We start from the raw sequence: 72,089 nt of genomic DNA on the forward strand, positions 1-72,089 counted from the left end.
ATAGCACAGGAGAGCATGGACAATAGAAGTTGATGTCTCTGGTGTTACATTAGCTTTTTTATGAGATAACCTTGGTAGAAAAGGTTCAGTGTTTTTGACACTGTCAAAAATCAGGCCTTTATAGCTCAATGGAACTGAAAAATTATGAATTTGTTTCTATACTTGCCTTTCTGCATTTAACTTTTTCTTTATTTCATCTCTCTTTGACGGCTCAAGGGAGCAAATCCTTCCATGTTTCAAGCTGGCACAACTCCACTAAACAGTTGTGCCAATTATTTCTAGCTGGGGACTGCCACTGGGTGTAAAGCTGCTTGTACTGAAGCTGTCGAAATTACTATCATTATGTTATTTCTTGGCATGGAAAGAAAAAAGATGAGTGAGTGTTTGGGGGGCTTTGTTTAAGTGCAACAGGCCACTTACTCATGCAAACTGCTGAAAGCCACCGGGAAGTAAGCACAGCAAGGAGAGTGAACTTCTTGAAAAAACAGATCTCATATTTAACTTGGTAAGGACGCAAAGCCATTTCTTAATGAAACCTAAAAAAACTCCAGGTCTGCCAGTTCCTTCAGAAAGGAAAAGCCTTTTTCAATGTGTTAGATTAACACTGCAGTACCTATTGTGCTGTTGCTATTATGACTCTTACAGAAATCTTTCCCACAGCTCCGGCAGGAGCTAGTTTTGTAGTGACAATGCTCAGAAAAAACCATCACATGGTTTTCCTCCACCTGAAAAACAATTTTGAAGATTTATTTCAAGTGGTCTGTAATGCTATTCACACCCTGTTCTGTAAGCTGGGAGAAAAACTCTTCTTCAGACACAAAATTAGAGTGGTCTGAAGGACAGTTGTTTTGTCTGGCAGCTGGAGGTTTGAAGAGCCTACACTGGATGTTGGTTGTGGAACACAACATTGTCCCCCTCTCAGCGCAGCAGGGCTGCTGCAGCTGCACATACCAAGGCAAATGGCAGGTCAGTACTTCACAGCCAGTATGTGTTACATCTGGTCTAGATGTTGTATTGCAACCAGTTTAACACAGCACCTCTTCTGAAGGTGGTTTTACATCGCACATAGCAAAGCTCCAGCACAGCCAGGGAGCTGCACTGAGGCTCTGACAGCGAGAACCACCTCAGGCTGCCCGAGACCTGCCCAAACAGAGGGCCAGGACACACAGAGCACAGCCCTGGCACCGCTCTGGCTTTGCCATCACCAACAGCACCACGCTCACACGTTTATAACACGTTCATTCCTCACGATGCGGTGCAGTCCTTCGCAATAAGGTTTTGACTCCACGATACAGTATAATGGGCATGGTGTTATTTGGTCAAAGGTTGGACTAGATCATCTCGAAGGGTTTTTTCAACTTCAATGATTTGGCTATTTCTGTTTGTATTTTCTCGCTGGAGCGTGCCCCGAAGTGGCGAGGACTGTGCCGTGAGGCGACAGCGTCGTGTGAGGGGTGTCACTGCCAGCAGGGCCTGGGGACGGTGTGAGGGGTGTCACTGCCAGCACGACCCCAAAGTGATGTGAGAGGTGTCACTGCCAGCACCGGCCTGGGGACGGTGTGAGAGATGTCACTGCCAGCATGGCTTAGGGACGGTGTCAGGGGTGTCACTGCCAGCATGGCCTGGGGACGGTGTGAGGTCAGTCACTGCCAGCACGGCTTAGGGACGGTGTGAGGGCAGTCACTGCCAGCACCGGCCTGGGGCAGTGTGATGAGTCACTGTCTTAGGGACGGTGTGAGGGGTGTCACCGCCAGCTCGGCCTGGGGACGGTGTGAGGGCAGTCACTGCCAGCACGGCCTCAGGACAGTGTGAGAGGTGTCACTGCCAGCACGGCCTGGGGATGGTGTGAGGGGTGTCACTGCCAGCACGGCCTGGGGACAGTGTGAGAGGTGTCACTGCCAGCACGGCCTGGGGACGGTGTGAGGGGTGTCACTGCCAGCAGGGCCTGGGGACAGTGTGAGGAGTGTCACTGCCTTAGGGACGGTGTGAGGGTGTCACTGCCAGCAGGGCCTGGGGACAGTGTGAGGAGTGTCACTGCCTTAGGGACGGTGTGAGGGTGTCACTGCCAGCACGGCCTGTGCCGGCGGAGCAGCACCCGGCACCACCCGGCATGACGGAGGCACGGCGGTGCCTAGTAGTATCCGCCCCGCTCTCCCCTTACCCTGCTGAATATCTATATATATATTTATATATTTATTTATTTATATTTGTATAAATTTATATATTTTATGTTTATATTTGTCTGTTACTCGTCTGTTTCCTCGTCACCATCCGCGGGTCCCGTCAGTGCCCCGCACCCGGCCCGGCTCCCCTTGCCAGGGCGGCTGCGCGGGCCCAGCCGCAGCCCCACGCCGGTTCCTGCGCCGCGCGGAGTTTCCGCCGCCGTGTCCTCCGCTCCCCCCGCGCCGCGCCGCGCCCCGGCCGCCGGGCGCGTTTCCACAGCCGCCCCCGTGAGCAGCATGGCGGCGGCGGCGGCCGCTCCTGCCGCCCGCGGTCTGTAGGTGGCGCGGCGGCCGAGGGCGCTCCCGGGCACGGGCTCCGCCGGCGCCTCCGCTGCGCCGCGTCCTGCGCTCCCCCTGCTCGCCGGGGCCGCGGCGGGGGCGAACGGGCTGCGCCGCGCTGCGCTCCGCCCCGCCGTGCGGGGGTGTCCGGGCGCCCGGGAGCAGCGCGGCTGCTGCAGTGCCGAGCGGAGCGGAGCGGCGGAGCTGAGGGTGCCCGCGGGGGCTCCCCGGAGGGAGGAGAGGAACAGGGCGCGGGTGCCGACTGAGAGCACTGAGAGGCTGCCCCGAGCAGAGAGGCGGCCGGAGCGGGACCATGTCTCTGCAGAGCCCGCCCGCTGCCGCCGAGGTGCCCCCCGGCCCCGCTGAGGGGCATCCGCCGGGCGCGGAGCTGAGCCAGGGCAGCGCCGCGGCCCCGTCAGCCCAGGGGGGCGGCGAGGAGGAGGAAGAAGAGGAAGAAGGGGAGAAGGAAAAGGAGAAAGAGAAGGAAAAGGAGGGAGAGAAATCGCCGCCCATCCCGTCGGCGTCCGCCGCGGCTGCCAGGGTAGGTCCCGTCAGCGCCCGGGCCCGTCTGTGCCCCTCCGGGATGGTTTGTTGTGTTTGGCGCTTTATCTGGGAGGAGAAGGGGAAGGGGGGAAGCATCGTCTTCATTTTCGTTCATATTCCTTTCCGTTGAGAGGCTTTCATTCAAGTTTTTTAAAAATAACAAGTGCATCTGTAAGCAGTGACATAATGAAGCTATAAATTCTCCATCCGCTTATAGTTAACATTTTACAACGGTCTGCTCTGTCGGGTTAGTCATGACTGAGGGTTTGCAGCATCGTGAATGTTCATTAAGGGTTCTCGGGGGTGGAGGGTTTCAGCTCTAATACACTTAATGGCAAGAGAGGTAGCTGGGTAGCTTCTGTATTTTTAACTTTTTCTTAAAAATATTTTCCGGTTTTTTGTGTTGAAGCAAAGATCACAGAACATTTTGATGGAATGGTGAGTGAATTAATGCAGGAGAAAAAAGGAGAAAGGATATTTGCCAGAATAACTTCATTTCAGAAACCTTTTTTCAGGTTTTTAATTATAGCAGAGTTGCGTTTTCCTTTCTGCTGACCACACAATATTACAGAACATAAAATTTTCCTGGCATGAGTTAGATATATAGCTTAACATCAGAACTTGTGGTAAGTTACTTCAGTCCAAAAACAGAACAAGAATGATACCAATCCTGTGGTAATAAACTTAGGAGGTTTTAGTTCAGCAGTTCTGATAAGCATCTGACTTATTAGAAATTATCATTTAAATTATCATTTAAGTTCATAAATTGAATTTGAAAGATTGTGCTTATAATATTTATGACTGTCAGGAAATAATTGTGATGTTAAACTAAGTAATTGTATGCAAACTGCAAACTCTTTGGAGCAACTCTGCCAATTTGTGTTTTGCCTAAACGTTCCAATCTTCTGACAGACTTTCAGCTTTGTAAATCTGTCAGAATGTGCAAGAATATGTTTATTCTTGTGATTCAAATACCAATTTGGTGAGAGAAGTCTGTAATGGACGAGTGCCCAGGAGTTTTTACCTTTGAATATCTTCACCTTAGACTCTTAGACTTTGAATGGCGAATGCCTGTCCTTTAGAATAAAGATACAAGTGCTGCCCTAAAATGTGTCAGGCTTAGCTCAGCTAATGAAAAATGTGTGCCCCTGGATGGCCATGTAGAATTCCAGCTACCTTAAAGGATCAGGAGAACTACTTTGTAGCTGGACATCCATCATGTACCTCTGAAGTGTCACCTGCAGGCAGAGGCTGTCTAAGGGGACCTGGTACAGAGGAGCTCAGACCTGGCTGGGTGTGGTTGTGTGTCCATTGCAGGGCAGGACTGAATTTACCAAAGAGCCTTATTGGGGTTCAGTGGTGTGTTACAGCAGGGGAGAGAGAGTGTTTTGTGGACAGATGTCATAGGCTGTCAGCAAAGGGGTGATAGTTTGGGTGTCACCATTCAGATTCTGGAAAGAAACTTGTGGAAAGCAAAGGAATTTGCTCCCTAATAAATAGGAGCGATTAGAGACTTCTATAAAGGAAAATCAGTCCAAAGTCACACCTTTCAAGCTATGAATGGAAGGGAAAATCCTGCTTCCTGTGAAGCCTGTTGAACTGTCAGATGCCTTTTTGAAATCTGAGTGTCTTCTATGTCTTGCACTGAGAAGAAAGTCTTTTCATCCTCACTAGTCTTTGCTTGCCATATAAATAAGTGTCTTGAGTAAGCAGTGTTAGGGCTAACACAGGATTTTCAAGAAACTCTTCTAGATGATCTTTTGTCACTTCTGACAAAGCAGGCTGTATGTGCTCTTTGCAAACATTTTAACTTGTTTTCACTATTTCATTTAACTTAAATAATGAAACATACAGTTTTATAAAGTATAATACTAGTACCTCTCCAGTCTTATGGAAGACTTGATGCTTTGGAAAACTTCCAGTAAGAAGCCAGCAGAGTTGTGGGTTATTAATATGATCTTAAAAGAGGACTAAAGATCACTTTGATCCACTTACTCCCTCTAAGCGTATTCATTCCTTTTGGTGGGTGGGAGGGGGATGGTGGATGTTCAGTTTTCTGATGGCAGTGTGCTTGTAGAGTCTTAGGCTCTAAAAGCTCAGCGGTCTCCTATGAAATATTTAAGTATGACAGGATGCTGTGCACTTGCCCTACATTACTCCCCCAGAGGTTGTCAGAGTTTCTTATTAATAAACATGAAGTTCCCCTTCAGGGCTTCCCAATAAAGCCTTTGTCCATATAATTGTCTAATATTGTTGGAACTGTACTTGAAACAGGATAATGATCTTAAAGAGGGCATGCAGGTTTTGTTCTTCATGGTCACTGCTGAGGGAGGTGGCAGTAAGGGGAAAGTTTTTAAAAACTGTTCACCCATAGTATTTCAATGACATGGCTGGAGTAAAACCTAGAAAGCTAAGTCAGTCAAAAAGGCTGTCACAATGATTTATTTAACAAAAACTCCTTTTTTTCAATTATCTGTGCTATCTATTCCCTATTAATCATAATTAGACTAGTCTGTGCCTCAGAGCTTTTCTGCCTGGAGCACACATTTTGTGACAGAGCAGATTAACCTCAGATCTGGATTTGTTTAAAAGTTCTTTTTCAGTCACTAATGTTTGTCCAGGGTCTGTTTTTTTTCCAGTCATGTGCCAGGTGATTTTTAAGAATCATCTTAATGGTATTTCCAAGTTTATAGACTAAAAGGAAATGCTAATTTAAAATTACACTGGTAATTACATTTTACTTTGGAATGTTTGTTGCATATAAGGAATTTGGAACTAGGAGTTGAAATTTTGCAAAAATGCTAATTTTAGAAATTGCAATTTGATATTTTTAAAGCCAGAAGTCCTGATGATTGTTCGAATTTACAATTTAGCGAGTTACAAGCCACAGAAAAATAGCTTTATGTGCCACAGTTATTTAAAATTCCTGGCAGTGTACCAGCTTGTGTACACTGTGGTGTGGTAGGCTTATGGGCTGTGTTATTACCCTTCTGGTGGTTTTTCAGGATGTTGTGGTGGAAGTGAAGTGCTTTTCTTAGAACTATGACTGCATGTCTTAGTCCAAATGTATTTCTGTTAAGGGGAAATGTACTGGTTCAAAAATTTTGGTAGGATATTTCATTAATTATTCTAGAACATGTATTCTCATTTGCAAAATTAAAGTTTTTGTTTGTGAGGAAACATATTTCCAACTGAGAGCACAGATGCCAGCTATCAGGAAAATGAGTCTCTAGGTTACTGTGAGGTTGAAAATCATGATGTGCAGGAAGTGTGTATATATATTTTTTGAGTTGATCTACCTTCTCCTCATATCAATCGATGACTTGGAACTGAGATGAAAATTAAAATATTCATAATGAGACTTCTGTCATCTTGGGCAAGCCTCTTAACCCTACCTACGCTTTGCAAATTCTGTAGTCAATAACTATATCTAACAGCACCCAGTGCTGATGAGCCAAACAGACTAATTGGCACAATCTTTTGGAAGTCTGATGTGCAATTTCACTTCTGTTTGCTGTTAAAACACATTAGTACTCAACAAGTCCTAGCAGAGACATGTGCAGACTCCTTGGTGACAGCATGAACAGGTGCTCAAGCAGGGAGTCTTTCAGCACTTTGCTAACCAGTGTTAGTTGGTCAACCTTTCTTCAGTGGCAGCAGATGCTGACCATTTTGAGTCGTTAGGGAGTTTTACCCAGGTAGGCAATATTGAAACTTTTTAGCAGGTTGGAATTTTTGGCCCCACATTTCAAGTCTTGGGAAATTTGTCTAAACTACTTGAATATATTAGGGCTATTTGGAAAAAGAAATACGTGGCATTTTCTTTTGTTTAAACTGAGCTGGATGTTGTGAAAAGTATAAAAGTAGATATTTGTATGCAGAAAGGTAGAATATCATTGACAGCATCCTAATTGTATTGTGTTTTCCTCACAGTAATCCAAGGATATCTTCATGTCCTGCAAATGAATACTTGAGTTTTTTTAATGTAATGGAAAGGAATTTTGTGGTACCTCTCCTGAGTCAATTTGAAACAAACTTGCAGAATCATTATTTTTGTCTTACTTGGTTATTAGCAGACAGATTTTCAAGATAAAAGATAGTTAAGAATTCTGTGTAATACCTCACTAGGAAGTTTACTCTAGCAGTCATGTATTAGCCCTTTAGAGCATACTGTCATCTTAATTACAGGGGTTGGAGGAAGGAGCCAAAAATCAGTTCTCCACTTTCAGCAATTTCATCACAACTATCAACCAAAAGAAAGAAGACGTCGGAAACAGAAATTCGCCTACGCAACTTGTTATACCTAACATCAAAAATGGTAAGAGAAAAAAAGCCCCTGTGTTACTTAGTTACCAAGTTTAGAATTTTCTCAATTTTCTCCCAATGTTTGTATTGTCATAATGCCAGAAAATCTAGAAATCTAGATTTTATTAAATTACACTGGTTGTACATTGTACAGGCAGTGATATATATATATATATATGATAGCCCATCCTCAGTAGAGGTTGTGTCATAGACACAAGTTGGATAAGAAAAAACAAATAGACCTGGAGGATGAAATAACCATCTGAAGTTATAAAGAAAGGTACTGATTTGGCAGTCTATCTGCAGATATTCTTTGTCTAGCTGCAATCAGGCAGTATCTCTAGAAATCGTCAGAATTTCGGAGAAAATTGTTTTATTGCCGTCTGAAGGATGGCGGGAATGAGGCAAGCATAAGGCTTTTAAGGGAGACTGTTGCTGAGAGATGGTGTTTTTCAGTGAAGATGAAAGGCCAGTGATTGCAAAAAATAAGATGCACAGACAATTGGTAAGTTCCAGAGAGCTTTACAGGTGAGAAGGAAGGTTGTTGTGCTGTGATGAGGTAACAACACTTGATGAAAAGATAGAAAAGCTTTGTATTCAGTATGATAGGCTAGAATCATGAAGCCTAGATGAGATGATGTTGTGGTTAGACCTGGAATTTTTATTAGGCTTTTGGACTAGGAGTTGCAGTAATTTGGACCTGTACAAATATTTGTCAGGTTTGTATTGATCTTGTCTCTGACCAAGTCCCCTTCAGGCTTTTGGTGCTGTGGTTCTCTAAGTCTTTATAGCACTCAGTGAATTTGAGGCAAGAAAGAGAGTACACTGAGAGACCTCAGTAGTGTGACTTTGAAACAAAACTGTTGACAAGTATTGTCAGTTTCAAAGTTGTGCAGAAAAAGAAAGGTGGTTTATAACTTGCAGCATTAGATTCTTACTAAAATAGCTATATTAGTTATACTGCAAAACTGAAAGTCAGTGCAAGACTTATATTTTTTTCAAGCAGTTTTTGTTACAGGGTAAAGAGTTGCTTTCTACTTCCAAACCAAGAGCAATCACTGAAACACAAAAGGTTTGAATGATACCTCAGACAGGATTTTTTTGCTTAGTTCAAGTCACTTTGTACTAAACAAAGGAAACCACAGTGGCTGGAGATGGCCAGTAAGAGTTCTCCCACTGTGGCATAACATACCAAAAATCTCCTTCTCTTCTGAACCCCCCTCCTTTTTTTTGGTACCTGGAAAGAATTATAAACTCTAAACACCACTCTCTTGAAATGCCCTCAATTTTGGTTGCAGATAGTGCTGTCCCAGTTGTAATTACTGCCTCATCAGTACTTAGTTGCTAATATTCACCACACTAATGTGTGACAATATTTATTGTAATCAAGGATATGTTGAAATAGAGCTCAGTGTGTAAAATTGAGCAGAGGCTGTGGTAGTTTCAGGATCAGAGTAACCTGCCTGTATAAAACCAGACTATTTTTAGTAACAGTTGAAGGTGAATTTTGAAGTGTGTATTCTGTGGAGAAATTAACCATTTAAACAGATTTATCAGTTAAAAAATGCTGCTTTTGCTAATCTGGCATTCAAGAATAATGCTTGGTTGGTGTTTGGGTTTTTTTGCACTTTATCTATACATGTGATGTCTCTGAACTCATGTAGCTGTATATATATGTGCATATACTGGTAATACTTCAGGTTTGTAATAATGTTAATTTCATTGAAAACGAAGGTGTAGAAAAGCTGATCCTGGTAAATACAGCATGAAAAGTAGGGGGATGTTTGTGTGCTACATAGCTGCCATATATAATGGGTCTTCTAATATAACAATGATGTCGTATGAAATTAATATGCTAAAGAGATTGTTCTAGTTCTTTTCTAATGTTACAAATACAGTAAGTTTTGTTTACTTCATCTTCTTTGAAAATCTTTATTGGGCAGCAGCTGTGTTGGTCACAATGAAAATAATTGCAGTGTTCATTTACCCTGAACTTCCTTGGACTACCCAATTCTGCTTTGTATCAATGAGATTTTCTTCACCAAAGTTTTTGATTATTCCTTAAGCAGTGATGCATTTCTGAAATTTTTACTTGATGTAGCTGGGCAAGAAGCCAGAAATTACTGGGTTTTCTTGTCTTGTAATATTGTGTTATTGCTGTTTATCAACTCAATACATAAAGTTTTCCATTTCTACTCAATGAAACTCAAGTGGTGAATCTTAATTAGTATTCTTTACTGGCAGAAGAGCAAATAAATCTATGTACAAATAAACTTGATTAATGACAAAACATACTGAAGTTGACCATATGTGTTGAAGATACTATTAAAAATCAGTTTTAGTATATGTACATTAAACTGCAATTTCATTGCTGACAGGGTGCAAGTTACCAACTTAGCACCTGCAGCCTCAATTTACTGAATTGAGGAGCAGCTTCTGCAGGCAGATGTCTCTTCTACAGATGTAGAAAGAATATTTTCCTTATTTCAGCGTGTTCAGCTGGTTACAACTCAATGTTTAATCCATTTAAAATAGAGAAGACAGAATGAGAGTTAAATCAAAAATCTTGTTATTCTCAGAGTATAAAAAATAAGACAAATTCTTAGATTCTTTAAAATCAGTCCATCCTGCTTTCAGAGAATGATGTTCAGTAGCAGAACGTTTGCATGGTTGGATTGTTTGGCACCTTGGCTTAGACTAATTTATTGTCTCTGTGTCTGCTTTGTTTTTTTCACTTACTACTCATATCTTAAAATAGTTAAAACTCCAGCTATGAGAATGAACAAGGTTCCATATCAGTAATCGAAGCCATCCTCAGGGGACTGAGGGCAGTTCTGATCTGTTATCTCATGAATGGTGGCTGAGTTAAGTCACAGTGATAGTGTCTCTGTCATGACCATGAGTGAGAAAAATCTGCTTTGGGATTCATGGCACTTTCTTAGCATCTGTTTCCCTGCTGTGATAAATGGAGTAGGCAGCAGTGTAGTGATACTACTTTGATGTTTAGTTAATTAAAAAAAAAAACAAATCTTCAAAAAGGCTTAGAGGGTGCTTAGACAATTCATAGAGGATTTTCATTAAATATGTATGACTTTTGAGGACACTTTTATTTTATATAGTGTCTTTTATCCTAAACATATGTCACAATTCATGTAAATGCTTTTAAAAATGAGCAGCATAAATCAGTCTGTAAGAGTTTTTGAGAATGCTTGTGAAGACACTGTCAAAATGAGTGTTGGAAATGCAGTGGAAATATTTTTTCATGTTTTGGGTAGGCTTACCTTGGCTGAGTACGAGACACCCCCAAGCTGCTCTATGGCTTCACCTCCTCAACAGGACATGGGGAGAAAATTAGATGAAAAAGCTCGTAGATTAAGACTGGGAGTACACTTTCCAATTATTGTCATAGGCAGAACAGACTTGAGGATATTAATTTATTGCTAGTTAAACAAAATAGAAACAAAACTCAAAACACCTTCCCTTTCCTTGCTTACCACATCTTCCCTTGTTCTCAATCTCAACTTCTCTTCAATTCTGCCAGCAGCCTGATCAGGCATGGGCTCTCCACTGGCTGCAGGGGAATCTCTGCTCCAGACGCTGGAGCACCTCCTCCTTCGCCTTCTTTTGCACTCACATGGGTGTCTGTAGGGTAGTTTCTTTCTTCTTTTTTTTTTTTTTTTTTTTTTTTAATCCCTCCTCTCTCTCAGCTGCTGTACAGTTTTGTTTACCCTTTCCTAAATATATTCTCACAGGGGTACCACTGTCACTGATGGGCTCAGCTTTGGCCTGTGGTGGGTGTGTTTTGGAGCTGTGCCAGACACAGAGGCAGCTTCATCTCTCCTCTCACAGTATCTGCACTGTTGTCAAGTCTTGCCACACTAATCTGATGAAATATTCTCAGATCAAATAGGAAGGAAGGAGTAGAATAGAAAGACCTTGGCAAAGCAGTGCTGGTTGTACTAGAATAGGCAGCCAGATTTATTGAGAAGTGTTCAAAGATGCTTCTGTTTCACCACTAATTCTCTGTAAGACAAAAAAAGTTTGTGTTTCCCATTTAGTTTTTTGGAGAGATTCTTTATGGAATCTGTAGATCCACAGTCATCTCTAGCTAAAATGGTGTAGAAAAAAGATTTAAGTTTTATCCTTGTATGATAGTTGGACTTTGGTATGGTTGCACATGAGATTTTTCTTAGCTGTAAGGAGCACCAGTGTCGCAGTTTGTATATTCAATATTTACAATTTATATCGGATATACAATTATGGGCAACACTGCTACTTTTCTTAGTTAACCAAATTTCCCATCATGTCTGCATGTGCACATGGTAAGAAAAATACCTTTTTAAGGAATTAGAATCAAGCACTTAGAGTTTCCTTTTTTTCCTGGTACCAATTTATTTGTGTTGGATGCATTATATTTCCTCTTCTTTACCTTTCTTTCAAGGGAGAGACCTCCCAGCTCTTTGCCTCGATGTACGGCAAAAGCAGCGCATGTCTATGGACACGTTACCCCAAGAACTGAAAGCACCGTTGCCTCCTGAGCCTTCCCTTCCAGTTCGAACCAAAACTGTGAAAGATTTTCAGTAAGTTATACTGGTGTTCGTAGAAGTGTGCTTTCTTCCTTTCTTTGGAATTCTTTTCATTTTGACCCAATCCGTACACTTGATTTTGTAAATCTCAAATGAGGAAACAGTTTCGGTAAGACTGGCAAGGAGTTAGTCTGGGTATGATGGTGGAATTGATAACTCTATTACTGTGAAAACTGTCAGAATATTTTTTCTAGCTTGAAATGTTGTTCCACACAAAAAATGGCCAAACATATATTTCAGAATTAGAAATGCAGTGAAACATTTCATTTTGGAAAAGAATATGTATGACTTATTGTAGGCTGGCAAATCCCTTGCAGTCTTAGGTGTTTTGGTTATACTGGGAATGACGTCTCTCTTCCCCGTTTGAAATGGGAAGGAAAATATACTGGGAACAACTTCTCTCTTCCCTGTTTTAAAGGGGAAGGAAAAGGAAGGTGATCCTTTGCTGGTATTCAGCTGAATTTTTTTCCATATTCAGATTTTTGTATCTATTGACTGTTGCCTCTAGATTACCTGTGGCAGTGTTTGTAAAAAACCTCCTTCCTCATATCTAATCTAAATCAACCCTCCTGCAGGTTAAAGCCATTAGCCCTTGTCCTGTCCATTTGAATCCCCCTCTGTGAGCCCCTACCACCTCTCCTTTTCCCCTCTCCCACGACTGCCATCCTCCAGGCAGGGCTAGGTCCTTCTCAGTTGGATCTGGCAGCTGCTCCCTGCACCAAGCTGGGTTTGGATTTCCTCATGCTGAGGATTTCTTGCACGGCCTGCAGCAAAGCAAGAGGAAGCAGCTTCCAGGGGAAGGCCTTGCACAAGTCCAGGTAGATGATATCATTCTTCTGTCACCCACCAGCACTGGAAGGCTACTGTAGAAGGCCACCAAATTTGTCAGGCACAATTTGCCCTCAGTGAAGCCACATTGACTGTCACCAATGACCACCTTTTCATGTGCCTAAGATTAAGTTGTATTTGAAAAAAATTTAAAAGAAATAAAATTTTGAAGAAATTTTAGCGCATTTGAGTAGTTTAGGAGCCCTCATACTTAAAATGCTCTGAGGAACTTCATTGTGTCAGTGTAGCTGCAACTTAATTATGTTCTGTTCTGCTAATTATTTGTCCTAACAGACTGAACTGTGACATTGTGAATTAACATTTTGAATAGAAGACATTGCTCAGGTGTATCAAACACAAACTATGCTTTTGTTCTCTTATATCACCCTGATCTTGAAATGACAAGGAAGAGATTAGAAATATAGGGATATTATGCTTGTCTGTCTTCTAGCTGTGCTTAGTGAGAAAAACTTAAAGTTACAGTGCATTTTAAAGTCTAAGTGGCTGGAAAGATCAAACCATTACCAGTATTTGAATATGTTTTCTCTAGGGATGATATGGAAAAGTCGAAGGCATCGGGAGATTGGAAAGCTGTACATAATTTTTATTCTACAACTTTTGATTCTTTCTTGGAGATAAATGCTGCATTTAAGGTATAAAATAATTCCTAATACTTCTTAGTAATTGCAATGCTTTGCATCTTCAAAATGTTTCCAAAAATATCTGTTAAAGGCTTTCAGCCAGGTATTCAAGGCCACTAAGATAATTTTGTCATGATCTCACCTGCCTTTTGTAGACAATCTGTTATTGCATTGATTTATCTATTCCAGTTCAAGCAATTATATTTCAAGGTTGTAGAGCTTTAAAATTCCAGTATGTAGTTTGTGTGTGTGACTGTGTAGGTAATTTCTACACAAACTACAGTTTTAAAACCTCCAAGCTAATGCGGAGACTTAGGCAAATCTGGAAACAGGAATTCCCTATCCCTAAAAAAGGTGTATATGGGCTCTATTATAGCTGTTCATGTGCTGTGATGACTTGGTTTTCCTAGGGAACAGCTCTATTTGTGCTTCTGAGTTCATGCTAAATTATTATTTCCTGCCTATTATAGAGCAAAATGTGCTTATGATATTTATGTGGATGATAGGGCCTGAGCTTGGACAAAATAACCAGTGACCTTTAATTATTTAACAAATGTTGGATGCTTTAAGTTTTGCCTTTGTCTGATAATGGATCAACAGCAAAAATGAAAGTTCAATGTGACTGATTATTTGAAACCCTCTTATATTTTTAAAATAGAATGACAACGTGAATATGTGTAGGATTACTATTGCTTTGCTCTGTTCTTAGCATACTAATTAAGAAACTTATATTCTTATGTTTTGATAAGAAAATCCTTATATCTGAACACATTTTCCTAAGCTTGTTGTTAAACTTACATTTTCAAATTTCAAATAAAATATTCAAAATACTTCATGTATTATCTAACTTACAGAAAGATACCAATTCTTCATTTAATACCATTGAGGACTCTGGAATCGATGCAAAATTTGTGAATGTTGTCTATGATGCCTTATTAAATACTGTAAGTAGAAAAAAGGATTCATGTTTTATACCATTATACCAAGTTTTTCCTAGATAGGCATGATTTCTGAAGAATCTCTCAAAACATACTTTAAATGATCCCATGAGAATTGTCATAGAATCATGACAGCTGCTCTAGTAAAAGAGGAGGAAATTTTTCCTGCTAGTAAAGCGTAGTTTATATTGTGCTAGTTCTTAAAGACTGCATATCTTAGAGATATTACATGGCTGTGATGGGACTGCATGATGGGAAATAAAGAAAATGTGAGGATGGAGATAGTAAAAAAAGTAGGTCCTGTACACAAAGGACAAGAGTAGTATGGAAATTATATTTACAGGGTTTAAGTTTTGAAAGGCACCATTGGCACAACCCCACACTCAGCTAGTATGTCTGGGAGGAAGATATTTAGGAGCTCACTGTCATAACACAAAAGATTTCTTAGCTGTCTTGAAATGCAAGCAAAGCAAACTTGCTTGTTTGTACAATATCGTGTATTGAATGTGTATAATTACTTCAGATATGATTTTTCGTCTCCTTTTTTCATAGCCTCAAGATGTTCAGAAGTCAGTCCTAAAAGGAATAATTAATGGCCTACTACAAGAATGGACAGGGTAATTATAATAAATATTTGCATCAGTGCTGTTCCAGCACTTAAATCTGCTATATGTTTTATCTTTATTTTTTTAGGCAAAGAAAGAAAATGCGATGCAACTTATTTGATACATAAGAACTTAATTATTTTTGGTAAATCTGCTGAAATACATTTTGAACTCTGTAAGCTGGTGTTGAACCTCTGAGAGGCAGATCCATACCCAGCCATGCATTCCATCACCAAATCTCAGCTGCTTGTTGCCAGGACATTTCTTTGGATATCCTAATTGTGAAATGAATTAAGGAATTTAACTGGGGTAAAACTTACTCTCATTGTCCACCCCCCAACAGCCACTAGGACAATTGCCTGATCCACAGTTTGCTTCACAATACTGTTTTAACTCACGTGTGACCCAGGTCTTGGCTACCCCTTTCTCCAACTTATACTGCTTTTCATACTGTTGCTGCCTGTATTTGTGCTTATATAAAAGCCTCAATAAACGTGAAGAAGTGCAGAGGCTGCAGTGGTAGAATTGTGTAGAGAATTCTTGCAGGAAATATCAAAGAGTAAATAAACTCCTTTATAGTGTCACTTGAGATAGACAATAATGCAGAATTCCCTCTTTGGAACACCTCTGACTCTTCAGTTCTGATCTCTTTTTGGCCTTCTGTCATGTTTTAAAAAGAAAGATAATAAATAGCCTGCTGCCTTTAGAGAATTGCCAGAATTTTTAAATGTCCTTTCCAGTTTTTGAGAGCAGCGAAGTTTCTTAAATACAGTATTCTATACATATTAGCGAAGCAAAATAAAATCATCCATTATTTCATGACTCAATGTCTATAAATTGTGGATCCATATTGTTCTGAGTATTATTCCATTTGTTCATAGGCCACGAACAAAAGATGATCTTAGAGCATATTGTATACTTTTACAGGTAAGAAAAATAAAGTATTTTTGTGTAAGTATGTGTCTGCTTAACTTATAATCTATAAACCAGTATACTGTGCAAACAAGATAGTTTGTATAGCTGAGATACTTCACATCCAATTTCCTGTTGTAAGAATGTATTAAAATATGGAAAAAGTGTAGTGCATGATGGGAATGGGAGCTTAGTGGAAGACAGTTGATGGGGAAAGGTTGCATAGATTAAAACTATGCACTAATAGACAAGTCTTTTTTTCCTTTTATTTTCTGTGTTGAAAGAATAAATATTTTACCTACTTTTTTGTTCTTATGTTGTCCTTATTCCCAGATTTGCTTTATTAGGATGCTGCAACTCTGAAAGTTTCAGTAAATGCACTTTCTGATATTGCTGTAATCTCCAGTGTTGCATTTTATCCAGTCTGTCTGGCTGACTTTCTCCAGTCTATCTGACTGGTTACAATGTCTGATTTCTACTGTGGTCACCTCTTCCCTTTGCTGCTATAGTTGGCTTGCATTTGTTGCAGATTTCCCCTTTATATTTTACTAGTGTACCTAACACCTCTGCACACAAGGAGCAGTTTCTGCTGTGATTTGAGAATATCAAATAGCAATTTAATTTATTGAGACAATAGTTTTCTTCTCTGGGGTGGTATATACTAGCTGTGAATTTAAAAGAATATCTCCTGCTGAAACAAGGGGATGTGTAAACACGTGGAATAGAGGGAAAATCAGTTTGGATTGATATGGGATAGACAGGAGCTATAAGAATTTGTATTACTGGTATGAAAAGCACATCACTTAGAGGAGTGTAGTTTGTGTTACAATGTAAAGAATAATCTAGAATATTGAGTACTGCCTGTGGGCTTTCTTTTGGGGAAAAAAAAATCTTACTTTTACAATACAGCAGTTGTGTATTTTTTATTTGGCTTGAAGTTGTGAGTTGCTTTTTCCCATAGTTCTACCTCTGTCACAGCTATTTTGTGAACTACTTTCTTGTGTAATTGTACTGGCAACAACAAACATAAGAAAAAATCCTAATGACTTTTTTCCCTTTATGCAGTTTATTAACCTAACACCTTTTTTTAATCTTTTTCAGAATCCTCAATTTAGTAACACTTCTACTTATGTCATCTATGCTCACTTGCTAAGACAGATAGCAGCCTTAACAGAAGCTGACCATCATTTCCTAGTGCACTGGTCTAAAAAGTAAAAAAAAAAAAACCAAAACCCCACATTACAAATTCCATTTCTAGGGTTATAATTGTTACTGTATTTCCACTGATGTTGACTGTTTATAAATTATATGGAAGTTAATTTAATTGACTAAAGAGATTGAATTTGTTGCTTTCAAATACATGTGGACATAGTCCACTAAGTGATACTGATTTATAGATGCAAAATGTGTATAATGCATAAAAATTATTATATTTATGCAAAAAAAGCCTTAATCACAAACTGACTTATCAGAGTTATTTTTTGATAACACATGCAAAATAACTTGTGTGTAAATTTTTAGTTATATGTTTACATGGTATTATTAAAACAAATATCTTTATGATCATTGTTTAAAGAAAGTTTTATCTTGCAAAAGATATTGTAATGTTGCTGTAATGTACAGAAACCACAAAGGAACTAGAGGCCTGGCTCCCTAGCGCAATAGAGGTGATGAGAAAGTGTGGTTAGGGCATTAGATTTGTAATTAATTGGAATAACTCTAATAGCTCCTCGCTAAAAAAGTCATATGGAGGCAACTGCTGAAAGAGCAGCTCCTGAGTTGGTATGCAGATTGCCTTCCATGTAATGGCTGAGCAAAAGTTCAGTTTGAGGTAAAAACAAAGTTCAGCCACGTTTGCAATTTCCAAATCTCCTAGGAAATCTTAATTAAGGATTTTCTTCTCTGCAAGGATGGTAATTCAATTTCCCTCCCCCTCCCTAAGTCCAGATTTGCTTAAAATTGTGGTAAAATATTACTTCATTGGAATTGTGTTTACAAATGAGGTTTCCACTTTTGGTTAAGGATGCAATAGATGTATCAATGTTTTTAATCTTAAAGCATGTATTAAAAATGGAAACCATTAAAATAGAGAGCTCTTGTTTAGAAAAGGCTATTTTAACATGCCTACACATATATGTGTATTGTTGTGCTATTATAGAAGTGGTGCAGCATGTAATGAAAAATGTGCACATGGCACAAGTATCTGAAGCATATACTGCTTTTTTTTTTTAAAGGACCATGTATCTCAAATCAGAATTCTTCAGTGTTCAGAGTGTGGAGTGAAATAGATAAGGATTATTGTTTACTAAAAGTCAAGAACAGATAATGATTCTGTTCTCTTTTTTTTTTAATTTTTCTACAGAAAAATTAAAGAGCATAGTTAGAGAATTACCATGTGTCAGTATTTAAAAGCATGCTTCTTCAAACTTTACATTTGGAATTTTGTTTTTATGTATAGGACAAAAGCATTTAAAAATAATTTAAACAATTGAAATTGAATTTTAAAATTTTAATGAAGGGGTTTTTTTAAAAAGCATTGATATTTGATAACAAACTCTAGTGTAGACTGTGATCACATGAGAGTAAGTGCAGCATGTTTGTTTTAGGATTTCACAGAAGAGGTTCAAGCAGGTGGTGGACAGGTTACTGCAATTTATTTCGTTACGGCTGTTTCCTGCAAAACCTGAAGAGTTTCCACCTATGGTGAAATGTACCTGGTGGATTCCATCAGCAACAAAAGTCCTGGCTTTATTTAGTAGGTATTTTTCTTGAACTGTGTAGGCATATATATGTATTTATATATTTTTATATATATTTTATATATATATATATATATATATATATATATATATATTTGTATGTGTATATAGGGTTTGTTTTACATATACACACGCATATTGGGAGAGGATAGTTTTTACTGCTCCTCTTCTGGGGGAGAGTAATAATGATGGCACAGTACAAACTACTATAAAATGCTAAAATGTAGTAAATGAGAGTCTTCTGTTGGTAAGTTTTCCTACTTACTTTCCAGTAGAGGGTAATTGCAGAGTTTTTCTGTGACAGCTGAAGAGTGTTCAAACAGAAATCCACGGAAATAACCAATGGTTAAGGTTTCCCTTAGATTTATAAAAGAAACTGTCTTAAACTTGTAGCTGCCAGAATTTCTTCTGTAACTTTCCTACCCCCGCAGAACTATTTAGCATCTAAAGGAAGGTAGGCAATGCATGTGCCTCTTGCATCTAAAACTGCAAAGAGTTAATCCCTGCTCAGTTCAACATAGAGCACAGCAAATTTGACTACTGCAAATGTAAACCTTCTCAACTGCTGAGAAGTGGTGATTAGAGCACTTCCTCCTTTTTAGGAGAAGACAAAGCCACCAAATGAAAATTAAAATTGGAATTAAGATGTTTTCGCTGTCAGTTTAAAACTTCTACTTAAAAGTATTCTGCACAGTCCTGCCTGTTCAGAGTTAGGCACATTAGCACGCCTGTATCTAAACACAAGATGTGTTTATAATCATCTATGAAAGAGTTGTTTGTTCTTTAATTCTGGAAAAAGAGCAATTCAGTCAGTCAAAAGACACTACTTTGTGTCTGACTGACCAAAATTAAATTATGCTGAAGTGTAAATAGAAAAAACTTACTAGCTGTTTGACATTTTATAAATGTCATTATATAATGAAATAGCTTAAATGTGAATTGGCTTTTTTCCTTTGGTCAAGTACTTAATTTTTGTGCAGGTCTAGATGGTATAGTGGAAAAAAGGTAAATTTTTCTAGACATTGCTGCTTGAAATTATATGGATTTCTTAAACACTTCAGTTTATCAAACTGCTTATTCATCAATTTCAGCAGAACATAGCACTCTTTATCTATGAAGCCTTAATTTAGTGTATGTCAGTAAGGAAACCAGAGTGAAACTGAGGTTCCCTTATCATAAATGGGCTGAACTAGGGATTTACTGTTTTCTACAGCAATTAATGTGATATCATGTAGTGTTATGTTTTAGCTATAGTTCTGTAGCTAAGACTGAGCTAAGTTCTCTAGCTAAGTTACTCATTATTTTGGATTATTTTAGACTTGGCCTAAAGTTTTTTTGAGATCACTGGTGCTCATGATGCCAAGAAATGAGATGTGTAGAATCTAGGCATTATTTTAAAAGACTTTTGTGTTTTCTTTGTAGATGCTGCAAATAGTCTGATTAGCCCTCCTATTATTTCATACACGGATTTCTATAATTCTACACTTGATCATATTGATCTTATGGAAGAATATCATAACTGGCAATGCTATGGGAATTCTCACAGGTAAGAGGAATAACTAGTTATTTCTTGTTGAGTAGTACTTCAAAGCATTTTATCAATGCTAATATGTCTATATTAAATGTAGTAGACATATAGTGTCTATATATGTCATTTATGTGTATATTGATCCATGTTAAATACTGTATTATTTTATTGGAAAAACATACTATAGCTACTACTTACTTGCTACTGCATGGATGTGAGATTGACTGGAATAAATCTCATTCTGCCTTTGCAAACTAGAGAAAATACATAAATTATGACTGATAATAAAGTAAGTTTATTAATTATTGGCATAGACTTCTGACTGTGTCTTACTACAGACATATTTTAGCCTCCAGTACATTCATAGGCATTTTCCTTGCCTTCAGCAGCATCTGGGGAAAACTTGGAGACCATAATTTGCTCCACTGAATCAGGTATTTCAGGCTACTCTTCAGTCTGGTACCTGATAATCTACTGGAGATGGAAATAAACTAACTAAACAAATCAAAACACAAAAAACACAAATGACAAAAGATAAGTATTATTAATTTCAGTTTCTAGCAGTATTTGCAAATAACAGTTTGATCTACTGAGTCAAGTATCACTGTATACAAAGTGAAAAAACCAGCAGCTACTTGCATATTATTGTCAGTGGAGGAATTAGTTACTGAATGATAATTCAGTCCTGTATTCTTAAAACTAAAAGAGTATGCTAGATGCTAGAAAGAAAATATTTAATCTTCTTTTCTCTTGTTAGGTTTTCTTTCTGTCAATACCCATTTATTATTTCTATAGCAGCAAAAAAAGTTATTATTCAAAGGGACTCAGAACAACAAATGATAAGTATTGCACGGGTAAGTCCCTCAATGATAAATGTTTATGTCTCATCCATTGGTATTTCATGAGTATTTGTTAGACTGATATTGCACATGACCTGTTGTTAAAATTTCTAGTATTTCTGATTACCCTGAAAAAGAACTTAAACCATTTCACTATGAATGGTCTACAAATCTCTGTGCTGGGTTCTCTCAGTATTTTTTTCTTTTTGTGTGCTTAGTTTCAGGATCCTTATAGATGGCAGTGTTTCAGAGAAAGTTGTAGTACTTGACTTACTTCTGTTTCCTCTTTTGAGAAACCAGAGTAACACGCTAACATGTTAAATTAGCATGATGATGAAGGAAGAAAAAATCTATGAGAATTTTGGACTTTTTTGTATTTTATTTTGTGGAGGTGTGTTGTCATGGAAGACCAGGATGCAACAGTATCCTTACAGGTCATGGAAGAGGTACTGCTTCTGGGCAGCCTCTTGTGTTTGGAAAGGGACATTGTCTGCCTCCCTCAGTGGTAATTTTCTACAGGTGATAACTCTTTTCCTCAGTGCTGTGTGTGGCAGCACCACCACCTGTCCATTCCTGTCTTGTGGATATACCTTGTGAATAGCTAATTAAAGCATAAACCAGTTTCAAAATCCTATGGGTGTATTTTTAACAATTTGGGAAGTGCCACCTTCTTGTTATACCTCCCAAGAAGTTAGTTCAAATACAGTAAATGGTATCTGCAGTAAGAAAGAAATTTCTCTGCATCTCCTAGAAGATACTGAAGTTACAATGTCAAGGAAATGTCTTTAATACACAATACTGAGAAATTTTTACAGTTAAGTGTGACACCTTTTTTAAATGAAGATACTGCATGTGTAATGTTTCTTTTTCATTCAAATAGCAAAGCCTTGTGGATAAAGTCTCTCGCAGACAGAAGCCTGACATGAATATGTTATTCCTAAATGTGAAAGTGAGGAGGACACACCTTGTTAGTGATTCACTTGATGAGGTAACAAAAAATATAATTAAATTGTGTGTTGCTGTAGAGTAGCTATTATTAGATTTCAATTTGATTAGTTATATTTAAATCCTTTGTACTGAGAGATTGGGAATATAACTACATAATACTAAATAAAGATAATTTAATTACTGTCAAAATTGCAGCACTGCAGAACAGATTGGGTTAGACATTTTGAAATTAATTTCCTGTGCTCATACTGCTCCAAAGCTAAGCCCATAACAAAATATATGCTTGCACATGGTGTGTATTTGTAATTGTGTGTTAAAAACACAGTGCACAATTATCAGTTTCTGTAGGACTCGAGTCCATGATAACAGCATGAATAGTATGTGACTAATCACTGATGAGGTCGTTCTGTTCTAATTCTTGGAAAATTTTTATTCTTTTCCTTCTCTATCCTATAAGAATAATTTTGGGCTTTCTTCTCTTAAATTCTTCTAACTAATTCCTCACATTCTTCAATGTAATTTTTCCTTTTTTAGAAATGAAACAGATGTGTCCATTAAAGTAGGCAATTCTTCAGTATCCACTGAACCTTGCTAATTCACATTATCTAATGAAATTTAGTTCCCTCTCTTTCTTGAGAACATTGAGAACAGCCTGATGATACTGAAAAATAAGTCCAGGTAGTGAAAACAACATCAAACAAATTCTGATTACTCATGTCATAAAATGTAAGTTCAAACTTTATTTTTCTATATTAAAACCTGTCTATTTTTGGCCTTTTCTCCTAAGGCAGAAGAAATATGATTGGTAATACTGCTTTCTCTCAGGCATTGTAGGGTTTTTTTTACCACTAAAATGACCAAGAGCAAATTCAAAAGTTTTTATAGTCAAAATATTCTCCTATTTATTTCCAATGTTTTCTTCTACCCATCTCAGAGATGAGTAGAAACGTATTATATATTCATATTCTCAAATTTATGGGGAATGGCAGGTGGAGAGGGAAGATGTCTTACTTGTATTTTAATTTGTAAAAAATATTTTGCAAAGGAAAATCACTTCAGCTAATAAATAGCTTGTTTCAAATAATACAAATAACTTTAGTTATAAAATTTATGTAATAGGAGTTTACTTGAGAAACTAACAATCTGGAGATTATTTTAGCACATGCATATTCTTGACTGGTTTAAACACTTTCTCTGGAGCTGGACAGTAATTAATGGTTTAAAGAAAGCTTGTATAGAGACTCAGTCTGAAAGATCACTGTTAATTTTAAAAGGCTGTCATCTAATTCTTTGCCATTTTTTGTGTACCTGCTTGAAATGCTGTCTCTTAGGACAAAGCAATGAAAATAGCCTGTTACCATTGTCTAAAAAACAGTTGTAAAAAGCGGCTGATACTTGCTGGCAGGCATCTTACACAGAATCAAATGGTGTCGAATATTGAAAGTGTTAGCTTACTTCCTTATTTCTAAATATTTCCAATTATGTCTGAGTACTTTTTAAATCTGTCATTTCCTCCTGGTAGCACATCTTCTGTAAAAGCTAAAAAGTTATATAGTCTGAAATATTCCAGACAAATTCAATTCGTTGTATCTAATTGCTTATTAAATCTATTTGTACACCACCTAACTTCTTTTCAAGCCCAGTGAGTGCCACCATGTGCAAAGTAGTTGATGGTGTCAGGTAGTCATAAGTGTCTTGCTTCTGCAATTCAGTCATTGTTTCGACATAGTTTTGACCTATTAGTAGAAAATTTTGCAGATTAATGGTTTAAGCAAAGCAAGAACAGTAGAGTAGAGGCTAGGGTGTGTTCTCTATGGCTAGTGGTAGTGATAATATGCTAAATCTTATTTTTCTTCTGCCTTCCCTGTTTCGCAATAGCTAGCAAGGAAGAAGGCAGATCTGAAAAAGAAGTTAAAAGTCACATTTGTAGGGGAAGCTGGTCTTGATATGGGTGGCCTGACAAAAGAATGGTTTCTTCTTCTGATTCGACAGATTTTTCATCCAGATTATGGTGAGTCCTTATAATTCTTCAGTACAATGTGAGAATTTGTTCAGTGTAAGCACTGGTCAGCAATAATGGAAAAGTCTTTGCATTATAAACACTGTTTTCAGCACAAATCCAAAACATAGCGTTGCTAATAGCTTAGCTATTAGCTATGGAGGAAATATCTCAGCCTAAAACAGCACAGTGGTTTAGCAAATATTTAAGTGGAGATAAGGCCAAATGTATTGGTTTATCATTTACTATCCTTCCCTATTTCTTCACGTGCTGCATTTTCTCTTCTGTCCTCAGTTGTCTTCATATTGCTAGTTTAGGGAGAGAGGTTTTTCTGGGTTTTGTCAGTAGCTGCAGTTGGATGCTGTTACTGTGTTCAGTTCTGGCAAACTGCCAGCCTTGGTCTCCCATGTATCAGTGGTGGGTATTTGGGTGCTAATAGTTGGTTGCCCTGAGTACCTGCACATTCTACCACTATTTCTGTGACTAGGATAGGTAGAGGTTAGTTTTTACTTGAGTCTTGGTCATCATCCAGTCTGGTTTTGGTATCTGTGTGGCCTGTATTCTTAAAGGGGTCTGGGGTAATCTCAGACAGGAAAGGTCGTTCAGTCAGGAGCAGAGACAATATGGGCAGTGGTGAGCCTGAATTAAAAAACCTACCTCTGCTGTTACCAGGACATGTGAGCCTATAAGGACATTTCATGCCCAAGGGAAAAAAAAATAAGACCTTTTTGATTAAATCAGAGATTATAAAACATGAATCAGTACTCATAAACAAGCATTTCCATCCACTTGTTTTATAGTGATGGAGATGGATCTGGTTAAGTTTTATTCACCCCTCTAAAGAGGTTTCCTCTGGGCATGGATACATTACTGATGACTTAGTGCGTTAAAGTGTTGCCGGGATGACTTTTAAATTGATTTCCAGGGACTTGGGTATAACACCTCATAGTCATTGAGCTTGCCTGTATTTGCTTGGAAGTGTTCATGTCCCTTGAAATCATGGTCCTTTGTTGTTTATAGGACTGCTTCTAAAGGTACAGAATTTTGAGTTGTAAGTATGTCATCATATCTGCTGAGATTGTTATTTGCCTGTAGCCCTTTTACTAGAAAAAAGGGGGTCTGTGTGAAGACATGACATTGGTGATAGCAGTCTTAATAGGAAACAATTTATCCTGCAGAAAGCATTCTGTAAGTTTGACAGTTCTGTTGGTAAAAATGCTGTCAGCAGAGCTTGGTAACTGATGAGTTTGGAAACATTCAGAGTAATTTATTTTTTCACTATCTCTGGCAGGCTTTCTTACTTTAAAGTGCAAATTCTTTCATTGTTATGACTATCAGCCAAGTGTGGGAGGAGTTCAGAAATATTCTTGTCCCCTGGAAAGGGACTGTATCCTCTGCTGTCTTTAATGTTTAAGATGCAAATAACATGTCAGAAGCTTGGAAAGGAGAATATAACTGTTACGACCCTTTCCAGTTTACTGATTCTTCAGGTTTAACTCCTGGAATTTAAAAACAATTAACTCAGCTGTCTGCCTGCCTGTGTGTTTTGCAGTGCTTTCTTTATCTTGGTGTGGTAAATTAACAAATGGAATTTGAAACTTCTTTTGTTTCAACATACTTATGATCTTTTAGTATGTGAGCCTTGCTCTGTTTTACATGCAGCTGTTCTGTTGCTTCTAGCAATGTATAATGGCAGTGTCTAAACCTTTTGTGATGAGCACCTTTTTGAGCTGGAGTTGAAAAAATAAATTGTTCAGGAGAGTGGGGGAAAATGTGAAGGCAGCTTTTTGCCTGTAATTTATCATAACAACTAGATGTCCCTGAGACAAATTGGATAGTTATTCTTTTTTTTTTTAAGTCAAAAGGACTTTGATTTTTTTTTTTTCTCATTTAAATTTTTTTTCACCAGCTTTATCTTCAAGCAGAGATACAGTGAGCTATTGCATATAGGATGTTCTTAGAACTAGTCAGTACTTTAGGTTGTACAGACCATGGCAACAATAATTAACTTGGTCCATTCAATCCCAAGAGGTTCAAAAAGGCCATCATGTTTTATCCAGTTTACTTCTGCATTAGAGCACCCTTCTGTGGAGTGTGTCTTGCCTCTCTGAGCAGTAGGCATTTTAGAGCTGTTATCTGCTTTCATTATGTAGGTTTTTACTTTCTGTCACTCTTTAAAACAGAACATTCTGTATCTGACGCAAATAGCAGTCAAACTTATCTATACTCATGATTTCAGTAGGATCTAGCTTATCATTTAGACCCATGAGTGGCTTTTTTAGGGTATATGTGGTTTGGGGCTTTTTTAAATTTTCTGGTATAATTTTTTGACAGAAAATATGAAACATAGCCTTTTGCTGGTAGTGTGTGTGTATAACATAAACCATTTACAGTTTTCTTTTCTAAGAAGGTAAAGCTTATGGTATTTGTATCATGGGATTCATGCCAGCATTTTTAGGGATTGTCATCTGCTATTGACCTAGAAAGAAAGAAATAAATAAGAGAGTTTACATCACAGTAGGAAAAGTTTTGGTTAGACAGTTAATTTTTATGGCAGTACCGATGCTGGAGTGCAGTGAAGAAACAGGTTGCATAGGGACAGTGTAAAATACCCACAACTGGAGGCCCTGAAGAACATGGTGCAGCAGCACCAAGCAGGGCTGGTGGGCTTTAGCCTGCTTCAGGCTTGGCACTGCCTTTGGTGCTCCTTCCCAAGCCCCTGCCTGCAGGCTCCTGCCGTGGGTGGGAGCAGGGTCTGAGAACAAGCATGGGGCCGTGGGCACCCCTAGAAGCATTCCAAGAGTGTGTGCATGAGAAAGATGAAGTTTTGTACAAATTCTTCCAAAGCTCAGGCCTTTTTAAGGGCCACGTTGCTGTTCTGCAGGCATGTTCACCTACCACAAGGACTCGCAGTGCCATTGGTTCAGCAGCTTTAAATGCGACAACTACTCGGAATTCCGACTGGTTGGAGCCGTATCCTTTTATGTCCTCTAGAATGTTGCCATTCGATGAGCTGGTGTGGGGATGAAATAAGGCACTGGCTCAAGCTCCTTCAAAGGTTGTATATATACCTGTGTTCCATTTTTAATGTATTTTTTTTTGAATATCGTTTAAACAAGTGAACTAAAAATAGAAAGAAAATAGCAATGTGTGGGTGGTACATTTTACAGCCAGAAAATGCTAAGCCAGTATTAAACATGCAACATTTTTGTTTATAAGTTGTAATTTTTTATGTACTTAAACATTGATGTGCCTGCGTCCATCAATACTTCATTTAAGTCCCCATTGAGCAGTATGTGGCTTTTTGCCTTTTTTTTATTACAAAATGGAAGCCACATGCTATTTTGAGCACAAGTTTTTCTAGGTTTTCTGTTGTGCTCATAAATGGAGATCTCAGACAAATGATTCATGATAGTATATGCTTATAACTCCCCTGAGATGAGGTAATAGGGTCCATTTACTGATTACAATTGGATCAGATGATGGTTGTAGGTCTTTTCTAACAGATATGTTCTATTTTCGTGAGAAGCTGAATTGGGATAGTTTCAAATTTGTTTCATGGGATGCACTTAAATGGATGAGCTGTAGTGCAGGTTTGTCTTAATGCTTTTAGATTTACTTAAAAGAAACATTGCTTTATTGATCTCTCACTAGAAAATACATATTTATATTTATCTTTCTCTTTTCATAACAATACTTTGGAATATTTATGGTAGAAATTCTTGTATAGAATATTGCAAAGAAGATTCTCAAGCATTCTGTCAATGTTCATCATTTGACCTTGTTAACCTCTGCTTAATTGAAATGAAAAACTGCATTTAAAATTGACAGTCCAGAAACAATGAAATAATTTACATTCCTTCTGTTTGTTGAGCATGAATCTTAAAATATTTTTTCCAAGGTACAAAAATATTAACTATAATAAGGATGTGTCAGATTTGCCCTTAACTTTTGACATATATAGCTGATGGGACTTGCTGTATATAACAGCATCACCTTGGATATTCGTTTCCCACCTTGCTGTTACAAGAAATTATTGAGTCCTCCCATTGTTCCTTGTGATCATAATTCACTTGTAGGCATCTGTGGTGTCACATTAGATGACCTGTTTCAGATTATGCCTGTAAGTATTACATTTTCTAAGAGGCAAAATTACTGATATAAAACCTGAATTATTTATATTTAATGCTTGAGTTATGAACTGTTTGAAAACAGCTTTTTTTCAGCATAGGCTGATAAAGTCTCCTTCTGATGAAAACAGAAAATCTGTGTTTTCTAGCACAGCATGCATTGTAAAAATACAGCTTTTTCCAAGATACTTTCTGTATGAAACAATGCTTCTGGCATATCCTTGCAAAGTGCATCACTTAGTTTTGTAGATTTACTAAAAAGTTTTTACTCATATTGTAGGAATTGGCGCATGGACTAAGTGAACTTCTCTCCTATGAAGGCAATGTTGAAGAGGATTTTTACTCAACCTTTCAGGTCGTTAAATGCACAACTATAAGTGGTTCTCAACCTTGTTCAGTGATTTTTTTCCCAATGTTAGAATGGCAGTGGAGTGGCTTATTGCTGTGTGATTGCTGATTATTTGGACTATAACTGCACAGGGAGCAGAGCTGGCTCCAGGAGCCGCGCTGCCGGTGCCGCTGCATGTTCCGCGGTTGGTTTCATGATCAGACTCTGAGCTCTTCTTCCCTGACAGGGTAGGTGGATCCCAGTGCTCACCACCAGGGTCACTTGGCCAGCAGCTGGTGCATTTCCAGCTCTTTGCTTTCCTTGACACCATCACCTTGCAATCAGTGACCTGGCTTGTGAAATTCATCTGGCTGCAAGACAATCCCTTTTCTGTCTAACCCAGAAAATAATCAAAGTTTACTTGGTTATTTTATGTGTTTTGTCCAGCAAATCTCACTTCAGCAGTAGCCTGTTCAAGGTTTTAGAGTTTTGCCTGACCTGATGGCAATTTCAGTCAGGAAAGTCTTTTTCAGTTACTCATTGTTTCAGAACACACATACTGGTTAATGAAATTTCATATTGGAGGTATTTAGTTCCTAGGTGAACTACAGCAGAACAAATACCTTCTAAATTGTATTCTTTGCTCCTGTACTGTTCTTTTGTATTTAAAAGCTCTATGGCTCCAGAGCCTGCAGGTCAGTTTGACTTGCCACTATGCAACAGGGTCGATTTTTGTTCTTTGAATACTAATTTTCTGGGCAATTTGTTGAAAATTGTAATATTTAGCTTGTAAAAACGTCACAACCCTCAGAATTACAGCATGTGCTGAAGAGAGAGAGGGAATACATGACATAATATAAGCTTTGTCATTTGTAGGTACATTAATTTATTTTCCAGTGCTGACCTTGACTCCTCTTTTTCTGTAGGTTTTTCAGGAAGAATTTGGTGTTATAAAATCTTACAACTTAAAGCCAAATGGAGATAAAATTCCAGTCACAAATCGGAACAGGAAAGGTACTTCAATGCATATTAACTACACAAACTTTGCATATTAAAATCTGTTCTTTTTCTCCTTTCTATAAGCCTATGCTTTCATTAACAAGTGTTAAAATGAAATGGCTGTAGTTCTTTCTGGTATGGCTACCAATTTAATAGTATCTAAAATTAAATGCATTAATTTTTCATACTCCCTACAATTTTAGAGGACAGAACAAGAGATTGATTAAAATTATAATGTAACAAATTTTTATTTTTTTTAGAGTATGTGCAGCTCTATGTTGATTTTCTCCTCAATAAATCGATCTACAAACAATTTGCTGCTTTTTATTATGGATTTCATAGTGTCTGTGCTTCATATGCATTACTGGTAAGAATAAAGTGAAACATAACTCTTCACTTCTATTTCAAGTATTTGACAATGACTTCTCTAAATTAATTTGCACTGGATGATTTTAAGATTTGGAAAGAATCTTGACTGATCAATAGACTTGATTAAGCCAACTTAAGTAGAAGAAATTAATCAGGTAATCAACTGTTCTCTGTAGTGTTTCCTTGAAAAGAGACAAATAAAGCTCCAGAAGACAGATTTATCACTATGCATTCACAGACACACCACAGGCTCTCCTGTGAATGTTTACAAGGTTTCTGTATATTCCCTGCATTTAGGAACTGTAGAACAGTTCCCAAGTGCTCCTGGGTGACTCCTCTGAAAACATCTATTGCTTCTTGCAGGAGGAACACTCAGTGAGATTGAGATTAAACATTCTTCTGTTTCAGTCCTGTTTGGCTGTTGGAATGACTTTTTTTATCTTCCAGCATCCCTTCTGCACTGAGAAAGAAGAGAAAGTTTCAATTTGCCCAGTATTTTCTAAATTCCAGTGAAATTGTTGAACTGTGACACCTTGTAGCAAAGTGAGGTGTGCCCAACTGCAGGGAAGGTTCTGGAAGAACAATGAGAATCCATTGAAATGCCATGGCATTCTACCATGCAACTTGATGTTGTAGTAAATGAATAAGTGGGTTCTGCAGGTGTAAGTTTAGTGTGTTAAACGTGGCTTATTGTTATAAGTGTGTGCTATGCACAGCACTGAGTACGACTTAGAGTCAAGTTCTGTCAGCCTCTGCTGCTCAGCAAATACCCGCATGGGACTTGTCAGTGCAAATGAAATGGAAGTTGAAATCAAAATTGACATCAAGACCCTCCCTTCGATTTCCATATGTACAAACTTAATTTTCTTCCTCACCCATTTGTAGTCTGATCATGTGATAGGCAAGTCAGTGTAATAAATGTAAGAATGATGAAGTGGAGAACAAAATATGCTGAAATATTGTCTTATCCTTTAATTAAGTTTCTACTATACATGGCAGTAAGAGATTCTTCAAAGTGCTGAAGGATTAATTTTTCTATAATCAGTATGTGTCCAAGTTAGAGAATTACATTGAATGATATTCTGTTAATTTTTCCATAATGACAAAATAAAGAATTTAATCTTAATTTAGTTGCATCATTTCTCATTTTCTTTAAAAAATTGAATATTTTGTCCTTGATTTATGGCAGCTACTTCGTCCAGAGGAGGTTGAAATTCTGGTCTGTGGCAGTCCTGAACTGGACATGTCTGCTTTACAGAGAAGTACCCAATATGAGGGCTACCAAAAAACTGATCCCACTATACGGTAGGCCTGAGGTTTTATTCCAATTACTGAGTTTAAAAACATCATGGAATGTTAGACTTCTGGCAGTAATCTCTTCAAGGATAATCTGAGAATGACTGAAGTTTTAGAAACCTATTTCTAAATACGACAAAGACACAACTAAATTGTCATAAATAGGAAGAATTGGATCCCTAATGGTATGTGTTTACTGAATATCCTTAGAAGATTATGACCACACTGAGGTGGAGTATTTTGAAAAGAAAAGCTCCAAATCCTGCATACAAAATCTCAGTATTTTTATTATCCAATCTTCTAAAAATTTTTTTTTACTCAGTTCTCTTTGGTACTAAGGACAGTTATATTAGTGATTGGAAGGCCTTTATATTTGTATAGATAAGTAGGTTGGGCCATCATTTGGCAAGACATCCTTCTAAAATTAATAAAATATTGTACTTGTCAATTCCTTGGGAATTTAACCTTGTATATTGGGTTACTGCTGATGTCCTATATGTTATATTAATTAAACTCTCAGTAAGTGATATTCATCATGTAGTACCTGTAGTTTTATTATCATCTTCATACTATTATTTTTATGATGTTGCATCTTGCTACATTTTCTTCTCCATCTGCCCTGAGCATAGATACTTCTGGGATGTAGTACTTGGATTTTCTCTGGACCTTCAAAAGAAGCTGCTACATTTTGCTACAGGAAGTGATAGAGTACCTGTGGGAGGAATGGCTGATCTGAATTTCAAGATTTCAAAGAGTGAAACATCCACTAATTGGTAAGCAATGTTTTGGATTTTTAAAATTTTCTTCATTAAATTTTTTCCCAAGAGTCCTTATTGTTCTTGAATGTCTTTTTACAGTAGAGCAAATGAAGGTACAAAGAAGAAAAACTGCATGGACTCCTTTAGTTTGCCTTCAATATGTTATACCCATTTATTGATTGCATAAATTTAAAAAAACAATGAAATTGCTTTTCTGGTCAGTGTTTACAATTGAGGCTGGTAATTATTCGTAGGGATTATTTACATGTTTTCAATTCAAATAAATTATTTATTTAATAATTCCTAACATGACAGCTGACCTAATAAAAATATACCTTGAACTACCATTAAATTTTCTGAATTTTTTGAGTTTGATAGCATTATTTATAGCAACACAGTTAGTGTTTTTTTATCCTTAAGACTGGAGAAAATCAGTTTAAATCATTTGAAGGCTGTATAGAAAAACTTGCTGCTCTGAAGCTCACTGTGAAGCAGTAATTACTAGCTTTACCTAGATTTCTCAAACACTTAGAGTAATCAAAATATTTAAATAGAACTTTATTTTTCAAAGTCTGAATTTTGCTGGGTTTTCTGTGAAGAGCTGATCTAAAGGCATAAACATAATAAATTTTGAGGTTGTTTTAAAATTAATTTATCTCATTACTGTGATATTTCTAATGCTTTTCTCAATGAGGTAATAACTGGTTCCAGTAACATTAAAGGAACATGAAGATCAAATGAAAAACGAAGAAAAATCAGTCAACATTGAATCACTCTTTATATTCCTTCAGTAAATTGTTCTTTTTCTTAAAAATGAGAAAATGTGTTTTGAAATAGTGTGCATTTTAAACTGCTGCAGATCCATGTTTTGCAAGATAGTTGTTGCTGTCAAACTGCCTGCACAGGGATGGGTGTAGACACCATCATCATTTTGCTCATGCAATAGAATCAAAGAATGTAATAGCAATAAGAATTAGCAAATTAATAAAAGCTTCTCAACTTTCCAGATTCTGAAGCCATGACTCCAGTCCAATTAACAGATCTTTGCTGATCATTGAAAGGGCAGGGAATGTAAAATAACTTGAGTTTCCATATCTCGGGCTTCCACCCTCTTTTGAGCATGTTTGCCAACGATCAAAGGCCAAGTGCCATTCAAAAGACTGAGGGATGAAATGAAAAGAGACCTAGAGGGCTTTTGAGTCACATAATAAAATCTGTGTGTCCAAATGTAATACATTTTTCAGTGTGTTTTCCAAATGGCAGGTTGAGCTTCAGCTCATTTTTTTTTCTCTTGTCTCCCCCCCAAGTTATCAGCTGGGAGGACAAGTCTATATTCTCAAGTGTGTCTTCCATGTCACTTGAGAATTTAAATGGCAAGAAGTTCCTGTAGCTTTTTATTACCTGTGACTCATCAAATTAATCCATGCTAGTGAGAAACGAAGTTTCCAGTGTTTCAGTCAGGCATTCTTTAGCCATATCTGCAATATGCAATATTCAAGCTCTCTCTCAGAAGAAACTTGGAAGTGTTGGTATAGCTGAGACCAGAATTTATGAACTGTTTTTCCAGCATTTCAGTCTGTTCTTCAGAGCTCCCCACTGAAGTCTGTAAGGACCTGTGTTACCAGGCTGAACCCTGAATTCTGTATCCTCACAGACACATGACTGTGGTTCTTATAGGTGTGTCTGTACCTACTTCAGGACTCACCTTCCTTTTCCATGTTGTGGATTCTTACTATACCCATATTTTGTGTATAGAGAAGTCATATGGTACCTGGAGTTTCCAAAATCTGGAGGGAGATGTTTCCAACTTGAAAAAAAAAAATAATAAATAAAGATGGAGGGGGGAGTTGCAGGCAAACAAATTCATCTGAGGTACTTGGCAGTGATGTTACTTGAATTCAACAGAACATGAACCAACATTGGGATAAATGTTCCTTTTATAGGATTTCTTATTTAAGAAAGGTTTAACTGAAAATGTATAGGCAATTGGCAGTGTTCTGGTTCTATTGCATCACTCTTAAATGTGTTTTGCTGGGTATTTTTAAAATTATTTTAGGTTACCTGTGGCCCATACCTGCTTCAACCAGCTTTGTCTCCCTCCTTACAAGAACAAGAAAGAACTGAAGCAAAAGTTAATCATTGGAATTTCAAATGCAGAGGGATTTGGTCTGGAATAAGATTAAATACTCCGAGAACAGCATTTTTATGTAGCATTCACTCTCTTCTGATTGTGCCTTTAAGCTTTTCATTGTTATGTCTCTTGATACTGTGCCGGTTTTATTGCATTTAGATAATTTTTTTAAATTAAATATGAAGTGTATGTTTTTTTTCCTGAATGGCAATACATTTGCTGCTTGCTTTGTCACAGAAAGTAGCTTTCTTTGTACAAAAATCTCGTCTGTTTGATAAACGAAATCCAACTAAGACAATTCCCAAGTTTTAGGTTTTTCTTAATAGCACTTTATCATTAATCATAATTCCTTTACATCAAGATGTCTCACTGGGAGATAATATACAGAACATTTCTCTATTAGTTAATCCCAGTGGCAGATTGTTTTCAATTAACATTAATAGTAGAAAAAATATAACATCAGCATGTAGCCATTTTTTTTTTTCCACAAAGGCAAATAGGAATTTTAGTCTTTATAAAATGTATGTTGTTTTATTATTTGGTTTTCCTTCTTGGCAAAACCAGCTGTCTAAGAAGTATGTAAATAACTGCCTGTGAAGAAATAGGGTTTTGATAGTGCCATTTACTGCTAAAAACTTATTTTTTACAAATAAGAGGTTTTAGATGTTGTATATTCAGCTTTTACAGTTGACTGTACATGAGTGTTAAAAGGTATTTTTTCAGCTTGAGGGGATTGAAGTTCAAGCTACAAGTATTAAGGAATTTGTATGTTTATTCTTAACAGCAAACTAGCCAGATATACTGTAGCATTATAGTAAAAAAACTTAGATATTTAAAATAAATTCCATATCTGGTGAAATGCTTTAGGAAGAGAATTATATCCACAACAGGTGGAAAACTGGTATAGTGTATCATGCTATCATTTTTTGCAGCAACTTTGTTGAAAGTCTTAAATAAGCTGTGACAAAAGTGAATATAATAACATTTCTGAAGAATGTTGCAACTTTCATTTACTTTGAGACCAGCATTTAAAAATGTTTTGTGTTTTTCACTGCACAAACTCCGTGAAAAGAATTCTTGGTTTATCTGCTCTGAGTTAGTAAATTAGCAGCTGGGGAAGAAACGGTTCTAAAATACTGAAATAATTGTAAGTCTGGGTTTTATTCATTAAATGGAAAGAATTTATCAGCATGCAGTATAGTATTTTTAAATATAAACAGCTACTGTGTGTTCTGTAAATTTTTCTTTCAGCTGAATAAGGCCCAGATCGTTTGAGACACTTTGGCATCTAATTTGTCAGCTTTCCCCATTGACTTCTGCTGGGGCATGGATGCATAACTATCTTGTAGTGTCTGTACTCAAATACTATATTAGTCTCCTTTCTTTCTCTGTATTTACATACAATCAACAGATTTACAAATGATGAACAAATTAATCTGTCCAATTCAAGCTTTCAAAGCTGTTCTGGATATTCTTCAACAGCAAAGTGTAAATTTTATTTTTTTATTTCTCCTAGAAAATTTACTTGTGGTTTTACTGTTTTATTAAGGCAGAGATAAATATTGGGATATTTTAGCGTATTTGACACTGTATTCATAGTGTTGTCATTGAAACCAGTAATAAAATTTCCATTGGCTTTAGCCTGGAACTATATTAGGTTAGCACAAAGACTGCTAAAAGCAGCACTGAAAATTTTTGAATTTTAACATTGTGTCTCCCAAATGGAGATTTTAAAATAAATTTTAACTTGCAGGATTTCAGATGCTGAGAAATAAATAAAGCTTTCACTTTTGCACTGAATGAACTAGATAGCTGCAAGCAATGTTAAATTTCTAACACCTGAATATGGATGTAAGTAAGAAACCTGGAAACAAAGACATACTGCCTTTCCTCTCTTTGTAGAATTGGATTCATGAAAGGTTGGCTTATGAATAAATAGCTATACAGTTTATCTGAAAACATGGCAGATTAGCCAAAATATTTTTTTAAGGCTTAAACCCACTTTTAATAACTATTTATCTACTATTGTTAAAATAAAAGCTTTATCTTTTCTCCTTTTCACTGAATTGCACTTTGCCTTCTGTTTAGTTTTATTTATTAAAGCTTTTTTTTGGGATAATGTGTAATATTACCTCAGAATTCTAAAAATGCTATTGTATTTGCATCAGTTTTTAAATCAGATTGTCATTCAGAGACATTTTATATATTTCCTGATGTTGATAAATTAAATAGTAAATTTTGTATTTGTTAAATGAAAGCATTACACTGTATTTATGAAATAAGCTTCTGATAATTTTAAAAAATTTATTCAATAGTGTTTTGTTGTTCTTGTGTCTTGCCCTGTAACCCAGCAAATCTTTTTTTATCTCCATCATTGTTTTGTACTGTACAAAAGAAATCTGGTTTGTATAAACTTGTTCATTACTAAGTATCTATTTTTATGTATCAAAATTGTCCAGTCATTAAATCAAATATTTCAAATGTTGACCTCACTTGTATAATTTCAAATTTCCAAAACTGGTCATAATGAGTTTAAAATTATGATCAACCTCTCTGTTTCTGGTTTCTTTTCCATTGAGAAGTTTTCTTTACCATAACAATTCTGCTAAAACATTGCATGGCTCACTGAAAAGAAACTAAGTTTCAACAACCGAACATAGACCAAGACTTATATTTCATATTTATTGTCAAAATTACAGGTGTTCTGGTGCATCCCATGGTGTAATAATGCTGTAAAATAGCAGAGATCCTCTTCATGGGTCCAGCAACTGGGGTTGTTCCATGTGGAGAAGAGAAGGCTTTGGGGACATGTAATTGCAGCCTTCCAGTACCTTAAGGGGGCTCATGAAAAGGAAGGAGAGGGACGTTTTATATGGGCAGAGCAGCAGGACAAGGAGAAATGGTTTTAAACTGAAAGAGGCCAGGTTTAGATGAGGTGTTAGAAAGAAATTCTTTCAGAGGATGATGAGACCCTGGAAGAGATTGTCCAGAGAAGTTGTGGATGCCCCATCCCTGGAAGTGTTCAAGGCCAGGCTGAATGGAGGAGCCCTGAGGAACCTGACCTAGTGAATGAATCCCTGCCATGGTCGGGGGTTTGGAACTATGTGACCTTTAAGGCCCCTTCCAACCCAAACCATCCTGTGATTCTGGGATTCTAACTTAATTTCCTTTTTTTTTTTAACTATCTCAGTTACAAGATTATTTGGAGGTGCAAGAAGAGACAAAGTCACAAGCTGTTGTATGTTTTTATCTTTTATGTTTTTCTGCCTAATTTTAACATTAAAATCAGGAGGCACAGGTAACAAGGACATTGTGCTGCTTTCTCATGGACAGGTCCTGATCACAGGACTGTTACCTTTTCACCACTCAAGTCACCTACAGATGGCAGCAAAGATGAAGATTGAAACAATTTAATTAGAGGTCAGACTTTCTTTCCTTTTAGGTAACAGTAGATTTTATAAATGCACATAATTAAGAAAAAGGTCATGTCTTAAAAAATTATATCACAAATAATTGGAGATTTGCAAAGCCAGCAAATATAAATTGATTCTAGCAAACAGATATGGAGAAAGGAGAAGCAGCTTCTTAGATCTGGTGCTGAGTTTTGAAAGTGTCCTCTCTTTCCATTAAGAGTTCACAATGTGTTTTTGGGACCAATGAAAGACTCTGCCAAAACCCCAGAGAGGAGATTGGTTATACCTGATCTCTGACCAGTCAATAGCCTCAAGACTGATATTTGGAAAGATATTAGAAAGCCTGGCTTGCCTTGTCCTGTTTCAGCTAGGGATCAGATGGCTGGCACTGGGTTTAAAATTGAAATGCAGTATTTCCTTTTGACTTTTTTGGCCAAAAGTGGTGAGATTCCTTCTCTGTAGTGGCAGTTGGTGTTGCTATCGGCCAACTTGCTCCAGAAGCAAATGTTACAGCCATTGCTAATCTTCGTAACAGTGGTATTTAATACTCTCTCAGATCTCCTTCTTAACAAAATGAAAATATCTGAAAGGTCCCTTAAAGCCTCTGGTTTCATGTCCTGACTGTCAGACAAAAATGGGCTTTTTCTTCTAGAGCCCATAATTTTCTTCCAATAAATTTGTTTGGGTCAAGTAATTTTTCAGTCTATTTCTGAAATAAATTTTCTTTTTTTCTTCTTCTTCTTTTTTTTTTTTTTTTTTTATTTTTTTTTTTTTTTTAGGGTCTGTACTGGTCTATGTGTTGTTGAAGTTCCTTGCACTTTGAAATATTCCTGTATATAAGAAAATAATAATGAGATGGCCTGGACTGCCACAGCTGTTTCACTTGTATTAGAAATGTTCTAATTAATAGTGAAGTAGGGTTTGTTGTTAAATTAATGAGCAAAAATGGCCCCCAGTGATCTGCACCTTTCAAATTGTTAATTAAATTCTTATTGAAGTCTTTGAACCCCAATGGCTTTATGTAAAACACAACAGGTCAAGGAAGATGGAGAGTTTTTTTTTTTCTGATGGTCTAGTGAAGCTGTTGCTCATTAGACTCTAGAAGGGTGAGAGAAGTTCACACTAGTTGGGCAAACTAAGTTCAGTTCTGGACTCTGCTGCAGTACTAGTGTTAAGTGATACCTATATGCATAATAAAAAGATATATCAATGAATGACTTGTGTGTTTTGTGTTCTACTACAACAAGGCTTCATTTACCATTTTTCTTTTTTGCATTAATTTAATGATTTGGTACTTACAGTGAGTGACTTTTACTTTTTGATGCAGTATTTTCTTCCCATGAGAGTCATTGTAGATTCTGTAGTTACATGATGTTCAAGTTTAATTTAAGGGCTTCTTGTTTATTTGCTGCTTTCACTCTATAACGTGATTTCTTATTAACCAGGAGAGATTAATCTGTTCTTACAGAGTTGTTAGTTATCTTCACACCAGGATCTCTGGCTGCTACTATGGATAACAATCCAGCCTCCACTGGCATTACCAGAACAGAACTATTTGTAGCTACCTTATGTAATTCAAACGTCTTGTCAATGGGTGAGTGTACTCAGTGTACATTTAATCTCTGCTCTAGCAGAGAGCTAGAACATTAATTTCTTTTGCTTTTTGTTTTGTATCAGTAGCAATACTGTGGAAGTCAAGAACTATGTTTTGTCCTCTGGAAAAATCAATCCAGCTGGATGTAAAGTAGCTAAAGCAGTCATTTTTGAAAGCCATGGGGTTTAAACTCAAACATGTGGATCTTGATTTTGGTTGTCTTCTGGTGAATTTATGTAACCTCACATTCCTGGTTTCCAAAGATGTGGTGGCAGCATATGTGCTGCCTGGGGCTTTTAATAGTTGGCCTTGATTCGTGGTAATGTGCTACACTGAAATGTAAAGAAATGAAAGAAAAGCCTTCCCAAGAATTGAAAGCAGTGAGTATTCATTGAAACTGAAAGTTTTAAAGTAATAACATACATTTGTTCCTGTTGCATATAATTGCAACAATCTCATTGCATTTTGGTTTGGGTGGTTTTGCTTTAGGATCTAGAATCTATTCAATATCATATTTCTGCACACTGGTTGAAATGCATTTAGCTTAAGTTACATCAAATGGCACATTCTGGAAGATGAATACTCTCTTTCCAGTAGCTTGTGCAACTGGAAGTTACTGCAAATATGTGAAAAGGATTCCAATTAATAGTTGTTTACATTGCTTTGTTATTGCCAGATAGGGCCTGAAATCTCCTGGGGTATTACAACCAAGTTGTGTTTCATTTACCAGGGGGATGTTTGCTTTCTTCCTATTGATCATCTCCTAGCCCATGCTGGCCCATTTTCTACTGGTGATGGGTTTCTCACCCTTACAGGGTATGTTTTAATGTATTTCTTACACTGATAAATTACTACCCATTAATTCTTTATTTCAAAAAGGGAAGTCAGTTTCTTCAACAGTCTATAATGTTTTCTAAGAACTCTGAGGTACAGAACTAAAATCTCAATTAAATTAGTTAAGAAACTGTTTTATTTTCCTATATTGGATTTTAAAGATTAAACACCATCCTGTAATCAAAGGTGTTGAGGAACAGAAAATACATCAACAGTTGTGTCTTCTGTTCCTCATTCCCTGGCTGTTTCTGTGTAAACTACTGTAGGCATGTAAGAAAAACATGGGAGATGCTTTAGGAGTTTTTACATGAAAGTGATAGTGTCAGAATTTTTTTAATCTCTTTGCTCACATCCTCATGTGGTAGCTATAGTTGTGTGTGATTTTCACTTCTAACTCTTGGCAGTGGGTACACTGCAGCTGGAGATCTGAAGGTGTAATTGCTTGCACCATTTTTCACATCATTGTTCAAAAGAAAAAAATACCTTTCTGTGCTTCTCTTCCCTCTTCAAGGTTTTCCTATATCACGGTGCAAAGGTATTTTCAGTTTCTTTTGCCCTTGAATTTCTTTTCAATTTGTTTGTTGCTGGCTTTATTAGTAGGGCATATTAATTCTATATGACATAAGCACAGCTGCTTTGCTTAATCATACATTCAGTTAGCATTTTCATACTTGTAGGTGTACTGGGAAGATGAAATTGCTACTTTCATGCAACACAACCAATCCTTGATTAATTTCTCCTGTCATTACTTATAGAAACAATCTGCATTCTTTGTATAGTTCTGCTGCCTTTCACCATATTCAAAATCTGCTGTCATTCATAATACAGTAGATATGTAATTGTAGAATGATAAAGAAATAGAGGCTTTCACTTTGAATTTTCCTAGACTAGAAAATCATCCCATTGGCTATTTGTGACCATTTTTGCCAAGTTTTTAGGGTTTTCTTCACTAGGTATCAGATTTTAGTTAGTATTTTCTCAAACATAGGGTAATTAAGGGGAATTTAGTAGGCATTTTAGAACTAAGTTGTCACTTGCAGTCATGAATTATTTGGCTTGTCTGTCCTTATCCTAGCTACATGCAATGTCAGTCCTCTATTTGCAGCACATTTTCATAAATCAAACTGATTCTAATATTAAGGAAGAATACATAAATAAAGCTGCTGCAAAAGGATAATGACTTCTGTCTCTAGGGTGCAACCTGTAAATGTGTCTCTGCCGCTTAATGAAAAAAAGAAAGGCAGATTAAAAACTGTGAGTTCGAGGTGATGGCAGGGGGAAGTGGAGAAAATTGCTGTGCTGTTCTCTCATTTTCAAGGAGCTAGACAGAGGCTACACATTAAATATATCCTGGGACAAAAGTCCCTGAGGGATCACACTACAAGCTTCAGATCAGTCCTTGTAACTCAATCTGCTCTTCCTTTTTGTTGCCCCTAGCTTATTATTTGAATTACCTTGGGGATGTTTGATTTTTTTTTCCCTATTGATCTTGTCATAGCCCATGGTTACCTAATTTCTATTAGCCATGGGTTTCTCCTGCTTTGAGTGTCAGAACTGAGCAAATGAGCCCCACTTAGGAGGTGGGAAAGAAACCAAGGCCTGTCTTGGACCATATGAAGTCCCAACCTTTTCAACAATATGTAGAAAGCTGAAGAGTTTAACAGTATCTATCTCAAGTCTATCTAGAGTGACCCATTTTTAAGCCAGCCTGACCAATGGTGGTGAGAGACCTTGTTTGCTGAGCCAGCAGAGAGGCTGCAGCAGGGTTTGGCAGTGCAGCAAGCCAGCTGCAGCCCTTCCCTTCAGCTCTGAATGCTTCCCAGGTTTTCACTTTGAAGTCATTGCCACTTGTTTGTGTCACTCAGCCAATGAAGGCTAGATCACAGCTGAAGCTCACTGGGTATCTTGGCTCTGTATTCCATTCATGATTTCTCAATCTTTTTCAAACAGGTTTTGCTAGAAATTGATAAGTGGAGGTGAGCAAATAAATTTGAAATGTAGGCTTATTACCAAATTGATAGGATTAGTAGGTCAAATACTAGTGATTTATTTTGAAGAAAATAATTATTAAAAAACCCATAATCTATCTGCCTTTTTTAAGTTTCACTTGCTCATGCTTTGTAGTATGTGACCACAGAGCTGTCCTGTAAAATACCTTAAATCCAAAACTCTGGAGTGCTAAATTTCTTTCATTAGCGTTCTTTCCTAATTAGAATTAGTGCATATAGGTATTTCTGTCATTACTTCACTCAGTTTGAACCCCAGTTTCTTTTCAGATTGAGGTTCAAAGGAGAAAACCTGGAAGCAGGATATGCTTGTGTTTTGGATGGATCAGGTAACTGATCCATTTCTCCTTTACTACTACCAAGTTGTCAACCAGCTGGTTGGTGACTTTTCTTGAGTTTTTTAAATCAAGACAGTTTGGGAAATATGCAATATTGATATCATTGCTTCATTTTTCTCAGTTATTGCAGACAAAGGCAAAACATCTATACCAAACATCATCTTAGAGCTTTTTATTAGTAATAGCAAAGAATTTTTCACATTTTTATCAAACCTAAAAGCAGTGATATAAAAAGATTGTAGAAATTTATTTTTAGATCAGAGCTTCATCACAATTATTAAACATTATCAGTCCAAAACAGTTAAATAAAGTAGTCTCATCTTAACATGCTGGGCATTATGTGTCCATTATAACTTGTAAAACTGGCTAACAGCCTTTCCCATTTCCCTCACTATTTTAGCATAGGCAGAATGTGAAGGCAGAACCACAGAAAACACCAAACCACATATTGGCAACTTGCATATAAAGAGAAAAGATTTGTTCATTTTTATGTATGTAAGGGCAGGTTTTTTGGATTTGGATTTGTTTCAGTGAATTGATTGATGGAGTTCCCAGACTGCCTGTTAGCAGGGCACAGGCCGGTTATGGCTGAAGGAAATTAAACACCGAGGTAACTCTAGGGCAGTGTTCTACTTTGTAACTGCTCCTGGCCTTCAGCACTACTTCTAGCTAGTAGTGTAAGTATTTATTTCACCAATGATTTACTTTTGTAGCACAGGTGTCTGATTTTTGCAGTAAGATAAATACAGATACATATACATCAGAAATTACATTTTATAAATAGAGAACCCATAAAATACAGCTACAGGCTTTTTCATACTTGCAGCTATTCAAACCTATAGTAATTATCTCTTCTGCATTCAGACCCTACTGGAGGTTTTCATTTGATCCACAATTGCTGATAAAATTAAATGGCTAATTTCAACTGATGAGCTTTGTGGGGAGAAATACTTAATTTACGATGGAAGGTGTCATGCTTTTCTATCAGTCCCATTGAACACTCAGGTGGTCAGAGCATTTACCAGTGAGGAGGATAATTAGCATTCTGAAGGCAGGACTTGAGTTTTTGTTGTGTGTAACCCTTGAGTTCCTAAATCTGTGGTTTGAAACAGGCAGAGGGAGGTTGGTCCTCTCCTCCTCCAGGTGAGCACACTGAGTCACTCACAGAGAACAGGGTTCTCCCATCACCATGACTGCTGTGTGACCTTTTAACTTCTGTTGTTGTTCTCATTAAACATCTCCAAGTGGAACAAAAGCTTCATTTCTGCTTCAGTGGGAACCATGGCCTTCTACTTCCTCATCTCAGGAAAATAAAATAGCCCCCACTGCACTTTTATTTTGATTTATCTTGGGACCCCACCTGGAGTATTTTGTCCAGGTGTGAGGGTCCAGACACGAGAGGGACATTGACCTGTTGGAGTGAGTCCAGAGAAGGGCCACTAAGTTGATCTCAAGTCTGGAGCACCTCTCCTATGAAGACAGGCTGGGAGAGTTGGGGCTGTTCAGCCTGGGGAAGAGAAGGTGCCAGGAAGGCCTTACAGTACCTGAGGGGCTACAAGGGAGCTGGAGAGGGACCTTTGACAAAGGTATGAGGTGACAGAACAAAAGGAAATGGCCTTAAGCTGAAGGAGGGAAGGTTGGATTAGATATTGGGGAGAAATTCTTTACTGTGAGGGTGGTAAGACACAGGAATGAGATGCCCAGAGAAGTTGTGAGTTCCCCATCCCTGGAGATGTCCAGGACTGGGCTAAATAGGGCTATGAGTAACTTGATCTAGTGGAAGGTGTCCCTGCCCATGTCAAAGGGTTTGGAACTGGATGATTTTTAAGGTCCTTTTCAACCTAAGCCATTCTATGATTGGGTGATTCAATAACAACCTTGTTGCCTGTAAATCATATGATTTGTTAGCTAAACAAAAATATTAATCATGCACAGGAGTCATGCCTGAAACTCTCCCTCCTACTGACAAGGCAGGTGTAAACCATGGACAAAAGGGGCTGAGAATGGGAAAATATTCTGAGAAGTGTGGTAAGTCCAAAAACTAAATTGCCATTTTTCTTCATGTCTCAGTGTGCAATTTTCATGAGCAATGTGCAAAAATAACAAGCCAGAAATACCTTATTGGCTGAAAGTACAGAGAATACTGTGAAAGCTATCCTGGAAAATTGTCCAGTTATTACATAGCTTATTGCTAACTTCTTTTTCTGTTATCCAACTCTGAAAATTACATGTTTTATCCTTATATCAACACTACATCTTTGGGCTGCATTTAGCCTTCAAGCCTTCATAAACCTCTGAACAAGCCTGGATTCTAAAGCACTGAAAGGATTATTTTCTCTGGAGTAACTGCCTTCTCTCTGGGGAGCCCTGGTGTTGGGTCAGGCTTTGAGCTCAATAGCCACAAAGTGGAGCAGGCAGGGAGCCTCTGCATCCCACGCTCATTCGTCCTTCACATCAGGTGTGGGATTTATTTCCTCATGCCAGATTGTTTTCTTGTGTGAGAGAAAGAGGCCTTATCACCACTTCTTACTCACTTTTTAATACTCAGGTCCACATCCCACACTGGATAGTAATTCTGTGTGAACAAGCAAGATTTAAGACATCCTAAACTTTCCACTTCTATAACATATGGAGAGATTTGTATATATAATTTTTTAGTGGGCATTTGCAAGAGCCGTACCAGCCAGTGAAAATTTATAAATGCTTTCTAGGCCATTTCTTCTGCAAAACTCTCTACAGTTTGCAGATAATTGAAAACAGAAGAAGTTTAGTTGTTTTTTGCAGATTTTGTAAGTAGAAAAATCTTTGCATTTTAAGTGCTGAAGAAGAGCATGCCTATGGCACTTTGGAACTCTTTCCATCACTGAAGAATAAACTATTTTGCACATAATCATGTTTAGATTTCAACCCAACCTGGATTTCATGACTTTTGGTTCTCTGTTCTACTCATTTGCTGGGGTTTTTTTCATATGGGAAAATGAAATACAGAAAGCTTTGAAAAATACTGTATTGAAAAATATGCATTTGGAACCTCAATGAGATTTTGAATTTTTAATGTGCTGAAAAATTCTAAGCTGAAAATAATCCATTTTTATTATAAAGCTTCGATAAATTTTGCAGAGATAGGTGTTGAGAATGCTGTGTCATTTGCATTATGGAGCATATCCTGTTAAAGTACTTATTCAAGCCCATGAAAATGTTCACTGAAGGCTTTAGATGAATCCCATACTTGCCATCTTGTAAAAATGCTGTCATTACAGAACTCAAGTTTTGACTGTAGAAATTTCAGTTTGACAACTTGATTGGCAAAGACTTTAATACAACTATTTATATACTCAGTGGTTTACAAAATATGTTCCCCAAACTTAACAACTTCATCATTCTTTCCTTATTTATGGAAATCATAACTTTGTGCATAGAATTACAATCTGCACAATGAAAAGGCATATTTCAATCTTTATTTTCTAATATTTATCCTCTTTATCAAACTTGGATGCTTTGTGAATGTTTATATAAAGCATAGAGCACACCAAAACCACATTAAGCTGTTATCCTCTCTGTATATTCCTAAATTGCCTTGTTATTAAATTACTTCTTATAAACCCTTGAAACACAAATACTTTCAGTTTTAATTGAGGAGGTGTTTGTTTTCAGGTAAATAGCATTCCTGTAGGTTTTCCCCTCTGCCTTGAAGTACTATTGCACCAAATATTGTGTATATTTTTCAAGGAACCTCTCATTTTTTAGTGAACTGATTTTTGTCAAGACAAGGAAAATAGATTGAAATAGGCCTATAACTCTCCAGTCTGTGGGAGAGACCATAATCAGCTGCAGGAACACTGTGGTTCTGAATATATGATGAAGAAAAAAGAAAAACAGCATGAGCACTTTTGTGTCTGTTTCCCATGGGTATTTATGCAGCATACATTTAAACATTTTTACATGCATCCTATTCAGTCGAGAATTAATAGTATCATAAATTCACTGCTCCAATTCTGTGTTTGGGCTAAACTGCCTACTCACATTCCAGTATAACTCCCCTGGCCTAGATGAAATTGTGCCTGAGGCGAGTTTGACCATTCCAGTCCCTTCCAGGACTCTGCGTCACTGGTGCGCAGTTGGCCTGAGGATGTGGCTGCTGCAGGGGGTACAGACCTGGCACTGTCTGCAGGCAGTGCCTTCCTTACAAACACTCTCTTGCAAAACTGTTGACCATTTTGAATGTTTAATTTGGAATGATGAGGCTGAATGAATAAAGTAAAACATTATCCAGAATGTTTAACCTGTGCAGTTTCTGCAGGTACATGTTTTTATTGACGTCTCAGCATGGGTTTGTATAACGGATTATAACAACTTTAAATTAATCAAAATCACATTTTGGAAGTACTTCTAAAACAACAGGAAAAGACTACTTTTCCTGTCTAACTGGTTTTTCTGTTTATTCTGAAATAGTTGGGTGTTTGTCCACTAACCACTTGATCTGTTGTTGTTTTTCCCTCTGTTTCAATAGGAGATGAGGTGTTTGCCAGTTGTCCTCTTAACTTGTTGAAGAACTTTGACTTAGTGCAAGGAAAGAAATGCTGTTGATAGGTTGCCATGGAGTTCATGTGGAGAGCTTGCTGTAATCATGTATAGTGTCAGCACCAAGAGCTGTGATTCAAGTATTAGCAGAAAGACATTATTCAAACAAGTAGAGCCATCCTCCATCCTAAAGGTGCAAGTTCACACTAGGTAGGAGTCTGCCCCATAGGCTTTATCTCCACATAAATCCTCACTTCAGTGTGATGGAGTGTTTGCCCAAAAGAGTGGTGACACTTAGAGATGGAAAAAAAAAAAAAAAAAAAAAAAAAAAAAAAAAAAAAAAAAAAAAAAAAAAAACCACACCTGAAAGTATTTCTGCTGCAGAAACATACCCAGTCTTGTATTATAATTTTTTCTAACCATTGCTAAATGTTTTCTTTATCTGATTTCAATTCACCACCTAATTTCCTCTACCTGTTAAATATAATAATGCATTCTTGAAGTACAGAAGAGTTTACACTTAATGCTGGGATTTGTGCATGGGATTTGTGCATTGTGGACATCAGACTACTTAGAGTAGAGTAACCTGGTGTCTGGCACTCACTCTCTAAAGCTGGGTTTGTGGGCTCTGTTCCCCCCAGTGATCTGGTTCATCAGCAGGAGCTTTCTCCTGGCAGAGGGCTGTGCCTTCAGTCCCAGTCCCACAGTTTCACAATGCAGTTCAAATGGAACTGTAAGTTAATTTACCTTTATTTAATTTAGCTTTGTAAAAAGTGAGCTCTCTCTTCTTCAAGGATGAATTTGCTGATTTTGAGAAGGAAATATTTTCCCTTGTTTGTGCTCTTTCAAGTCTTCTGGTAACAGTCCACAGGGGAGGGACCCAACATTGCTTCTCCAGGATGAAGCCAAAGTCTGTTAGCTGGACTGGATTTGCGGCTGAAGGAACAATTTCTTGTGCCAAGGCTATCAGTCTGCCCTCTCAGTAACCAGGCTATGGGAGTAGTGTGTTAGTGTGACTTGGCAATCACAGCCATGCTTCAGGCAAGGAAAAACGCCCTTTTGGACTATTCTTGAGCACCTTCCCAATACTCTCACTGTCATGTCTCCTGGCAGACACTTCTCTTAAAGGTGAGCACAGCAGCTTGCTAGGAGATGGGGGGTGAAGCAAAAGAAACCAGAGTTTATGTTCTTTTTACCTAAAATTTCTGATGTGGTGAATTTAGGTTTGCAGTAGGCTTTGTCTGTGACTGCAACTGCCTCTGAGCCTCCACGAGCAAAGGTATTTGGCTGAGCCCACTCCCCAGGGCTCACACACTTCCTTCTGCTCTAGTCAGACTTCCTGAGCATGGACAGACAGAATAAAAGGGAAATGGCAGGCAAGGTGAGATACCTTTGTCTTTCCCTATGCATTCCCAAGTCCTGTGGTGTTACCAGATCAGTAAGACAAGTGATCACAGGATTCAGAAGATTACAAAAGCCAACTCATTTATCAGGTGCTAGGAAAAAAAAAATTACCAAATGGAATGGGGTACCACATGAGCCACAGCACATGGTAGGAGCCTGCTCACCCCTCTGGTGCCAGATTACTGCTGAGGGCAGAGCATCAGCCTCTTGAACAGCTGATGGCAAGAGGCAGCATATCATGCAAGTTGTGAGGTCATTGTCAGGTCACAGCAATAAATCTGCAAGGATTTCAGTAGCAAGGCCCTGTCCTATTTCCCTAAGGCTGCTCATGTTGCTAAATCTGATATGAAAGCTATGTATCTTTTGTAAATTATCCTTTCCTAAGCCCTTTTCTAAACTCCACAAACTTTCTGCAAAACCAGAGGGGGATTTAACCACTGTTCTGCTTTTTCAAGCTTGCCTCAGGATTAGTATTACAAAACTCAAAGAGGAAAGTAATAAAAGTACATCTTCCTGGCAAGGTAGGTCTTTGGGGAATAGTCTGCTAATGCTGAGATTAAATTCAAAGCTGATACATGCATGATAAATCTGGATAATACAATTTACAAAATTATATCAAATTTTAAACTCAGGTTCTGATACATTTTGTGTGTTTGCCTTCTGTGGGAGATGAGTCTCTTGTGAACCACTGAGGCACCAAAGTCCTTCTTTCCAGCAGCTAGACACTGTATGTGGTAATGTCAGCCTAGCAGGCCATTAAATTCCCACCTAGGAATAGTAGGCTGTTACATCCACTGGTATATTGGGACTGACAATTGGTTGCTAATACTTTCATCACAGCCAGCATTCTGTTAATTAAGATACAAATCTAGCTCTGAATGTAACTCATTTCCTGCTGTGAGGCATAAATATGTTTGTGGGAACTTAGATGACAATGTTCATTCCCATTGCAGGTGACTTTATTGGGTAGCCATATAAAGATAGAAAAATAATTATCTTTCCTGTCTTGCAATACTTCACTGAAGTGCATTTGCAAGGTAGCAAAAGAATGCTTCATAAAACTGTTCAGTTAGAAAAATAATAATGAATGTTAAAGGTGAACTCTCATTCAAATATCAAATTGTTGATTTGCAGAAGGAATTATTCCTCTGGAAATCTTTATTTAAGGTCCAAATGATAATGTATTGCTTTATAAGTGGACTTTTCAGGCTTGCTGCAGAAATCTCTCGCAGGAATACAGGTTTAGATGAAAAGAACAAGTAATAATTCCTGATAAAATTGTTTAGACTTCACATTATAATTTCTATGGGACACTTTCTATAAAATTCAGGCTTCATTTTTGCATTCTGTGAGATTTTTCCATAAAGTAATTATAGTTTTTAGATTTCTTTTGATATTTTTCCTGTTCTTTTTTTCTTCTCACAGACCATCATGCACCTTAGAGAGTAAATGCAAGTGATTTAGTGGAAAATGAAGGGAGTTTTGTGATGAAGGAACTTGCCTGAAGCTCCAGAGATCTGGAAAGGGCTTTTGTGCAGAGCACCTGGCTCTGTATCAGAGCTTTTGTGTGATCCAGAGCGGGCAGCAGCTGGTACCCAGGTGCAGCCCTGCAGGGCATGGGGAGCAGACAAGACACATTGGACAAGGAGCCTGGCTCTGGGCAGAGCTTGGTGGCTCCACACCATCTCTCCCCACCAGCCAGGAGGTGCAGGAGCAGTCCTGGTCAAGCCTGGGGGCACCAAACTGTTCCTGGTGTGAGCACAGCTGATGTTCACCCAGGTTTGGGCAGAGTCACCAGCACCCCTCAGACCTGCCCAGCCCCCGTTTATCTGGTAAGCAGACCCAAAACTCCTGGGGCAAGTGTCACCTCCACCACCTGCAGCACCCACACACCTTTGGTGGAGCGTGGAGTCCCCTTTAGCTCTGTCCCTTTCCCAGGAACTCATCCCAACCCCAGCAATGTTCCACTCCCTCTCCATAGCTTTTTCCAAGGCTCCAGTGCTGCTCTTCCTGTCTCATTGCAGCTCCCAGACAGCTCCTCCAGATAACGCCTGTGTAGATGGAGGCAGCCACAGACCTCTCTCTGATAAGGTAAATGGGATTATTTTGCTTTTGGGTTTCGTACAGCCAACTCATTCCCTGAGCTGCATAGTCTGTGTGTGACGTGACTTTTGCAAACAATGGTGTGCTTTGTTACTGCTCTGGTTTGAAAACCAATTGCCTTTACCTGGGAATTACACTATGTTGTCAGTTTTCTCAAATGAGGCTGCAACAATATTGGTATTATTTACCTGCAGTACACCAGATGATCTCCCTAGGCTTCAGTTTTTCCATAAGAAAAAGTGAGGCTAATGCAGGTTTTTTATAAAAGCTCCTGATACTGAAGGACAGCAGACTGTGGCTGCGTTTTTGCTTGCTGACTGGTCAGATAACCTCACCAGAACTAAACTTCCCCAGAAAACATTACTTCTGGATGGAGATTATTATTATTCATTTCAAGAATGTCTTTGTATCTGAAAGGAATAATAATACCCTGAGTAGAATTAAGATAATGCTGAACTTAGAACAAACATAGCTGATATTTCAGCTGGGGTGAGGCTGTCTTGATGCCAGAATAAACACTCTAGTTTTACTTTGGCCTTTGGAAAAACTAGCTGCACACACATAGCTGCCAACTTCTGCTGGTTGAGTTGACACCCTTCTTACAAATACAGATTTAACACAGGCAGTGATTACAACAGACTTTCTTTGCCTTTATATGGTTGTTTCATGTTGCTCTGCATCTAGCTCAGCCAACTCCAAATAACGTTGTTACAGCCTAAAAAAACAAACTTTGTGTCTCTGGGCATCCTTTAAAATATCTTGAAAGAGTGTGACACTGATGCTTTTATGCTTGAGGGGTGCTAAGCCAATGACTTCTAGTCAGTTATTGAAAGCTGATAGTACCAATAAAGAATTATGCTGGTAAGTATTAGAGCAGCCCACATACCATCACAAGAAATATGTTGTTCTTGATCATCTTCCCTCAAGATTGATCCATATTCAGCTTCTTTAAAAGTATTATTAAAGCACCAGACTTCATTTATGCATGGAATAATTATTTACTGAAATCTTCACCATATTTAAGCAGAAGGGTGTGTCCATATTTCCAAAGAAAGTTTTCCCCAGGACTATTAGCATTGCATTGGCAGAGTAAGAAAGTGCAGCCTTTGTCTCTATATATGATGGTTGTTTTTTGCTACAAACCAACATAATCTCAGGACTTTGTTTTGTTTCTTCATGGGAAGCTTTGCAGAAGGGCAAATCCGATAACGTCCTGAGTCTGAGAGAGACAGCATAATAATACCACAAACTTGCAGCCAGCCTCAGCTTCTGTTATTCCTGGGTCAAAGCAAGGTGCTGGGGTGCTGCTCTTGTTTCTTTTTACCGAGTTGCCTTTTGTCTGCCACCACTTCCTTACCACAACAGCCCGTCCTGCTCTTCAGCACCTGGTGAGGTGCAGTCAGCTCACACCACTTGCTCTGACCCCAGCACAGCTGCTAGGAACACTGACACCATGAAATTCCCTCTTTGTAGTCACCAAATTCTCTAAAGAGGGTTTAATAGAACCAGAACCAGAGCAGTATCACTCTTAGTGTCTGTGGTTTGTGTTTGTGGAGGTGTGAATCCTCTCTGTGCCTGACTTCATATCACAGCTGGGTAGCTCTGGGATATAAATGTTCACTGCTTAACCATAACTGAAAATTTTTATTTAGTGTGATTTTATTTAGTGTAACTACCCAGAGCTGGCTTTGTTTCCAGTGTCAGTGGATGAGACCTTTGGAGTTGCATAATGTGAATGAGGTTGTCTGCCACAGCAGGCAGCACTTCAGTTGTTTGCAGGGGAGTTTGTGAATCTATTGGCCTACATACCAGCTTTCTGGAAAACTCTAGCACCTTACCTCATGGCTCATAGCAAACTAACTTTATTACATCAGCTGGGAGGATTGTATATTTTCCTACACTTGGTACAAATTTTTTAAGCAACATACAAATATTTTTCCTAAAAGAAATCTATTTCTGTAGGGGTTTTTTTTGTTGTTGTTGTTTTTGTTTTTGGTTTTTTGTTTTAGTTGGGTTTTTTGTTTGTTTGTTTGATTGATTTGTTTTGCCTTTTTTTTTTTTTTTTTTTTTTTTTTTTTTTTTTTTTTTTTTCTTGTTCTTAGGCTGAAAAAAACCTTAAAATATTCTTAGGGGACTGAAATGACACTAGGGCTGCCTGTCAGAAAATTAGTCTCAAGGTATTTCCATATGTAATAGCTAATAGGAATGAAGAAAGAGTGAAAGCTACTTTGATTTAATTTTTTACAGTATTACTTGCTTAGAGGCGAGTTGAAAAGCTTGCCTGAGGAGGCAGGAGAGGAAGGGAAGGCCTCTAGTTCATGACATGAATTTAGTTCATTAAACTTCAGAGTACTTACATTTTTGTTTGCTAAAAGCAGAAATAGCCCATCTCTTTTAGCTGAGAGCAGAATCCAGGAAAGTGTGTTGAAATACAAAAAGCACAGAGCCAAGAAATGGTTTATTGTGCTGCAGCAAAGTTGTCCTGTGTGTTTATGGAAGCTATTAGTGGGAGAATGTGCTCTAAAATATATTAAGAAGATTCTCACATTTCAGAACCATTTCATGCAGTTCATACATGGCACAGGATTTTGTCAGGAGTTGTATTTCTCCCATAACAAGACAAGTCATCTCTGCTTTCTGCTGCAGAGGTCATGACAAAAGCTTACAGCTTTATTACCACCTCCTTACATGCCTACATCAGCTCTTTGAGTGTCATATCCTAAAATCCAAGTTTACATATGCTTTTGAACCAGGCAGATGGAATTGAAGCCCTGTGTGTTGACACAATTTGGTGGTAGCTGTTAATTTTACTGAAACCAGGAGTTCATTCTACTGGAAGTTTGCTCCAGCATCTCCAACAGAGTCTGAAGGCTACAGCAGGGCTTCAGAGGTCCCTGTGACATTTTGGTGATGCTTGGGGACTCTGTGCCTGAGCTAGAGGTGTTCATGCTCTCAGTCCTGTGAATAAAGTCAGCACATAATTATAAAAAAATAAACAAACATAAAGTTGAACTGGTCACACTTATTTCCAGCCTCAAAAACCATAGAAGAGCTTTCAATGCTGACTGTCTTTTGAATTAATGATAATTGAATTTAAATGTGACAATACTTTCCTAATAGGATAGCAGGAGAGATCTGTGTCAAAGTGTATAGATGGGGTGAATACTGACATTCACAGTGGCAACAGGTAACCTCTTGAAATACTGGCATTAAAGAGAAACTGTCAGAGGGGTTATTTTTTGAAAGGACAATCTGAGGTGGTGTTTTTGAAAAAACAAAGCCCAAGGCAAAGCTGACATGCCTTGAGGTTATCCAAAGCGGGTCAGGATGGGGATGGAGAAGAAGCATGCAGGGCACACAGGAAAACTGCCAGGTGCAGGACTTTGCTCCTTTTCCTGAAGCAGGAGGATCAGCCTTCAGAAGTTTAGGAAATCCTGCCACAAATGAAGATACAGGCTTATACTGAGCTTCCAGACAAAACCTTCTTAAATCTGCATATTTGAAGAAGCAATAAGAAAAATGGACCAAAAAGATTTACCTAGTGTTTCCCTTCACCTTCCCAGATGCAAAGCAAGGTATGTGCAGGGCACATTTAGGTTTCCATTTGTCAAAGTACCACCTAAAAGAGACTTTTGAGGCTCAGTGGGGACTAAAAGTCTCTATTGCATAGATGTAGTTGTCCATATCTGGGCTCTGTGGTACTCTTAGCATAAGCTGCATGCTAAAAAATGGTACTACTTATTGGGGAAAGGAGGGAGAAGGGGAATGAGAATACCAGTGCCTTTACATCCCAACTCCACCAAGCAAATCTAACTGGTTCAGCAAACAACCTTCATTGCTCTAAATTCGTCCTAGGAGAGCTGAGGCAGAGGTCTGATTTCAGCAGTACATGCAAACTAAATGAGAAAAGACTCAGCTGTTGATTGTGCAGTGCCATCATGAAGCCTCCAAATCAGCCCATCAGACATTTATTAATTAGCATCACTATAGATTAAATATCTTTATTTAGTAAAACATGAAAAGTGCTTTGGAAATCCCACTTCAGGTCTAATCTAGACCTATCATTAGAGTAAACTTCTCATTGAAATTTCATGGGATTTTTTTTGTGGGATTTTTTAACTTGAAAACTGCTCAGAGGATAGAATATGTTAGTGAATTTTATCCAAGAGCCATTTCATCATGCTCAAGGCAGATGTTATCAGGAAGGATAATTTGTATTGGCAGTCCTTCAAAGGTTACCCTCTAACTGTGCTCAAATCAGGTGAGTCCCAGAGAATTCCTACTTGATTGTGGCCATGGTTTCAGAGTCTGCAGCCACACAAGCTAGGAGACGACGGTTAAATTTTAACAGACATTACAGCTTCTGTTTGATCTATTAAACTTGGGTAACCTCTGATCGGTTAATACATATTTTTAGACATCTACACATTAGTAAATCATGGAGGCTGATCAAAAACTTTCATCTCTCCTAGGGCTTAAATGGAACGTTTTGTATAAAATTTGAATGGTTTTATCTTAAATGGATTGTAAGATGCTGGTGCATTTTTAAAAAGACAGCAAACTTTATAAGTTAGCAATTCTTTTTCTTTTTCATCGCCACTCCTTTCCTCTCGTTGAAGGAATGAAAAATATTAAAAGAACACCAACAACAATTATTTTGTTGTGAGGCACTCTTTTAACTCTGTGCTAGGCAGGTGACCCACTGTTCAGCAGCCCAGGAAACTGGTACAGACTCTGCCCATCATCAGATTCAGATTAAAAAAGAAAGGGCAGTGCTTATTTGCTTTCCTTTTACAAAATGAACTCTGTGGGTGAATCACTTAAACAAAGCACCAGTCCCAGCAAATAATGTTGGTATTTAATTTACTCACAGTGGGTATTTAGAAATTTGCTCATGTGAGAGAGTGAGTTGTGCCCTTTCTGCACTCTTGCATCAGGGCTGCTGCAGCCTCCCAGTCTCTGCTTGGGGGCTGGGCAGTCTGGGGGTGGGGAGGAAGGAATCTAGAACTCAGTGCAATTATAACAGTGAGAAATGTTCCTTATATTTCTCTTTGCATGTGCAGGAGATCTTTGTTTGGTTTTCTGTTAAACAAAATGAATTGAAGGCTAGAGGGGAAGGCTGGTGAGATGCCTTGGGCATTTCTGGGCCCTGATTCTTGCAGATTCAATGGTCTTTTCCAGAGTGCTCCAAGGCATTGGCCATGCACAGCTTTGCTTTCTGCGGGGAGGTGGATCTGCCATGCAGTCCCACCTCGTGGGCAGGTCTCTTGATTAGGGTGAAAGGCTGGAATCACACAGATTACAAATAGCATCTTCCCCACATCTAGAAAGGAATAACATACCAGAGGGAGCAAGTTCTTTTCTTTTCATATGAGGGAGGCCTCAGCTCAACTCTAAGATTTTGCTTATAGGAAAGAAATGTCAAACATACTTGGTGGTTTTAGCCAACTTACTTTTACTTCTTTTCATTTTGAAAAGATTCAGCACATATATTATATGGCTATGTAAAGCTGAGAATCCTCTTTCCCTGATATCTCCGATCTTCCTTCCTGAGCATCAATTTTCTGAAACACATCACTTTGTCTAGCTTGTCACTGACTGAACATTAGTTATTCTAAAAATGCCCTCTTTGTGTCTGAAGGGATTTGGTCTGGCTGCCTGACAGAAGGCTGTGAAAAACAGCCCCCAGCTCTCTCTTGGTCTGTCTCACGCCAGTGTGGAGCCCAGGCTGTCACTACCCAGCCATCCCACAGAACATGCTGACAAGCCCTTCCACCTTCCCTTCTGAAAATGGCCACAGCCAAAGGCAAGGATGGGAAGGATATTCTGCTTTTCACAGAAGCTGGCCATGCAGAAAAATGGGTGCTGTAACCTGAATGTTTGCAGCATACTACAGCTGGACAAAGAGGCTGCACAGACCCAATCAGGGTGCTATCTAAGGATAAATATTTGAACTGAAGGAGGTTCTTCAGGCACTCTGCTCATGTGCCACTGGCAGCTGTCCCAGTGCCAGAATGAGCTAGAAATTGTGCTGCTCAGGTGCACATGCTCCCATGTTCTGAGCCAGCTTGGAATACAGAAGGTCTTTGTGAGCTCCAGTTCTGTGCCCATCATCCTGATCATCCTCTGTAGTCAGAAGGAAGTAGGCACACCTTCCACAAATTTACAAATATTGCCAAAGTTGGGCATCATGGTTATAGCTGTACTTTGGGAGATTTTTTTCTTTAAAACCTTTTGTAAAAAAACACAGCATAAGAGATACACCAATACTTTCTCCCTGCAAAGACCAATCCTGCAGGGCAACACAGGGAGAAATATTGCTTGTACAGGGCTTTCTTTTGCTATATTTTCTTTTTCAAAGGTGTTTTGTATTTCTTTAAAAATATATTTATGGTGTTCAAAAAGCATATCCGCTGGTCTTTTCACTGTAGGATTTTTCTACCTGGTGACAATGCTAAGCAAAAAAATATATATGTTGCATTTTTTCAATTTTCTGAGGCCACAAGAATGTAATGAAAATCATGATGCAAGATACACCAAGATACTTTAATTCACTGGAACGTAGATCCCATTCAGGAATGTGTTTCATGAAGTATAAGAATATACTTTATGTAGAATAGATCATTAACTAAAAGACCCTCTTCCTGTTTAAAGCCATTCCCTCTTGTCCTATCACTGTATTTAGAACAAAGTCTAATTTGATTTTAAAGTTGGTATTGTTGGAATGTCCACAGTCCTTAGCAAATTGCTCTAGCAAGTCAAATGGTCAAAACTTTGCAATTAACTTCAAGCATTTATTATCACTCCTATTTCTTGAATCTTGTCCCATTGATAAGTTTCTGGTCTGTCTATTCTCATATTTCTGATCTCTGTAGGTACTGAAGAATCACAGGAGGTGGATGTTGGCAGAGACCTCTGGAAGCTGTTAAGTCCAAGTCCTCTGCTCAGAGCAGCTGCAGCCAGGGCTGGTATCCAGGGCTCTGCCTGGTCCAGCTTTGAATATCTTCAAGGGTGGCTACTCCAAAATCTCTCTGGGTAACCTGTTCCAATGTTTCACTACACCCCAGTGAAAAAGTGTTTTCTTATGCTTAGGGGGAATTTTCTATGTTTCAGGTTTTGTCCATTGCCTCTGGTCCTGCCGCAGTCCTGTCACTGCAGAGAAAAGTCTGGCTCATTCTTCTTTCTTTCTCACCACAACTATCAGGGATTAATCTACAATAATACAATGTTCAGTTAATTATTCTCTGTGATCTCAAATTCATTTTAGAACCCATTCCTTTCCCTTTCAATGACTACTGCCTGGCTTCTCCCAGTTTGGACAAATTCATTCCCATTTGCAAAAGTACTTTAATCATTCATCTTGTCAGCTTGTGCAGATTGAATTATAGCAGTGGGTTGTCCACTTTACAGCTTGCCAGTTGTTCATCTTCCTGGTAAATTGTCATAAATTAATTTAATTTTTTTCTGTTTGAGATTTGCTGAAGTGGTTCAAGTGGAGGACCATAGGAAACTTGCTTAACTCTTGCTGAAATCCATGTTCCTAGCCATGTAACAAGGGAGGAGAGTGGGAATGGGAAGAGGCAGAGGAAGAAAGGACACTGTTTGGATGACTGAATTTGGTGAGGGACTTGGAAGTTCATAATAATTTTCAGTCATTTATTATTCTTATTTGGTGATTCTATACTAAGATCAGATTTTACTTGCAAGATCTGGCAATGAGATGGTTACAATTTTTTAATACAGCTTTGTTATTCAAAAGAGAGATTAAGATAGAAATGAATTGACAGTCTACCCACAGTTGCACTTTAGAATTCATAACGCAGTACACGAACAGGAACAATCTATTCTATAAACTTGCTCAGGTTCCACAGATCTATAGATCTGTAATAGACAGGCCAGTGACTCAAGGAAATCCTGCTAGAAGATGCTGTAGTCATGGCTCACAAAAGCCCACTGAAGTCACGACCAATGAATATGAGTCACGTCAGTGTGAGGACCATGCACCAGGCTTTTCTTCTGGTTTCTTTCCTCTTAGTGGGAACTTGAAAAACGCCTCACCTACCAGGAAGATTGACAACTGCTAATATGCCACCTTAGATTGTTGAACTCAGCCTGAACCCAGTCTATTTTTATTTCTGCAGAGAGGACATGAATTATCATTCTGACACCAGATCTGAGTAAGCAGATGCACTCCGTGTGATCACACGTGTTCTATTGCAGGAGGCAGCAGCTCCAGCACTTCCTCCCAGCACTCTGTTCCTATATATATTCCTGCGTGGCATGGATAGGTTTGCATGGGCACGTGGTAAAAGGATTGCATGCCCTGAGGAAAAGTGTGTAGGAGGGAATTCTTCTCAGACAGCAGAGACTGCAGTTCACAGCTGAGAGCGACCCTCCATTGATTAGCCACCATTGTAGCAATATTTTCAGTGGGTTTCTCTGTTGCCTCTGTTCCTCTCATAACAAACAAAACTGCATATTTACCACAGAGACTGTCAGGAGCTGTATTAAACAAAAGCACACTTCAGAAAAATCGCTAATTTTAGAATGATCATAAATATTTGTACCAGACAGACCATAAACAGCATCTTAGAGACCATGCTCTGTTTATATAAATCCCTCCTAATTTAGGAAATGTTGAATTGATAGACTGAGACAGCCATAGCCAACAAATGCATATTTGAGAAAACTGCTCTACAGTCTCCTGTGATCAAAATTTCCTCATTTGTACAGTATTCAGCTTCTGTTTCTGATTAAACCTCCTCATATATGTTGCATACCACATTATTTTATAACACTCTATTCATTATGAGTTTTCACATCAGAAATTTTGCCCAGGCCCAGAGATTTTAGCTGGCAGCAAACAGGCAGGTCCTCCAGCCTTGCTGTCAGTCATGCAGAGGGTTTGTGCCCAGGGCTGGGAGTCCCTGTCTGGGCACAGGGCTCCAGGCTGCCAGCTCTGGGCACCAGGGACCCTGCAGGGCTGGAGGGTGAGCACACTGCAGCTCCCATCCTCCTGAGCTGCTGCTCCTGCAGCACTAACCAGCTTATTCATTTACAGCAGTCAGAGAAGTACTGGGATTGTACATGGTTCAAAAGCACTGCTGCAACCAAAACCATTGGTCTGCTGAAAACTGAATTCAGCTAAGAAAGAGCCTTGGTTTACAGCTGTGTTTGACAGGGTCCTGCTCCTGTCACTGCCTGATTCCACAGGTCCAGCAGAAGGCAGCAAATATAAAGGCAATGGAGGATGGCAGGGCAAATGCACCTTACAGCTGGATTGATTTAGAGTTGTTGAAAAATCATCATAATAGAAATCATTTCTCTAAGTGTTTCTAAACTTCAGTCTTGGTCTCAGGCCATGTAAATCTCATTATCTGCCCAGAACAGATTATTATCTCTGGAAATATGTTCTGCCATCCACAGGTTATAATTGCAGTTGGAAGCTACTTTCAGATCTTCTTAGCACAAAAAGATATAATTAAATGTTAGTTCTGTACAGAAGCCATGTATACAAGAAAACCGTGTTCCTCATAATCTTTTCATTTTCAAATTGCAATGGATTGTGCAGCAGAGCTGTCCACTTAAAAATCATCCTTTATTATCACAGAATAAAGCCTGTGACTGTCTTTTTCTGATCAAAAGGAGGGGTTACCCATCTGTGAGCAGGTTCAAAGCTCTCGAATATGGGAAATAAGGGAGTTGCTGAGTTTCAGAATCTTCACCCAAGCCACTACTGGCAATGGCACTGGATTCCCCAGTGGTAATGAGGCCACATTCCCCAATACAAAAGTATCATTAAACTAATATTTCCTATCCTAGCAGAGGAAACAGGAACCCAGTTGAACCAAAACCTTATTAATGAGAAGTTATTTGCCAAATTTACATGTCCCATTAAGATGGCTCAGTATTTTATACACTTGCATTGTGGTATTTTTTCCCTGAGTTTGAGCCCTGTTTCCCGAAATAAAAGCAATTTCATACAAAATGGGAAGGCATGATGTGAGGAACAGTAGCTGAGGACTTTGAGTACACAAATACCATTCCTGCATCTAGTTTTAGTGGCATGGATTGTGGGAAAGGGCAGCTCTTCTAGAAAGATTTATATGTTTATGTGACGAGGGCAAAGTGCAACTGAGCTACAGTATATTCTGCATTTTCTCTCCCATATCCTCATCCTCTGATATCCAGATTAGGTTCCACTGTCCTTGGCCATGCTCTGTGCCTTACTATTATGATAGTGTAACAACATTCTTAGCAAATTTACTTAGTTAACACAAATAAAGCCAAACTCCCAAGAATCAGCTGGGTTTGGTGGTTTGCTGAATCTGTGTTTTTATCAGAACGTTTATTTTTGTGATTTGCCCATCTGCTAGACCTCTCTTATTGCTTTTTAACTTTATTATTCATTGTTGCTACTGTGCACATAAATCAATGATGGCATCATATGGTTTTGACTGCAACTTTTCTAAATATAACTGCTTTAGATGGAATAAATTGAAATCACTGGGTGGAATAATGAATTCTTCAAAGAACTACCCAGAAGGATGTTTCTAGAGAAGCAATGAGGCTAGCACAGGGCTGTAAAAAAAGCTCATTTGGAATGCTACTGTCTCACTGGTCCTTTCTTGATTTTCTGTAGAGAGAATGAGTGTTTCTTATAGCATAGCACATTGCCTTCACATGAACCCTCTCCCTTATTAAAAGAAAGACTGGTCTTGGAATTATTGTTTTGTTTTGTTTTGTTTTCTAGCATACAAAGGAGTGGAGGAAGAGTTTGGGCTTGTATGCACTGACTGAGCTAAGGTATATGCAGGGAAATCTTTCAGAAAGGGAGAGGAGCATAAGGAACAATGCAGACTCACTATCTACAATAGATTTCAAGAGTAATTATAAAATCATTTATGAATTGGAAATGACCAGTAAGGTCATTGGGTCCAACCATAACTATGACAATGTCTAGTCCACCACTAAACCATGGCCCTTAACAACCAGCCTACACATTTTTTAATACCATTGGGGACAGTGACAACTGCCCCCTCTGTGGAACCTGATCCAGTGTTTCACCACTCTCCTAATAAAAATTTCTTCCTTATATTTAGTCTAAATCTACCCTGTTTTAGTTTAAAACTGGCTGTGGTTGGCAGGTTGAAATCAAGTTGTTGTGTTGAGCATAAGAGTGCCTTCTGACAGTAGGAATGTATGCTTGGGGCCAAGCTCTGGCTTGGGCTTGTGGAATACTTCCATGGAAATCCAGCCCAGGACAAAGTGTCTTTAATGCAGCTCCAGAAAGGAAAATCTCCCACTGAGCATGGCTGGTGGTCTGGAGGTAGGAAAGGATGCCTACCACTGACACTTCTGGCACCTCACCTCTTAAATCCTTCTTGTATATTTTTTTAAGGTTCATTTAGTTCCAGGTTCTGGGAGATATGATATGACTGCCAGATCCCAAAAGCACAGGGAGTCCAGAGGGCAGACTAAGAGGCCTCATAGCCTTCATTTGTCAGAGACTTAAAGCTACAAATACATCTGTCTTCTGACTCTGCAATAAGTTAAAATTGTGGGTCCTTCACATACTCTTCATATCTATGCTTTTTAACCCACAACCTGACCCTGCATATTTTGGGGATTTAGTAGTCTTTGTGCTATAAAGTGGCCTGGCAGAAGATACACATCACATGCCCTTTTCCTGCTCTGTTTGTGAAGAATTATGTGGCTGTGGTGCCCAAGAGTCTGCCAGTCAGCATTGCCCCTGTAGTCCCACATGTAAGTCAGAGTGACCTCAGGAAAGGTCTGGAGGACAAGCTGGAGACTCAGAAATATAATCAGGCCAAAGTGTCCTGTGGACCAACAACTTGTAACTTAAAACAGCCCACCCTGCTGCTCAAAGCCATGATAAATGAGAGCATCTCTGAGCTGAGCTGAGCTCTTCTTACCCTGTGGCCAGATCCAGAAGGTGCAAACCTGATTTAGTGCACTTTAATTCCCTTCAGCCTCCCTGGAGGTCCCTGGGGGGCTTCTGGAAGTTACAATCTTTTCCTGAGATATTTCTTCTTCATTACCCAATTCTGCTGTGTACTCACTCCTCAATTATTCAGAAAAAGGCTGAGGTGGGATAACCTAGATAAAGAATCATGATATAAAAAATATGTAAATGAGGCTATAAGAACATACAGAGTGTTCACCTTTGCAGTCAGCTTTCTAAAAAGAAGAGCTTTAACCAAAAGTAGGCAAAACTGTGCTTGACGTGGGCATAAAACATTTTATGTTATGAGCTCCATAATAGAGGCTGGAGGCAGGGCCTCATTATTCCACAGCTTGAGTAAGTGTTTGTACATTTCAGATCATGCCTCATTTTAAAATTTAAAAGAAAATCCTGTTCATTGAAAATTAAGCTGAAACATCGATTAAATGTAATCTGTTGTGGGATCTCCTTGGAAATGTGGTAGTCATCATGGTACTTTCTGATAAAGTCAATTGATGAATGTATATTTTGCTGCATCACCATCACTGCAATTGGAACAGATGACTATGTTTTACTTCCTATTAGGGAAAATATTTTGTGACATCTTGACTACATTTAAACAAGACATTTACCAAGAGCTTAGACAAGTGCTTCAGTGTTGACCATTTCTAGCCATTATTAAATGCTCAATAAATCTATACATACTTGGAAAAAAAATAACTTTTCACTGCTAAGAGCTGTATAAGAACTCTGCAAAACCATTTAAAGAAATTTGGTCAAGTTTTTTTTCTGGAAAAGGCAAATACTGTATGCATTTGAGAAAGGGATTCTGCCATTTTTCTCCTGTTGCAGATAAGTGGAGGAATACATTTCCCCTGGAAGGCTTCAGGAATTGCTTGTGTATTTTATCCAATGGCAATTTGAAAATACTTAAATGTTCATAGGGCAGGACAAGCCAGGCTAATGCTTTAAACAGTAGACTGTTGAGACATATTCATTTTTTTATTGTATGCAAGGAAGCTTTTTAACTACAATGTATGGTGCAATAGCCTGAAAATGTTGTTTCCAAGCATTTTCACTTAGATCCAAAGGGAACATTAGCTTGTGGGCAGGAGATGCTTCTAGAAAATATTTATTAGTTTTTCTCAGATTTGGAAATGAATCCAACTGGATGTCCAGGACTGGTGTTGAGGCAGCCGGTGACAATCTAAAAATGAGGGTGTTAGACACCAGTGGCTGCAGGATCTCCCTCAGCCTGTGCTCCACAAGGCAAGTTTGCCACCTGAATTATCCACCATTTGCTGTGGTCTCAGGGAAGTGCCAACCCTGAACCGGTGATGATGGCATTGCCTGACTCCATGCCTATGGATGCTCCTTACAGCACTGGATACCTGCAGTGCTGTCAGAGTCCTGCAGGAAGGAAAAGTGCTGAGCAGAAACTCAGTAACTCCGTGCTTGCTGAAGGACCCATTTGTCGTTCAGTGTCTGAGAGGGAGGAAATGATGGAGTTACCAGAGCCAAGCTACCAAAACCCCATTTCCATTTAATCTAAGTCTCTCTCTGCTATCTTTATATCCCTCTTTCTGTTCCTTTTATTTCACAGAAATGGGAATCTTTAAAGGAGATGGGTAGGTATTAATTCAGGCTTTTAGGAAAAAGAGGGAAAACCAAAAGCATCAAAGCATTTGGCAGCAGTGAATTAAGAGAAAAATTTAAAGTACAATTTAGCAAAATGCAAAATAAGTTATTGAGAGGAGCAAGACTTAACACACACTTTCATATTGGCTAACTTCAGTGGTTTCCATAACCATGTAGCTTTTACAGAATTATTCCTGAAATGCCTTCTTTCCCCTTAGGAAGAGGAGTCTCAGTTCCGAATTTAGGGAAAAATTGTTGCATGTTTAAGATCCAGTAACAGCCTTAGCAGCTTTTACATCTGCTCTTGAATGTGACCCCCCCTCCGCCCCTGCCCCTGCATGGCCACAGTGTTCTCATTCCACTCACATCTTTCCCTACTTGGCCTTCAGACAGTCTCTTCTGCTGACATTTAACTCCCAGTACTTTAGTTCTGAAATGTGTTCAAAATAATGTCAGTGTTAAAGAAAATGTTTGAAGAATATACTAAATAAACAAATAATGAAATATGGGTTTGTAAAATTAGAACATCCATAAAGTTTACTGTCTTTATTAGCATCTGCAAATGCTGTTCAAGGCATTATACATATTTAGGAGATAAGGAAAATTATCTTGCCTTGGCCTTATAAAGCACTGTGAAGACAGCATGTCATTGTTGCAAAATACTTATAGGAAAAATATGCAAAGTCTTGCATGTCTTAACCCACAAACTAGGAGTTTCTTGTTCTTGTGTTGACCCTTTATTGATGTGTCTTTTACAAAGTATCATGCAATTCCTAGGCTTTGTTTGGAAGGGGAGATGGAAGGAAGATGCCACCCCCAGGGTTAGAGTGCTGGCAGGGCTGGAGAGGAACATGCAGACTGACACATCCCACAGAACAGCCTGCTCTGTGCAGCCCAGTCCAGTGAGGGCTCAGCCTCATAAAGAGCTATTCCCAGCCAAACAGTGTTAAAAAGACATTTGAAATAGTTACATTTTGGAAGAAATTACTTTGGCTTTGGTTTACACTGCTAATTACTGTAATTTATAACAAAAATTAACTAAGCCAATCACTCAACTGCTGGTTCTTTTTATGATATTGGTATGCAGTGCTGTTTTGCTCTTGCTTTAATGAATGTGGCAACATAACCCCATGGTGGATTCATTACATAAATCCAATCATTTTTGGTCAAATAGTAGATTTTAACTCTACAGTTAGACTGACACCAGTATGGCACATCTCTGTGATACCTGATCAACTGTCTGCCTCAAAGCAACCAATAAGCCAGAAACACATGAGAACTGGCAGTGATTAAAAGGGCAGAACAACGGGAGAATAAGGTTTAATTGCTAGTGCCTCAGTTGTGCCAGAATAATAGTATGTACTCTGACTCATCAGATTCAAATGACTTCTAACTACAGTGCTGTGTTTTGTGAGAATCAGAGAACGTTTGACACGTAGAACAAATGGGAAATTGCTCTCAGTACTTAGGCACTATCCCTGCCCTGCCATGGTGCTTTGATTGGCAGCCTAAGTATAATGGGACAGCAAATTTCAATCTGCTGCATAAAGCCTTTAGGATGGCTGTCTAGTACACAATGATCTGTGATTGTGAAGCCCTCGACCTGAGGACTCAGGTGTGGTGATTTCCAGAGTGATATTGCCAATAAAGTGTTCTGCTGAATCACCTCCAACTCCTTCACCACTGTCTTTCCTAGAGATGAAGTGTAATTACTGCTGATTCACAGTAGCACATACAGCCTGTAAATTTCAGGCAGGGCAGGAGGTGAGAATAGATCCACAGCAAGTTTGGGAATGGAGGGTGTATGACAGGAAAAATTGCAGGAAGCCCAAGAAGAGGGGCAAGCACAATAGCAGAATTACTGTGTCACCTGACCAACAGAACTGAGAGCTACCCAAGAGAAATCTTAACTGTTTACTGCATGTTCAGAATACAGCTGGAAATTCAGCTGGCTATTGAAAAATAACTCCTTCTACTTCAGAAGCAGTCTTTGCACCAAGAATATATTTTTAATTGTGTTTGAAATATTCAGGCCTGCAGAAACATGAAAACAGGTGAAATGGTTTAGATCAGCCACACCTCCATCTTCACTCCTTGCTAAACAAAATCCAAGATTGATTTGTAGCTCTGGCCTTGCTGAATGAAGGAGTAGAATGCCTGTGAAAGAAGTGAGAGATAAAAATACATGTATTTCTCAGTTTTGTTTCCAAATCAGTGAAATTAGCAGGAGGCTCTCAGCACTCATCTCCCCATCACTGGTCCATCTGTCAAATGTAGGAGCAAAATAGATGTCTAAGAGGAAGCAGATGCTGGCAGTACAACTATTTCAGCATCTCCTTAGAGCAGAGGGATATTTCCTCTAGAAGCACTGGGTTTATCCCAGCCCTCAGTAGCTCAGCCTTGGCCCTGGAGCTGCCTGGGCTGTGCTTGGCAGGCGGTGTGGGAAGTGAGGAGCTGTGGCAAGCGTTAATGGCCGGATGGTGGAAAACATCCAGGGACTTCAGTCCACTGTCCTGTCCTTTTCCACTGTTGTGCTTCTTGCCAGTTTGAGAGGCAGTCACACATATCCCAATTTTACTGAAGGCCAGAGACACTTAATTTGCACCATTATGTGAAGGAAAATCCAAACTGTCCAAGGAATCATGTGGGCTCATGGTGTTGAAAAGGAATGCCCTTTGGAGAACAAAAGATGCTTGAACATAACGAGCCAAAGTCACTTCCAGCAGGACTGGCATGAGTTTTAGAGGAACTGCCCTACTGACACTTCTCCCGCACCAGTGTAGTCACAAACCCAGAAAATTCATAGTAACAGGAAAGGTTATTTGTGGGAGGCCAGAACTTCAACTGAGAAAGAATGTTTCCCAAACCACTGTGCAGATTTGTCTCTAGAAAGGCGCACAAATAAACCCTTATGTAAATTACTTCAGGAGCTGCTTTCTGTTCTCACAAACTTGTGACTCAGAGCAGGAAAAGCAAGAAATTGCTCTGACAAAAATTGAAACCAGAGATAAAAGAACCCACCACTGTCCCAAGTTTATTTTAAACCCGTGACAAATAAGCTTCTGGCACCTAAGCCTCAGGTTATGTACCTGTGAATGATACTGCTCTATTTACCAAAAGAACAGTATAAAAATAGAGTTAAAATACTAGGAATTTATTCTTGTTTCTAGTCATGCGAGATTAGTGTGGTAACCCTGTTGTCTGAGAAAATCCTTCCAAAATGTCAGGAGAAACTTTTTTCGTAAATACTGCTTTAATTAATAGTTATGCCTTGAGAGTTTAAAAAATATTCTGTAAACGAGACAAATTAGAAAATAGGTAGAATGGTGTCTGGAAACTATCTGTAGGCCACTTAAAAGCAAACACTAGAGCTGTTAATAATGTTCCACTGAAAGTGGAAAAAACACTCTCCTTATTCTCTTTATTGTTTTAATTACAGATTCTTAGTTTTGTACATCAGAAACATCCAGTGAAAATCATGGGGATTTACTCTTCCCTCAAACCACTTGATCACTAACTGCAGATATCAGTAAAGGCTGCCACCCAATCCTCTCCTGGCCTATAGACAAAACCACTCTTCTCTTGGCTCCTGAAATAATACTTCAACAGATCTCCATGCCAGCAATGAACATTTGATAGCGCTTTTATCCACAACTTCCCTCTCCTCCAGTTGCTCCTGTAGCTCCAGGGGGACTTCTGCCTCCACCAACCCCTCTGGGCTGCCCTGCAATGGCCTTTCTTCTCCCCGCTCTCTTCATACTACAGATGTGTCCCTTGGGCCCTTCTGGCTTTTTGTGCAGGTCAAGGACCACTTTGTCTATTGCTAATCTTTAAACAGAAGGTAGAAAATACTCTTTACATTTTTAATTCTGCACGTCAGCAATGCCAGGCATTAAATCTCAGAGCTGAGAAGTCTTTGAAAAGGCTCCCAAGAGGAATAAGCAAACACCAGAGGGGCTAATATAATCCATATGGAAAGGAAGGGGGGGCAATATTTTGCATTTGGAATCCATTTGCTGCCCTAACAAGATAATTAGCTATAAATATATGTCTCTGCCTAATTATTCCCTGTAAAGGTATTGCAGTATGTTCACCAGTGGTTGCAGAGGGCACTAGTACATACCTCTGAACCTTAGGTCCTAAAGGGTAAAATTTTCCTTCTCTAAGGAACGTTTAGGAAAGGTGACTGATTATATAAAATGACTACAGAGACTTCTCTTTGTGATTCTGTGATCTTTCATCACTGCCATGCTGACAGAAAGCAATTCTTTCCCATACAACCACAAGAGATAAGAAAAACTACAGGGTGAACGACTTCACAGCCACCATGATGCTGCCCTGGGCACTCTCCTGCAGCTGGCAGGAGTAAGATGGGAGTACTAATAACCAGCTAGCAGGATGTTATCTCAGAAACACTTTTCATCCCCAATTTTCCTTCTGAATAATGACTGTAGCATGAGGGGGAGAAATCCAGCACAACCTTCTCTGTCAGTGAGCTGCTTGAGGCTGTAACTACATGACACCTTAACTTGTACATGCTCAAGATGTACACTGGTCTCATTTGTATGACATTTTATATTTGAGACAATATATTTTTCACTCTACAGAATGAAATGCAATGTTATTTATGTAACCAATCTTGAGAATAATAATACAATAATTGATATTTTCAGTTCACCAAAAGTAAAAAATACTCTTTTTTCCTAATTACTAGCTAAAATAAATATCACAGTTGAGTTCTTCACTATTCAGCTGCTCATGGATTTTGCAATAGAGGAGCAGACTTATCATGTAGTGTAGTGCCTGATTGCTCTCATCCAGCTGAGTAGAGGTGCTCTGTACCCCAGCTGTTACTCCAGCAGGGTCTGCACTGCATGCAGCACAGCCCCAGCTGCTTCTCTGTTGATGACTTGACCTCATGCTTTCACCAATGCACAAAGTTGGGCAACTGGTCCTAGTACATCTAGGATGCAGAAACAGGCCTGTGAAACACCCCTTTTGTTTTCTTCAGCATGATAAAGGTTTGATTTGGAGGAGAAGGAATGTAATTCTGTTATTTAGCAGATAACCACCATGTGTGCCATACAAGCAGCACCTGCTATGCCCATTTTCTCAGGTGCTGCCAGTGCAGCACTCACCCACCACCCCCAGGATGACATCAGGCTTGCAGGAAATTAGCTCCAGCAATAACAGCTTACTCCTAAAATATAATTTCTATTTCCTGCTCATTGAAGGGACTCTTAGTTCCTGGTCTTTGGAGCTATGGCTGATCCTAACTCTACCTATGTCAGTTGCTGAGATTGCCTTTGCACCAGCAGAAGGCTCCTTTGTACTGTGATTATATCCTGCCCACTGTCCTTCCTGAGCAAAGATGATGTCAGACCTCTGAAAGTGATGTTTTCCAGAAATTCAGACAACCATGGTCTTTCAAAAAATTATGGCAGGTAAGAAAAGGAGGATTTTACAGCCTGATAGAAAAAGAAAAAAAACTCTAGGACTGAGGAGGTGGTTTGGAAGTTAACTTTTCCTGACTTCCCAATGCAGAGCAAAGGGAATGCTTTTGGTGGTGCAGCTGCTGAGGTGATAGTTATAGACACAGAGACCATGGGCTGGTTTGGGCTATGGAAGAATGTGACTGTTGCAAAAAAGGGAAGCAGAAAATATTAGGAGGTCTTTCATTACTTGCCTTTGCTAGGTGGAGAGTTTGAAGGGTATCAATATTTGACATACAACTGTGTCACCTGAACACAAAAATCATATTTACCTCTCCCCATCCAACTCTGCAGCTCCTGTGTGTTTCTGTGCTGTGTCAGAGTGTGACCTGAGTTTCTGATGGGTACAAGAGGGGTGGCTAGTAATGGTTGTGGCTGAGCTCTGAGTTTATGGACAGATCTATTTTCCTGGGGGCAGTAGATTTGCTCTAGTGCTCAGAGCCAAGTCAAAGATGTCTGAGCTGTACCACAACATTCTTAGCATCTCACCTGGTAGACCTGCAGTGTGTAATCAGCTTTAAATTGAGAACAAGAACTGGGGGTTTGGTTTTTTTGCTTTGTTGGTTATGTTATAGGCTTGTGTTTGAGGGTTGGTATATCTCTATAAATCTGTTGTATATCTCTAAAAATTCTATTCACTTTTGGACCAAATACTGGATGCTTTGAGACTTTATCTTTCTCCTGTTTCAATACTAATTTAGCTCCAGGCAAGGAAAACTGGAGGGAGATTGTGAGTGAGAAGGGAGGAGAAAAAGACAAAGCTCTGTGTAGAAAAGCACTTTAAAAAACTACAAACAAACAAAACCAAAAAAACACGGACAAGAAACCACCCTGACCTTCTGCTGATTTCAGTTAATGATGCTTGCTTCATAGTCTGAATTCATCTGTTAAAATGTTGTTTTCTCAAAGGGCCATCAGTAAGAGACATTTTTTTGAAAAAAAAATTTGAGATACTTGCTTTTGGTATAACAATTTCACAGATATGACTTCTTGTTTAACTACTGTTGTGTGTGTGATTCAGGGATGAGAGGACTATTTAGGGCAGGAGTTTCGCTGTGTGAAGGTTTTTGTTTTGTTTTCCCATTTTTGCAAGTGAGGGGAATTGCCCTAACACTCTCATTGCCACCAAGTCTGTAGCAACAGCCACTCTCATATTGTTCTTGAAAGTAAGGTTTAAAGTGCTGCAGGTCCAAAGCATATAAAATAATACAATGACCTGAAATATGAAAAGATAGCAGATGTTTCTCCCCAACAACACCTTTGAAGCAAATAATTTTATTTAATTCCTCCCCATTTATTTCTTTTTACAATACAGTAAACTGTAGACCAATTTCTTTGTCTGGCACCATTACAGTTTCTGCTATGGTATGTTTCACTGCTCGTTGGATACTCACTCCTTTCTCTTGAATCTGGTTGTTAGCTTATTGTAACCATAGTCCTACTGGCAGTCCCTGCTATCAGAGAGGCAAGCCTTTAGCTGTGGAGCAGCCTTGTTTTCCCCCTGTGCCCAAAGAGCATTGGAGCTGTAACACAGGTAGGTACTGGACTGCTGTGCCTTCAGGCTGCAGTGCCCAAGAGCAGCCCCACTGTGCTATGTTCAGGCTTTGCCTTACCAGAATTAACCCTGGTGTTTTCTACCTCACTGTTTGAAAGGTACATTTATCAAAATTGACACTGGCCCACCCGCAGCGAGCACCACAAAAATAAATGTCAGTAGTCCTTCCCTGCACCAATCCTGTCAAGCTCACATGAATTTTGTTACTGGAGTAGAGAATGCTGCACTTCACATAGAAGAAAAGAAAGCCCACTGACTTAATGACTATTCTAGAAAAGAGGTATACAAAGGCTGGAGTGTTAGGAGCAGCTTGCAACATAGGGAGGAGGAACAGGAAAAAGACAAACGTTTTTAATGCAGGAAATGCCATCATTAGAATAAATGGTCAGTGAAGTGCATCAGTGATTCAATCTGCCCAGCTGTCATGAGCTTCACAGACAGGCTCTCAAGAACTGAAATGAGCTGTACATTCCCCAGGCCTTTCTGAATGAGAAAGATGAAGCCAGTTGAGCAATGAAAAATGGGTACTGAGCTGTGCTGAGTTTTCACTGGTGACATTGAGGACCACACCATGAGGCTTTTGCCAGTGCTAGTCAAGAGTATTTCTGCATTAAGAAAAATTCAAAGCTCTAACAGGTTCTTTCCAAACAAAGGTGGAAAGTCAAAATGTTCATTTTACTGAAATGAAGTGTTACATAGCTTAGAGAAGGGATGTAGTAGGGAGAGGAGAAAACTGTTCCTTGCCCTCAAGCCATTACAGGCTATTGTGAAGAGAAAGGAATTGGTGTTTCTTCTTGCCTACACAGAATAAAACAAGAAGCTAAGAGCTTAATCTTAATCAGGCAAAGACCTGAGGAGACACTTAGGATGAGGAAAGAATAATTGGAAGCCACCACCACTGAAGGGCTGTAAGAATAGATGAAGAGAATGCCAGCCAGGAAAGCCTGGTACAGGTGGTTCTTGAAACAGGAGCAGAGACCTCTCAAGAGGATTTAGCACATTCTTACTTTCTTTTATTTTAGCCTTGCAGAAATATTTTACTCTTGATTACATTTCATTTTAAATCTCAGAAGCGTCTGAGAGAGATGGGAGTTGTTGCTTTATTTACCATACCATATTGCATATTTAATATCGTAACATCTACCACATTACCATTAATATACCAGATTTACCATCTAAATTGTGGTGATTTGCTTAGCTATATTTAACTGCAGAAAAAGACATTCACTAATTGCCCATGAAAATTCTAATTATGTTCTCAGGAAATGTTCAGACACAGATCT

At 38.7% G+C, this 72,089-nt stretch overlaps 1 protein-coding gene across 1 annotated transcript; it reads left to right on the top strand.

Annotated features, from left to right (window-relative positions):
• Positions 1 to 2,799: 2,799 nt before the first annotated feature.
• On the top strand, positions 2,800 to 36,340 carry HECTD2 (HECT domain E3 ubiquitin protein ligase 2). Its single transcript, XM_083865986.1, has 21 exons — positions 2,800 to 3,042; positions 7,233 to 7,362; positions 11,791 to 11,929; positions 13,314 to 13,416; positions 14,259 to 14,348; positions 14,895 to 14,959; positions 15,829 to 15,874; positions 16,961 to 17,070; positions 18,466 to 18,614; positions 20,041 to 20,164; positions 20,904 to 21,000; positions 21,866 to 21,973; positions 23,812 to 23,944; positions 26,817 to 26,905; positions 27,897 to 28,055; positions 28,343 to 28,417; positions 29,317 to 29,404; positions 29,650 to 29,756; positions 30,948 to 31,063; positions 31,684 to 31,827; positions 33,869 to 36,340. Exons 1-21 carry the CDS (start codon positions 2,815 to 2,817, stop codon positions 33,987 to 33,989), a joined length of 2,421 nt encoding a protein of 806 aa, XP_083722112.1. The 5' UTR covers positions 2,800 to 2,814; the 3' UTR covers positions 33,990 to 36,340.
• Positions 36,341 to 72,089: the final 35,749 nt, after the last annotated feature.

The sequence above is a fragment of the Zosterops lateralis genome, assembly GCF_965231275.1.
Source record: "Zosterops lateralis genome assembly, chromosome: 8".
NCBI classification, from domain to species: Eukaryota; Metazoa; Chordata; class Aves; order Passeriformes; family Zosteropidae; genus Zosterops; species Zosterops lateralis.

Bases quoted from the DNA above. Each gene is read 5' to 3' on its own strand.
- HECTD2 (XM_083865986.1), top strand. From the start codon at position 2,815: ATGTCTCTGCAGAGCCCGCCCGCTGCCGCCGAGGTGCCCCCCGGCCCC. The intron at 26,906-27,896 runs GTATCCTTTTAT...TGACATATATAG, and splicing joins AATTCCGACTGGTTGGAGCC to CTGATGGGACTTGCTGTATA. The intron at 28,056-28,342 runs GTAAGTATTACA...CTCATATTGTAG, and splicing joins ACCTGTTTCAGATTATGCCT to GAATTGGCGCATGGACTAAG.